A 60,794-nucleotide genomic window follows, 5' to 3' on the forward strand; every position below is an offset into this window, starting at 1 on the left:
GTTTAGTTAGTATTTCCCATACCTAAGTGTATTTAAGTATTGTTTTTGGTGTTAGTGAGGCGAGAAGAGGGCATTACGCTGTTTGGGTGTTTAATAATGTGCAGGCCTAAAGCTCCAAGTTCGAGAAAGTCAAATTACGTACAAGGCAGAGCAAGCTGCAAATCGCCCGATCCGGATCGGGCGAGGTGCGCCCGATCGGGCGCGCACGGATGAAATTAATGCAGCTAATCTTTGCCCGATCGGGCGCAGCATGCCCGATCGGGCGGTCTGGCGAGTGGAATGCCCGATCGGGCGAAATTATTTTGCCCGATCGGGCGGTCTGGCGAGTGGAATGCCCGAGTCGGGCGATTGTCTGCCCGATCGAGCGCAGAAGGCGAGTGGTATGCCCGATCGGGCGAAATTATTTTGCCCGATCGGGCGGTTGATGAAAAGTTCGTGGAAAAGTCAAGGAAGGATTTTGGGCAGGAAAAAGTCAAGAAAACAAGCATTCGCAAATCGCCCGATCCGGATCGGGCGAGGTGCGCCCGATCGGGCGCGCACGTATGAGAAGAAAAGGATTGCGAACCGCCCGATCGGGCGGAAAGTCGCCCGATCGGGCGAGACGTGATTTCAGCGTCAAAACACGGGATTCCCCTTTGTTTTCTTCACTTCCTCTTCATCTTCAACCTAACTTTCTCTCACTTCCTCCATTAAACCCCAACCTCCAAAAACTTCCAACCACCATATCTCCCTCAAATCTCCACCAAATTCAACAATTTTTTCATCAAAATCATCCTCTCATCATCCTCTACAACCTATACCAAACCAATTTCAGTTTTCTCCCATCCCCACAAAATCCCCAAATTCACCCAAAAAGCTCAAAAACTCAAAAACTTCAGATTTTCATCAATGGCAAACCGACCACAAAGGAAATGCACAAGGGTACCAAGAAATCAACATGAAGCTTCCACGAGCCGAGCTCGGGAACCGACACCACCACCTCCGCCGCCGCAATTCGAGTCCGACACGGATTTTCCGGATGTCATCTTTGTTACGGAGGAGCAACGAGCACGATTCATCCACCTCAAATTGAGGGAGGTAATCCCTACTCGCTTTATATGCCAAAAATCTTTACATGAAATGGGTATTGAGCGTGATGTCAAGCGTGTCTTTGTTGGTGTTGGTATGAGTAACATGTATAGTATGCTCCGTCTCACATTTAGACGGTTGACTCTAGAATTTTTGAGTAGTTTCAATGTGCGTAGAGATGGTTATCGAACCGTGTCATCGGTTCAATTTCGTGTGATGAACCGAACTTACACTATGAGTTTAGCTGATTTTGGTAGGATTTTTGGATTGTCTACCACCTATAGTAGGAAACCTAAGGAGACCCATAATAACTGCACCATGTGGGGAAAGCTTACGGGTAATGCTAATCCCGGGAGTATGCAACATTTGCATGCTTCCAAGATACAACACCCGGTACCCATTGTCTTTTACAGGTTTCTAGGATTTACGATCTTTGGTAGGGATGAGACCCAAAATATTAGGAGTACGGAGCTAGAGATTCTAGGTGGCTACGTTTCAGAAGGGGAGGATGGCTACAAAATGAACCTTGCACATCATATGGCCTCTCAATTCTATTCCATAGCCACTTCCACACATACTACCAAAATTACTATTGGTGGGTTGATCACCCACATAGCCATGGCCACGGCCAACTTTACTGAGGCTAACCAGACTCCAATTTTGTGTAGCAACTTGCTTGATTTGGCTTACTTTGCTGGACTCCGTAGGCTACAGGGGAAGCATGGGTTGTTTAGGCCGGGAGCCATGTATTGGATGTTCGAGGGAAACAGGCTTTTCACCTTGCCTGACCCTCAGGGCCGCACTAGTTTCAGACCTGGTCAGGCTCATTACTTATTTGTTGGATTTGGGCAAGAGCCTCAGCCTGACCCCAGCCTCGGCCTGACCCACAACCAGAGCCCCATCAGTACCAGCCAGAGCCTCGCACCTACTTTAGGAGGGGGCGTCGAGACGCGGGGAGGCCCCAGGGTGGCCCGGTAGTAGATGAGGAGCAGGGGTCCATTCATGAGCGGTTGAGCAGACTTGAGCTTGGTTTCCAAGAGTTCGCAGCTGATCACCAGAGGACCATGTTCCCATTCTATGATCAGTATGCCAGGCAGGGCTACATTTCCCCAGATTATGAGCACCCTACCTGGTATACCTATCCCGCGGAGGGATATGGAGCTCCTGGTTCTATGGGCACCTTCACACCTACCCAGTACGGAGGGTGGGGAGCGGGTCCTAGTGGGCATGGTGGGCATGGTGGCAGAGATAATGGTGATGATTATGATGATGGCGGCCATGGCCGTCAATGATGGAGATGAGATCGAGTTGGTTCGATACCCTTGAGCCAATGAGGACATTGTCTGATTTGGTTTGGGGGGGGTTTCACATTACTTGTACATTGTAGGTATGTTTTTCTTTTCTTATCGCATTTCTTTATTTTGGTGTGTTTCTTTGGTGTGTTTAATGCTTTCTAGATTAGTTTATTGCTTTGAAAAAAAATACAAAAATACGTTCCGATGAATACAATATCATGCTTCCCTGTGCCCCTTGAGCGAAAATTGTTTTGATTCTTGGTATTTGATGATGGGCAATGTAGATGTGTTAGCCATGATTTGATATTCGATTGCTTTGATGCCTAAACATGAGTCAACTCCGACTAACTACTTGTGGACTTGGTGCTTGACTAGTTGACTTGGTTAGGATGTGTGATAGCTTCCTGGTGTGTCGTGGATTTTGAGTATTGGTTTGCAACTATTAGTAGTGTTTTATGACTCATATACATGCACATTGTGGAGGACGAAGGCATTTTTCTATTTAGGTAGCCTTCAGATGAAATTAGATACATTTGTTCCCTCTTTTTCTACCCATGTTGTGCTTGTGCCCTTTATTCGGTGACTAACCACATTACAAGCCCGTAAATTCCCTATTGGTTACTAGTCTCAAGCCTAGCTTAGGGGAGCTAATAGTAGTGAGGTGAGGGAGTTGTAGTGTGGTACATTTTGAGCATATTGAGTATTGAAAAGGGAAGTTCTTCTTATCATGATTGTTGTTGAAAAAATGAGCTGAAAAATGAATGAGATGAGGAGAATAAAAAAATGTGAAGGTTCCAAAAGAAAAAAAGAAAAAAAAATGAGATTGAGCAAGAAAAAAAAAAGGAAGAAAATAAAATCGTTATTCTCAAGATAATTCAAGCTTTTGTCACTCCGGAATTACAATTTTTTATCTTCATGAGTGATTGGTTATAATTGTGAAATCAAGGCAAGAAAGTATAGTGTGGTTGTTTGTTATTTTTATTCATGTGTTGAGTGGGAGATTATGGTCATTATGTTGATTGATCACGGTTGTTTTTAGGATTTATGCTCCCCAAAGCCAAGGCTTTAAAGCTCACATTATACCCAAATTTACCGCACCCTTACCTAAGCCTAACATTACAAGCTTTGAAGACCTTCCGAACTTTGTGCATAGAGTTATATTAATGTGAAAGTAGTTTTTATCAATGCAAGTTATGACATGACACATTCCGAGTCGACTACTAGGTTGAGTACATGTTTTTCTAGACACACGAGTGTTGTGAGTTTGGGAGGGCATTGTACACATAGATGTTGGGAGGGGAGGGAACGGGTACATCTTTTATCCGCCACATAAATGAGTGACGAGTGTGTGAGCACTAGTCTTGAATTCCATTATACACTTGTGGTTCGCTTTGCGTGACGATTGTTAAGGTGGATTGGCGATTGAATGAATTTGATTGGTTGACATTAGTGCATGCTTGTTGGATTTTGCCTCGAATTATGTTTTTCATTTTGAATTATGTCGGGGGTGAAGTTGGTTTTGTGTTCATCGATGATTTCCTTGCTTAGGGACAAGCAAGGATCTAGCTTGGGGAGGTTTGATATGCATGTTTTATATAGTATTTTTACCCCCGTCCCTTAGTACTTTTATGTGTCAAACGTGCTCTTAGGAGCCGTTTCTAGTACTAATGTGTGTTATTGAGTGTGCCTTGAGTTTCAGGTTTGATTATGAGAAATTGGTCTTTTAGACCCGTTTCATGTTGATCTAGGCCACTATATGAGCCCGAGGAAGTTCGGGACCTCCATCGTCGACTTTCGGGAGCCTTGGATGCTTATGGTTGAGCCCCGAGAGTTAGACTCAGTGATATGGGCGAGCTACATTGAAGATTGAAATCGCCCTGGAAGCTGAGGGCGAAATGCAACCATCGGGCGGAATTTAGGCAATTTGGATTCATCAACGCGCGCCCGATCGGGCGCAGCTCGCCCGATCCGGATCGGGCGGTCATCCTGGAGCCTATGTGGAGAGTTCACAAACCGCCCGATTGGGCGGATTTTGGCCCGATCGGGCGACGCCAACCTCCAGCAGTTTTTCGCGCATTTACTTTCCGTCTTTTAGGCTTTATTTTGGTAAACTATATAAGCAAGCTTTAATTATTTTTAGAGGACACTTTATTTTCTAGTATTGAACCTTAGTATTATTTCCCTTAGCCTAGTTTTCTCTCTAGTTTATGCAAAAACACTTAGTTTAATTCTCAATAAAAATTCAAGCTTTCACTTCCCTTTGTTCTTCAAATAGGTATTATTTCTTATTTCAATTCATTGTCTTGCTTTAATAATGCTTTCAATTATGATTATTGCTTTGTTTATTGTCAACATGCTTGAGTAGTTTAATTTCTAGGGTTGGGGATCCATGAATAATATGAAGGGATGATTGAATGATTATGATTGTTGGCATTGTAATTGATTCCTATTGATTGGTTTATTTCACTATACAATTAGATTTGCGCAGGTTTAATTGTGGTAGTTATGCAATATCAAATTAAGATTCGAGAGATGCAATTTGATGTTTAGGCTTGTGTCAATAGGTAGAATTAGAGTTAATACGTAGCGAGAGCCCGTTAATTCTAAGTCTATGATTAGTATCGACTTGAGAGAGCATGCTAGTCTAATTAATTACTTTGTTGATTATCGTGATTGTTCAATGTCTAGGATTATTATTTGTTGGCAAACCTATACCCTAGATTCCTTAATATATTGATTCATTCGTGTTTAATTATCGGTCGTAGTCTTAGTATACAAACCACCAACCAACTCTTTTTCACAATAGTCTAGACTAATTAATAGATAGTAGAAAGAACGCATGTTTCCCTGTGGATTCGATCCTGACTTCCCTTGCTACCTAGCTAGTGGACCTTAGGTTATTTTTGATTAGGTGATACGACTTTAGCCTGTCAGTTACGCCACCATTGTTTCCTCATTAAGTTGGGACGACCTGAAGTATTAAAATGTGACGAATGATCGCGACAGAACCACATACCCAATCTTGGCTTCCTTGGCATAGTTCATCTAAGAAGTTGGGAATAAGGAAACCTATCAGCCCGGTGGTGCACGCGCTTCGGATGTTTTCCACTCGGCACGTTCACAATGTGGCACATCCACCAAAATAAAACCGTTTATCTCCTAGGTCAATTCACGGTATATGCCATTCTAGCACGTACCAGATAGGCCTTGATAAATTCGTCATAAACCTGGATAATATGACAAGAACTTGTTAGGGAATTGCCGATAGGTTTGGTACACTTTGACACCAAACCTATTATTGTAACACCCCGACAATTCTCCTTTTTCTAAAATAACCCTTTTTTTATAAATATAACTATAGATAATTATCAAAGTATTATCGCCCGTGTGAAAACGTAATGGCTTATTCAGAATTTTGCAGCGGAAAACATAAAACTAACTTTAGGTTTATAAATAATCAATTACAGAATTAATCCCAAAAACCAATCAACGAAAATAAGGAAATGTAAATAGTACGACAAGTTTAAAGTCCAATTTAACAAACCCAAGTCACTTAGCAAAACAAAATAAATACAAGCTCTCTAATCCCTATCCCAATGATGCATCATCTTCAAACATGTAGATGGGAAAGCTTATTGATCCTTAGAGACTGCTCACCAAAATGGGTCATCACAGGATCAATAAGGCATAGCCATGATCAACACACACAAACAAAGCACGTAATCAGCAAAGCTGAGTACTACATGCTAAAACAATAATAATCCTAACATGATTCTATTAAACGAACAACCCTAACATGATACCAATAAAACATAAGTAAGGATAACCAAAACATATTGACTTGAAACTACATTTGACTGAACTAGACCTTTGTATCATTAACATTATATTAATTGAAATAGTCAATGGACTAAGTTGCTACTAGAAGTCTTCATTAAGGAAGACGAGGTACGGGAGCGACTCCGTAACCCCAATGACCTGCGATATCGAGGAACTTATGAACAAAATAGAACCGGTGATCAATCTGGCCCCAGAAAAAGTCATAGGCGACCCATGACCCCAACTCCTGATTGTCCGTCACTTCAGACGTGCACAGTCTAAAGCTATTGCTACTCAGTTTCACTTTACATGATTTACAGATTAATACTCTGTTATGACTCAACAATCACATTAATCATATAATCAACAAGTATTCACAACTGTTTTTATCTTGGAATTAAATAAGTGATCACAAAGCTGTCAATCAAGAATTCATTCCAATTAATTCAACCTTTCCTTTAACAATGGTTAACCCCTTGATATGGGTATAAAGTTTCAACTTACTAAACAAGGTCCTCGGTCCTCATAAAGTAGTGAAATTCTAAAAGGGAACAACGATCAATCGATCTAAACCCCTATGAAATAATATAATGTTCCTAACAAACATGCTTGCGTCAATCATCCACGCTAACATGTTATAATTCTCATAGTAAAATCCATGTTCAACACGTTCATACAACGGCATTAAACATGTAAATTTAAACATAACCAAGTTCAAAGACATAACAACATGGTTTCAATATAAGCGCACATCCCCAAGCACACAGGTATGTACGTACCTTATGTAAACAAACTGAGAGGCCACTTTAACACTTTCAAAAGTCGCCTAAAGAGAATTCTCCGCCTAAAACAATCAACAAGGATTCCCAATGAACTTCTTATCATTCTCCACAATAATAAAGCATTCTAAATACATCCTAAACATATTTAGAACCTTCCCCAATATCAAAACTTGAGTATGATTTCCTAGCATAATAATTATTGAATCAATGATTGAAATTCGTTGAAAACTCTTCGCAAACATCATACTTTAATTTTTTAGAAATATAAACTCGTTTAAAAACTTCGCCAAAACCAACTTAACATACCTAGATGTTTAAACAATAATTTTAATAATCCACAACCGTCCTACCATGATTTACAACCATTAAAACCTTGAAATTCATACTTTAAATCATTAAAAATCAATATTTCAATGCATTTATATAATTTGAAAATTAAATATATTATTTAAACATAATATATAAATCTGAAAATTCTAATTAAATCATAAAAATTCTGAATTCAATTCAATTAAAACATAACTTAAATTATTAACATAAAATTAGAATATTTAATGTAATTTCTTAGGGTTCAAGAAATAACCAATAAAGAGGAAATGTGATGCTGGCCGGCCGCAAGGGAGGCGTGGCAGCGGCAAGGCTGACAAGTAGTGACACGGATGGGCGGTGGATAAAGCCTGGTGGTGCGTGCGGTGGTGGTAATTTCCGCAGTAACCAAAACACACAATTAATGAGGAGAGAAAGAATGAAAGAGAAGAAAGAAGGACGAAGGTGAGAAGAGGGTTACCGGCGGAGAACGACCGGTGGTCGGGTGGTTGGTCGCCGACGGTCGAGCTTGGTGGCTCCTGTGGTTGCTGTGAGGAAAACGGAATAATCGAGTGAAAAGGAGGGCAAGAAAACAAACGAAAGTAAAGACGGGAGGGAGGAGGAGGAAGAAGGAATTACCAGACGGAAGAGGAGGCCAGCGGTGGTCCGGCGGTTGTAGGTGGCCGGCAGCTGGCGACGTGAGTTGTAGCAGTAAGGGGAAGCAACGTGAGATAGGAGGAGGGTTTCCAATTCACGTGAATGGGGTTGAGACGGAAGGGTTTTGCTTTTTTCTTTTGTTTTCACGTGAAATAGGAGTGTAGGAATGTAATCCCCCGTAAATTTATAAATTTTATTAATATATTTTAACGTATAGTTATTTATATTTTAATAGAATTTACGAATTTTAATAATAAGTATATAATTTTCAAAAAATAATTTTAGGATTTTATTTTGAAAAGAATTCGAATTACAAAAAACGTTCGAAATTGGAAAACAATCCTAATCGGTTTTGGATTCAAATTCTAAAACTAAATTCTAATTCTAGCCCAAATTGGCAAAGCCCAAAATAAAATTAGCCCATGATTCCATGCCCATGTTTCAACTTCACGTGAAATCTCAAACCCTCCTTTCTCCTTCACTGTACGTGAATTGCAAAACCACAACCCTCCTTTCTCCCTCACGCCGCTCCTCCATTGTTTCTACTATTCAGCCGCCACCTGTACCCTCGTCGACGATCACCGCCGTCCGCCCTTGCCCCGGTAACTCCTCCTTCCTCCTTCTCATTCCCTTCGTCCTTCTTTATTTCTCTGTACGGTTTATATCTCCTCCTCACTCGCTGGCTTAGTTTGCAGCCACACCACCATCAGCCGCCTCCACCCACAACCAGTCGCCGCTAGCCACACAACCGTCGCGTTGCCCAGCCGTCGGCCACCTTCTCCTCCCTTCACCTCCACACAGTTCTTCTTTTCTCCTCCTTTCTTCTTGCGCGGGTCAACCGCAACCCCCAACGGCCAACGCGACCCTGCACCGCAGCGCCGCCAGCCGTGCACGCCACCTGTTGTCGCCGCCCAGCTTGCTCCGGCCAACCTTCCCTCCTCCTCACTTTTGGTTATTTCTTAAACCCTAAGTTATTTAAATGTTTTAATTAAGTTTATTAATTTGAATTTATGTTTCTTGAATTAAATTATTAATCTTTATAGTTAAATTATAATTTTCTGATTTGGTGTTGATGTTATAAATTAATTATTTTCAGTTTTGGTTGATTAATATATAAGTTAGGGTTTTAAGTAATTTAGTGATTTAATTCATGTTTATTGAATGTAAATAATAAGTTATTATGATTAAAATATATTTTCAGATTATATATTATGTTTAAATAATAAATTTAATTTTCAGATTATGTAATTGAATTGAAATAAGGAATTCAATTATTAAAGCATGGATTTTTAAGGTTTTAATATTTTAAAATCATGGTAGAATGATTATAAGTTATTAAAGTTATTATTTTTATGATTTTAAGTATGTAGGATATATTTTGGATTAGTTTTAAACTATTTTATATTGCTGGAAATTGTAAATTGCGTGTTATATTGGGATTTGTGATGATTCGTGATCGTTAGTGAAGTATTCACTATGCTAGGAGATTTAGTAATTAAGTTTGGATATTGAGGAATGTTCTAAATATGTTTAGGATGTATTTAGAGTGCTCTATTATTGTGGTGAATGATTAGAAGTTGATTGGGAATCTTTGTTGATTGTTTTAGGCGGAGAATTATCTGTAGGCGACTTTTAAAAGTGTTAAAGTGGCCTATCAGTTTGTTTACACAAAGTACGTACATACTTGTGTGCTTGGAATGTGTGTTATTTGTTGGTTATGTTGAAATTGTTGATGAACTTGGTTATGTTGAAATTGTTGATGAACTTGGTTTTGTTGAAATCGTTGATGAACTTGGTTATGTCGAAATTGTTGATGAACTTGGTTATGTTGAAATTGCATGTTTAATATTGATGGATGGGCATATTGAACATATATTTCGTTGTGAGAATTATAACATGTTAGTATGGATGGTTGATTCAAACATGTTTGGTTGGGAACACTAGATTATTTTATATATATTGATTCAGATCGATTGATCGTTGTTCCCTTTTTGCTTTTCACTACTTTATGAGGGCCGAGGACCTTGTTTAGTAAGTTGAAACCTTATACCCATATAGAGGGGTTGATCAGTATTAAAGGAAAGGTTGGATTTAATTGGAATGAGTCTTGATTGACACCTTTGTGATCACTTACTTAATTCCAAGATAAAAACAGTTGTGAATAAATGTTGATTGTATGCCTTATGTGATTGTTGAGTCACAATAGAGTTTTAATCTGTAAATCATGTAAAGTGAAACTGAGTAGCAATAGCTTTAGACTGTGCACGTCTAAAGTGACGGACAAACAGGAGTTGGGGTTCATGGTGGTAGCCCATGGCCTTTTCTGGGACCGGATTGATCATCGTGTCCTATTTTTATTCAAAAGTTCCTCGATATCGCAGGTCACTGAGGTTACGGAGTCGCGCCCGTAACTCGTCTTCCTTAGTGAAGACTTCTGGTTGGACAACTCGGTCCATTGACTATTTCAATTAAAATAATATTAATGTTATAAAAGTCTAGTCCAGTCTAGTCTAGTCTAGTCTAGTTAAGTGTGGTTTCAAATTATTATGGTTTGGTTGTCCTTATTTACGTCATTAGTATCATGTTAGGATTGTTCGTTTAATAGAATCATGTTAGGAATATTATTGATTTAGTATGTAGTACTCAGCTTTGCTGATTACGTGCTTTTGCTTGTGCATGTTGATCATGGTTGTGCACTTATGCCTTATTGATCCTGTGATGACCCAATCTTTGGTGAGCAGTCTCTAGGGATCAATAAGCATTGTCCATTGCAGGTTTGAAGATGATGCATCACTGGGGTTCGGGATCTGGAGAGATTTGTGTAGTCGTTATTTTATTTCATTTGAATTTGGTTTTGTTGAACTTGTTTTAATGGACTTGAATTTGATTTGAACTAATTATGTCGACTTCGGTTTGTTGGTTTTGTTAGTTGACTTATTTAAATTATTAAAGTTAGTTTTATGTTTTCCGCTGCAAATTTCTGAATAAGCCGTTTCGTTTTATATTAAAAAAAGTTATTTTAGGAAAGAGAGAATTATCGGGGTGTTACCAGGAAAGTTATGGGTTCATTGTATTGGGCTTTGCCAATTTGGGATAGGATTAGATTTAAGTTTGTTTGAATCCAAAACGGTTAGGATTGTTTTCCAAATTCAATCGGTTTTCGTAATTCGATTTCTTTTCGACATAAAATTCTAAAACTATTTTTGATTTCATAAATTGTTAAAAATATTCAAAATGTAATAAAAATAAATATACGTTAATTATATATTTATTTCTAAAACTCGTAAATTCTTATTTAAACATATTAACTATACGTTAAAATATATTAATAAAATTTATAAATTTACGGGGGGATTACGATTCACACATTTTTCAAAAGTTTTCAACTTATTCTTACTGGAGAAGTACTTGTGCCACTCATGTGCACTCTTTTGCCAACTTAAAGTTGCTTGTGTTACTCATGGACACCTTTTTCTTATGCGGAGAATCCATTTACTTGCATCAACATGTATAATTTGCTAAAAATAAGCATAAAAATGCATAAAAACACCATAAAATAGGTAAAAAGCGCGAATTTCTATCGCATTCTACCCCCCTAAAAGAAAACGAGTTACACCCTCGTAACTCATCTCAGGGAATAACTCTAGATATTTCTACTTCAGCGAAATCTGTTCCCAATACAACATTTTCACGAAAATCATTCCAATAAGTGGGATTTCTACACTTCTTTCCATACATTGCCTCAAAAGGTGTCATCTTAATGCTCGCATAGTAACTATTGTTGCACGAAAGTTCAATCACATCTAGATGGTCTTCAAACTACCCTAAAGTCAATAGCACATGTTCTCAACATATCTACCATTGTTTGGTTAGTCCTCTCAGGCTGACCCTCGGTCGCAGGGTGGAAAGCAGTACTCATTTTCACTGTTGTCTCCAAGATTCAATTGGACCTTATTGCCAAAATTTCAGACTTTTATGGTCGGTAAGGATCTCAAATGTTTTTATTTAAAGGTAATGTCTCCAAATCTTCAAAGCGAACGCACTGGCAGCTAACTTTAGGTCATGGGTAGGGTAATTAGCCTCATAAGGTTTCAACTGACGCGACAACGAGTGCGGAGGTCAAACGCTCCTTTAAAGTCTGGAAAGCTTCCTCACATTTCTCACTCCACTTGAATTTCGATTTCTTTTTCAACAAGTTGGTCACTGGTTTTGCTTTTTTTCTTCCGAAAAGTCTTTCACAAACCTCATATAATAGTCAGCTAGGCCTAGGAAACTTCATATATCAGACACGTTCTTGAAATAGGTCACTCACTCACAGCTTGGATCTCACGTATTGACCCCAAAATGCTATTTTCTTCAAACGAAACTCTACCATTGATTTTTTTATAAGCGTCTCCAATATAATCCTTAAGTTTTCAATGCTCTTTTCATTATTTGAATAAATCAGGATATCCTCAATAACAACAACAAACTTATTTAGAAATTCGTAGAAAATCCTATTCCTCAAACCATACTATGGCAGGTGCATTAGTTGACCCAAAAGGCATTACTGTAAACTCACAATGACCATAACGAGTCCTAAATGAGGTCTTAGGTATATCCTTATCAGGTATCCTCAATTGGTGATACTTCGAACACAAATCAATCTTCGAAAACACACTCTCGCCATTCAATTGGTCAAATAAGTCATCTATCCTAGGTAAAGGATACTTGTTCTTGATGGTAACATTGTTTAGCTCCCTAATCGATGCATAATTCCATTCTCTTATCTTTCTCCTTAACAAACAACACAGGAGCTCCCCACGTTGATGCACTAGGCCTAATATACCCCTTAACCAAACAACTCTTGCAACTGTGTCTTAATTCGCTCACTTCAGGAGGTGTCATGCTATACGGTGCTTTAGATATAGGTGTTGTTCAGAATTTAACTCTATAGTGAACTCAAAGGATCTAACAGGTAACATACTTGCAATTTCACTCGGAAACACATCAATGAATCCACTGACAATGGCAACATCCTCGATTTTCACTCCAACTTCTTTACTCACCTCTAACACACTACAAAAAAATGTTCACACTCCCTATTCATCAATTTCCTCACTTGCATTACAGAAATAATTAAAGGTTCTTGGACTTCTCAAAACATCTATATGAGGTCAACCTTTCAATAGGGTTCCTTACACTTACTTTCTGAATTTCACAATCTACCTTAGCCTTGTACAAACTTAGCTAGTGCATCCCCGAAATTACATCTAGGTCCCTCAGATTAAACTTTATCAAATCAGAAGGGAAAACGCAATATTTTATTTTCAAAGGCAAGTTCTTAAACAACTTGGTACACCTTAAGGTTACACCAGTAGGTATACTAACAGGTAAATCAATCACCTTAACATCTACTAAATTCAGACTCTTAACAACAGATGACGAAACAAAAGAATGAATTACCCCTGAATCAAACAACGTTTTAACTAGCACGGAGTTAATAGAAAAAGTACCATGAACTACGTCTGCAGAATGTTCAGTTTCATTTCTACTCATCACGAACAGTTTGCCCAGAGCCTTATTCTGGTTGTTGTTCTCATTGGCAGACTTATTGTGGTTTCCCTAGGTATTTTGCGACCCTATAGGCTTCGAACTCTGATTTCCGGATTGGTTAAACCCTGGTTTCCCTTGGTTACCACTCTCACTATCATTTCGCTCCCTCTTCTGCTTAGTGAAGCACTCATACTCCCTATGCCCCTTTTTCTGACAGTAGTGGCAATTCACCAATTCTCCCTTACAGTCCTTCCCAGGGTGGTTATTGTTGCACCTCTTGCAGTGGTACGCTCTCTTAGATTGGTTTCTATTGTTGTAGTTATTCCCCTTGTTGTTTCTCCCCTGAAAATTCCCATGTCCATTCCCATTTCCATTCCTATTCCTTTTGAAGTTCCCTTGACTTCCCCCAACATTAAACTCTTTTCTTTTATCCCCAACAACATTTTTCTTGTCCCTTCTGGACTGCAAACCATAAATATGAGCGGTTCTCTCATACACATTATCTAAAAATGTAACGGTTTCTCCACCTAATCCCAACTGGATCTCATCGGTCAACCCTTGCTCAAACCTTTGAGCCTTTATCTCCTCTATGGCTACAACCTCAGGTGCAAACCTCGACAGCGCTATAAATTTGCTATAATATTCAGCGATGGTCATACTCCCCATCCCAAGGTTTATGAATTCCTACGCTTTTCGGTTTGTTATAAAAGGAGGATAAAACTTTTCCCTAAATGCAACAACAAATGAGTCCCAATTAAATCCTTCAACAACACTTAGCCTAGTTCCATTCTCTTTCCACCACAGATCGGCCTCATCTTTTAGGTAAAGGACAGCTTGACCTACTTCCATGTTTTCAGGACAGTTTAGCGCCCCAAATAGTTTTTTGAACTCCCTAATCCAGTTTTCTAGGAAGGTCGAATCTTCTTGCCCCTTTAAGTATGGGGGCTTAACCTTCGCAAGCCTTTTAAACATGTCTCCTGCAGAATCGGGGAGCTCAGTTCTTTCCTGGGTTAGTTTTTCCTCCAAGAGGCGAATATCAGCAGCTAGGTCATTAATATTTGTCATCCTAGAGCGCTACGTGAAATTAATACATTCTAATTTAGGTTCGAAACTTCACTTAATATTATCCTAGCAATGTAATATCACACCAACATCCAGAATTCACATAAAATAAACAATCATTTATGAATGTGCAACAGTTATTTACGAAGGTGATCCCCTCGATCATTTATGAATGATATTCACATATAGGACATTCAACTGAGAAACAAGGAACAAAATCCAATCATCACGAACAACAAGGTAGCATAAAAGAAGAAAACATTCCCCTTGCGTGCCCAGAAAAAACTCTTGATCCGTTGGATAATCAATAATCTAACTCTATTCCTCTAAAGAATGTTAATAACAATCCTAAATATCCACATGCCTGTCCTCAAAATAAAATAAAAAGTTCTATGATATAAACATAAACTATGGTTGGGCGAATTGTCCAACCTTATTCTCAAACACAACTAAATAAATAAATAATCTAGAGAGAAACATCGTCATTTTTATCTTTAGACTCATCATAATTTTATAAGAGAAATAGATCGTATTCCGTTTCATCCTCATCGTCGGCATTATAATAATTGTAATCCCCCGTAAATTTATAAATTTTATTAATATATTTTAACGTAGTGTTGTTTATTTTTAATAGAATTTACGAATTTGAATAATAAATATATAATTAACATATATTTATTTTATTTTATTACATTCTAAATATTTTAGCGATTTATGAAATCAAAAATAATTTTAGAATTTTATGTTGAAAATAATTTGAATTACGAAAATACGTGAATTTAGAAAACAATCCTTTTGGATTCAAACACTAAAGTTCATTCCTAATTCTAGCCCAACGTGGTAAGCCCAAAATAAATAAGCCCATAATTTTCACACCCTTGTTTTGTTTCACGTGAAACTCAACTCCTCCTTGCTTCAATTTCACGTGAAACCAAAACACCAAAACCCTCAAACTTTGCTTCCCCTTCACGTGAACTCTCAAGACCTTGCTCTTCTTCATTCCGATGTCTCCCTTGCTGCTACTGCTCACACCGCCGACCACCGGCCACCCGCAACCACGCCGGACCACCGCCCGTAAATCCTCCTTCTTCCTCCTCTTCTCTTTCGTGTTTCCTTCTCTCTCTCTCGTTTTTTTCTTCTCCTTAATCATGGGTTCTGTTTTGCTTGTTTCTCCCGCAAGCCCAACCACCTTGCTGCTCCGCCGTAGATCAGTGTCGCCGCGGCCGACCGACCACCTACCCCGTCGAACGCCGCTTCACAGTCAGGCTCATTGCTTCTTGCTCTCCCTCCTCACGTCAATTCCCTTTATTCTTTGCTTGCTTCACCATCAGCACAACCAACAATGTCGTTGACACCTTGCGTCGACCACCTTGCGTCAGCCGACCACCTTGCGTCGACCACCTTGCTGCCGCCGTCCATGACCGCCGGCCAGCGTCCTCCTCCTTCTCTCTTTTGGTTGTTTCTTTAAAACCCTAAACTTTTGATTTTGTTTTAGTTATTTAATTAATGTTTTTCATGATTTACATTTATGGTTTTAATTATGTAAATATAGAAATCAGATTATCTGTTTTGCATAATGAAATTTATTAAATTTCAGATTTCATAAATTATTTGGAACGAGAATTTGAATTAATTAAAGGGGGAATTCTAAGTTTTTAATGGTTTTAAATTATAGTAGAACTATTAGGAATGATTAAAGCTTTTATTTTTATACTCTAAGCATGATAATTTGATCTTGGCAAAGTTTCTAAACGAGTTTATATTGCTGAAAATTAAAGTATGATGTTTGCAAAAGTTTTTAACGTATTTCAAACATCGAATTCTAGGGAATGTTCTAAATATGTTTAGAATGTATTTATAATGCTTTGTTATTGTTATGAGTGATTAGAAGTTGATTGGGAATATTTGTTGGTTGTTTTAGGCGGAGAATTCTCTTTAGGCGTCTTTTGAAAGTGTAAAAGTGGCCTATTAGTTGTTTACACAAGGTACGTACATACCTGTGTGCTTGGAATGTGTGATAATTGTTGAAACCATGTTGAATTTGTTGGTGAACTTGGTTGTGTTGAGATTGTTGTTGAACTTGGTTATGTTGATATTATTGACGAACTTGGTTGTGTTGAAATTGCATGTTTAATACTGTTGGACGGACATATTGAACTTATATGGCATTATGAGAATTGTAACATGTTAGTATGGATGATTGATACAAACATGTTGGTTGGGAACGCTAGATTATTCTATATATGTTGGTTGTTGTTCCCTTTTTAGCTTTTCACTACTTTATGAGGGCGGTGGACCTTGTTTAGTAAGTTGAAACTTTATACCCATATACAGGGGTTGATCATGGTTAAAGAAAGGTTGGATAAATTGGAATGAGTCTTGATTGATGCCTTTGTGATCACTTACTTAATTCCAAGATAAAAACAGTTGTGAACAAATGTGGATTGCATGCCTTATGTGATTGTTGAGTCATAACAGAGTCTCAATTTGTAAATCATGTAAAGTGAAACTGAGTAGCAATAGCTTTAGACCGTGCACGTCTAAAGTGGCGGACAAACAGGAGTTGGGGTTCATGGTGGTAGCCCATGGCCTTTTCTGGGACCGGATTGATCACCACGTTCTATTTTTATTCAAATGTTCCTCGATATCGCAGGTCTCTGAGGTTACGAGTCGCGCCCGTACCTCGTCTTCCTTAGTGAAGACTGCCGGACGGACAACTCGGTCCATTGTCTATTTCAACTAAAATAATATTATTGCTAAAAGTCTAGCCTAGTCTAGTCTGGTCAAGTATGGTCGTCAAACTATCATGTTTTGTCTGCTCTTGTTTGTGTTCATTAGTATCATGTTAGGGTTGTTCGTTTAATAGAATCATGTTAGGATTATTATTGATTTAGTATGTAGTACTCAGCTTTGCTGATTACGTGCTTTTTCTTGTGCATGTTGATCATGGCTATGCCTTATTGATCCTGTGATGACCCAATCTTTGGTGAGCACTCTCTAAGGATCAATAAGCGTTGCCCATCTACAGGTTTGAAGATGATGCATCATTGGGATCGGGATTAGAGAGCTTGTAGTTATATTTGTTTTATTAAGTGATTTCGTTTGTTAACTTGGATTTGAAATTTGTCATACTATTCGTATTTTCTTATTTCCATTAATTGGTTTTGGACTTAATATGTAATCGATTATTTATGAACCTAAAAGTTAGTTTTATGTTTTCCGCTGCAAAATTCTGAATAAGCCGTTAGGTTTTCACACGGGCGATAATACTTTGATAATTCTCTATAGTTATATTTATAAAAGGGTTATTTTAGAAAAAGGGAATTGTCGGGGTGTTACAAAGTGGTATTTTTGAGCTAAAGGTTTTACTGACTTTTCGTGTCTACTTTTTAAATTTTTAGGCGCCTAAACTAGCTAGTTTTCTAAAACGAATTTCCTAGAATTGAGCTCTTACTCGTTATATCATTAAAAATGCGTACTTTTTTTGGGGGACCAAATTCATTTTATTTTGTTTGAAAGTATATTCATATTTCTTATTTAAGTTCGAAATTAACTTATTTATTCGAAACTTTTCTTTTATGTGAATTAAGTACGTTTTTCTTTCTTTTTGAAATTAAATTAAATATATTCGGAAAAAAAAAAATCTTACTCCTTAAGTATATTTATCGTTTAATATTTATTCGTTTAATAAATATTTATTTATTTGTTATTTATTCGTTTAATAAAACTTTCTTATTATTTATTCGTTTAAAAAAAATTCTTTATTTTATTTATTCGTTTATTATTAATTCGTTTAATAAAATTATTTCTTACTAATCGTTCTTGTTTCATTCTTTAAATTCTTCAATGTTTGACCTATTATGATTTATTATGAGAGATGGGTAATATAGGAAAGGGCATATAGGATAGAATTATATGTGCATTAGTAGTTAATTGCTAGCATAAGAAGTTACTTGCTATGTGCATGTGTTAAATGTTTAAGTGTTGCATTTAAATGTGCATTAGAGAGATTGTTTGATTCCATCGAACTTATTGCTTTATTGAACTTTGATTATGGTTTGGTTGGGAAATCATTAGTGAGACCTTAAGTTGTTTCTTTCAGGAATAAAATATCTCTTTATAACAAAGTCGTGTTTGGATGTGATTATTTTGCTAGATACAAGACCAACCCATCTTAATGAGAGGGGATATCATAGCATCCATCATTGTTCATTACTTACTTAACAAAATGCCATACCTAGAGCTCAAGAATAGGTTTAAAGACATGAATTTTGAGGATGAAACCCCAAATTTGGCTAAGTATGGGACTAGGGATGGTGAGGTGGCAAGTGAGTCTCATCAAGATGAAGACATGGGAGAAGACTCAGACCCGGAGGAAGAGTTCGACGATTACTAAAGACCTAGATTTCACTCCGCAAGTTTCCAAAGAAAGAACAGATATGCGAAATGCTACAAGAGTTTGAAGTTAAAATTTAATTAATTCTTTTAAGTTTTAAAGAATAAGTAGCAAAGCTACCGCAATTTAAGGTTAAAGCAATGGGATTTTCAGTTATTCTTTATTCTTTTTAAGGATATAATAAACCTTTATAGAGTTAGCAATAGAAGTTAAAAAAATATTTCCAATTCGGGAATTCCAAAATTCGCCAACAGTAGTTTAAATTTATGTCATAGAACCTTTATTTTATTTTAGGACAAACACAATATTACGATTTAGGAATTGTTATCAACATTTTCTTTCGAGGAATAAAAGTTAGATTATTGATAATCAAAAATGATCAAGAGTTTATTTTGGGCACGCAAACGAGAATATTATTACTTATTTGTGGTGATTGAACTTCCATTCATTGGTTTCCAAATTGTATGTCCTTGATGGGGATATTTTTCATGAATGAGTGATGATGATTGCTCTAATATTGGTGTACATTCTTGAATAAGTGTTTGTTGATGCGATCTCTATGATCAAATCGAAATTTCTTTCGTAGAGGTGACATATGAGTTATGTATCGTAGAGTCATTCATTTTAGGTCGCATACTAGAATGACAAGCAATAATGAGTTAGTTGCTGCGATTCGCCTTTGACGAAAAGACTGGCCCAAGAGAGAACTGACCGTCCCGATTATGTTGGGGACATGTTTGAGAGACTAGCCAAAGTTAAGTCATCATACTTTAAGGGGCAAACTGATCTTACTTTTTAGAGAACTAGGTTAGAGAGTTTGAGAAATTGTTTGGGGTTGTGAACTGTCCTGAGAATATGAGAGTGGGTCAAGTTGTCATGTATTTGAAAGATGAAGCTGATTTATGGTGGAGAGATAATAGAGTTAGGCTTATCGCTGCTGAGAGATTCAATTAGGATTCAATTGTTACTGCCTTAAGGGAAAGTTTTACCCTACCTTTTATGAGAAAGCAAAAGGCACAATAATTTATAAACCTTAGAATGCGGAGCATGACTATTGCAGAATATTACAGTAAATTTATAACACTATCGAGGTTTGCACCTGAGGTTGTAGCCACGGAGGAACTAAAAGCTCAAAGGTTTGAGCAAGGGTTGACTGATGAGATTCAACTGGGATTAGGTGGGGAAACTTTTACATCCTTAGACATTGTGTATGGGAAAGTTGCTCATATTTATGGGTTGCAATCTAGAAGGGACAAGAAAAATATTGTTGTTGGGAAGAAAAGAAAAGAGTTTAATGCTGGGGAAAACCAAGGGAATTTCAAGAGGAATATGATTGAAAATGGGAATGGGAATGGAAATGGAAATGGAAACTTTCAAGGAAGGAACAAACAGGGGCACAACAATAGGAACCAATCTGAGAGAGTGTATCATTGTAAGATGTGCAATAGCAACCATCCTGGTAGAAACTGTAAGGGAGAATTAGTGACCTGTAACTATTTTCAGAAAAAGGGACATAGGGAGTATGAGTGCTTTACTAAGCAGAAAAAGGAACAAAATGGTAATGGGAGTGGTAACCAGGTGAAGTAGGGATTTAACCAGTCAGGAAATTGGGGTTCGAAGCCTGTAGGGGCGCAGAACAACTAAGAGAACCTCTATAAGTCTACTAATGATAATAACAACCATAATAAGGCTATGGGTAAACTGTTCGTGATGAGTAGAAATGAAGTTGAACGTTTTGCAGACGTAGTTTATGGTACTTTTTCTATTAAATCCGTGCTAGTTAAAACGTTGTTTGATTCAGGGGCAATTCATTCTTTTGTTTCGTCATTGTTGTTGAGAGTCTAAATTTAGTAGATTTTGAGGTGGTTGATTTACCTGTTAGTATACCTACTAGTGTAACCATAAGGTGGAAGATAAAAGATTGCGTTTTCCTTCTGATTTGATAGAGTTTAACCTGAGAAACCTAGATGTAATTCTGGGGATGGATTGACTAAGTTTTTTACAAGGCTAAGATAGACTGTGAAATTCAGAGAGTAATTCTTAGGAACCTTGTTGGGAAGTTGACCTCATATCGATGTTTTGAAAATTCCAAGAACCTTTAGTTATTTCCGTAATGCAAGTGACGAAATTGATGAATAGGGAGTGTGAACTATTTTCCTGTAGTGTGTTAGAGGTGAGTAAAGGAGTTGGAGTGAAAATCGAGATGTTGCCATTGTGAATGGATTCATTGATGTGTCTACGAGTGGAAGTGCGAGTATGTCACCTTCTAGAGCCTTTGAGTTCATTATAAAGTTAAATCCTGGAGCGACACCTATAACCAGGTCATCTTATCGCATGGCACCTCCTGAAATGAGCGAATTAAGACATAGTTGCAAGAGTTGTTTCGTTAAGGTGTATATTAGGCCTAGTGCATCACCGTGGGGAGCTCCTGTGTTGTCTATTGAGGAGAAAGATAAGAGTATGGAATTATGCATCGATTTTAGGGAACTAAACACCATCAAGAACAAGTACCCTTTGCCTAGGATAGATGACTGATTTGTGTTTGAAGTACCACCAATTGAGAATAGCTGATAAGGGCCTAAGATCTCATTAGGACTCGTTATTGTCATTATGAGTTTAGAGTAATGTCTTTTGGGTAAACCAATGCACCTACCATAATTATGGATTTGATCCACGAATTCCGGATTAAGTTCGTTATTATGTTATTGATGATATCCTGATTTATTCAATGAATGAGAAAGAGCATGACAAACACTTGAGGATTATTTGGAGACGCTTAGAAAGAATCTAGTTTATTAGATGAAGTATACAAATCTTGAAGTCATGTGTGTATAAGTGACACCGACGAAAAAGTGAAGGACTAAATTGATTGAAAACTACGTTACGTAAGGGAATACATTTGAGAGAAGATTCGAGTGGTCCAGGATCGTTAGAAATCATTTGTTGTCTTGAAAAGATGGGGAATATATGAATTGGTGAAAGAGCTAGGAGTTGTGCCCAAAAGTTATACATCCACGAAAGGCATAATGAGGTTTGGTAAAAAGGAAAAGTTGACCAGAAGGAGTCTTTGTAGATCCTCCTAACATTCAAGCTGCGAGTGAATGACCTATTCCAAGAACGTGTCCAAAATCTAAAGTTTTCTAGGCCTATTTGACTATTATAGGAGGTTTGTGAAAGACTTTTCGAAGATAGCAAAACCAATGACCAACTTGTTGAAAAAGGAATCGAAATTCGAGTGCAGTGAGAAATGTGAGGAAACTTTCTAGATTTTAAAAGAGCGTTTGACCTCCGCACCTGTTGTCGCGTCAATTGAAACCTTACGAGGCTAATTAACCTACTCATGACCTAAAGCTAGCTGCTATTGTGTTATCTACAAATATTTGGAGACATTACCTTTATAGGGCAACATGTAAGATCCTTACCGAGCACAAAAGTTTGAAATTTTGGCAATAAGGTCCAGTTGAATCTCGGGGACAACATTGAAAAAGAGTATTGCTTTCCACCCTGCAATTGATGGTCAGCCTGAGAGGACTAACCAAACTATGGAATATACGCCGAGAGCCTGTGCTATTAACTTTAAAAGTAGTCGAGAACCACATAGATTTGATTGAATTTTCTTGCAACAATAGTTACTATGCGAGCTTTAAGATGGCACCTGTTGAGGCGTTGTGCGGAAAGAAGTTTAGAAATCCCCTTGCTACAATTTTAGTGGAAATATTTTGAGGACATGATTCGGTGAAGTAGAAATATCCAAAGTTATTCCCTGAGATGAGTTACGAGGGCGTAACTCGTCTTCTTTAAGGGGGGTAGAATGCGATAGAAATTCGCGCTTTTTACCTATTTTTATAGCAATTTTATGCTTATTTTTAGCAACTTATACATGTTGATGCAAGTAAATAGATTCTCCGCATAAGAAAAATGTGTTCATGAGTAACACAAGCAACTTTGAGTTGGCAAAAGAGTGCACATGAGTGACACAAGCACTTCTCCAGTAAGAATAATTTGAAAACTTTTGAAAAATGGGCGAATTTTCGTGTCAAGTTTCGGGACGAAACTTCTTTTAAGAGGGGTAGATTGTAATCCCCCGTAAATTTATAAATTTTATTAATATATTTTAACATAGTGTTGTTTATTTTTAATAGAATTTACGAATTTGAATAATAAATATATAATTAACGTATATTTATTTTATTTTATTACATTCTAAATATTTTAGCGATTTATGAAATCAAAAATAATTTTAGAATTTTATGTTGAAAAGAATTTGAATTACAAAAACACGTGAATTTAGAAAACAATCCTTTTGGATTCAAACACTAAAGTTCATTCCTAATTCTAGCCCAACTTGGTAAGCCCAAAATAAATAAGCCCATAATTTTCCCACCCTTGTTTTGTTTCACGTGAAACTCAACTCCTCCTTGCTTCAATTTCACGTGAAACCAAAACACCAACACCCTCAAACTTTGCTTCCCCTTCACGTGAACTCTCAAGACCTTGCTCTTCTTCATGCCGCTGTCTCCCTTGCTGCTACTGCTCACGCCGCCGACCACCGGCCACCCGCAACCACGCCGGACCACCGCCGGTAACTCCTCCTTCTTCCTCCTCTTCTCCTTCGTGTTTCCTTCTCTCTCTCTCTCGTTTTTTTCTTCTCCTTAATCATGGGTTCTGTTTTGCTTGTTTCTCCCGCAAGCCCAACCACCTTGCTGCTCCGCCGCAGATCAGTGTCGCCGCGGCCGACCGACCACCTACCCCGTCGAACGTCGCTTCACAGTCAGGCTCATTGCTTCTTGCTCTCCCTCCTCACGTCAATTCCCTTTATTCTTTGCTTGCTTCACAATCAGCACAACCACCAATGTCGTTGACACCTTGCGTCAGCCGACCACCTTGCGTCGACCACCTTGTTGTCGCCGTCCATGACCGCCGGCCAGCGTCCTCCTCCTTCTCTCTTTTGGTTATTTCTTTAAAACCCTAAACTTTTGATTTTGTTTTAGTTATTTAATTAATGTTTTTCATGATTTACATTTATGGTTTTAATTATGTAAATATAGAAATCAGATTATCTGTTTTGCATAATGAAATTTATTAAATTTCAGATTTCATAAATTATTTGGAACGAGAATTTGAATTAATTAAAGCGGGAATTCTAAGTTTTTAATGGTTTTAAATTATAGTAGAACGATTAGGAATGATTAAAGCTATTATTTTTATACTCTAAGCATGATAATTTGATCTTGGCAAAGTTTCTAAACGAGTTTATATTGCTGAAAATTAAAGTATGATGTTTGCAAAAGTTTTTAACGGATTTCAAACATCGAATTCGATAATTATGATGGTAGGGAATCAAATGTTCAAGTTTTAATGTTAGGGAATGTTCAAAATATGTTTAGAATGTATTTATAATGCTTTGTTATTGTTATGAGTGATTAGAAGTTGATTGGGAATATTTGTTGGTTGTTTTAGGCGGAGAATTCTCTTTAGGCGACTTTTGAAAGTGTTAAAGTGGCCTATTAGTTGTTTACACAAGGTACGTACATACCTGTGTGCTTGGAATGTGTGCTAATTGTTGAAACCATGTTGAATTTGTTGGTGAACTTGGTTGTGTTGAGATTGTTGTTGAACTTGGTTATGTTGATATTATTGACGAACTTGGTTGTGTTGAAATTGCATGTTTAATACTGTTGGACGGACATATTGAACTTATATGGCATTATGAGAATTGTAACATGTTAGTATGGATGATTGATACAAACATGTTGGTTGGGAACGCTAGATTATTCTATATATGTTGGTTGTTGTTCCCTTTTTAGCTTTTCACTACTTTATGAGGGCGGTGGACCTTGTTTAGTAAGTTGAAACTTTATACCCATATACAGGGGTTGATCATGGTTAAAGAAAGGCTGGATAAATTGGAATGATTCTTGATTGATGCCTTTGTGATCACTTACTTAATTCCAAGATAAAAACAGTTGTGAACAAATGTGGATTGCATGCCTTATGTGATTGTTGAGTCATAACAGAGTCTCAATTTGTAAATCATGTAAAGTGAAACTGAGTAGCAATAGCTTTAGACCGTGCACGTCTAAAGTGACGGACAAACAGGAGTTGGGGTTCATGGTGGTAGCCCATGGCCTTTTCTGGGACCGGATTGATCACCGCGTTCTATTTTTATTCAAATGTTCCTCGATATCCCAGGTCTCTGAGGTTACGGAGTCGCGCCCGTACCTCGTCTTCCTTAGTGAAGACTTTTGGTTGGACAACTCGGTCCATTTTAGAAAAAGGGAATTGTCGAGGTGTTACAAAGTGGTATTTTTGAGCTAAAGGTTTTACTGACTTTTCGTGTCTACTTTTTAAATTTTTAGGCGCCTAAACTAGCTAGTTTTCTAAAACGAATTTCCTAGAATTGAGCTCTTACTCATTATATCATTAAAAAATGCGTATTTTTTTTGGGGGACCAAATTCATTTTATTTTGTTTGAAAGTATATTCATATTTCTTATTTAAGTTCGAAATTAACTTATTTATTCGAAACTTTTCGTTTATGTGAATTAAGTACGTTTTTCTTTCTTTTTGAAATTAAATTAAATATATTCGGAAAAAAAAAAAATCTTACTCCTTAAGTATATTTATCGTTTAATATTTATTCGTTTAATAAATATTTATTTATTTGTTATTTATTCGTTTAATAAAATTTCTTATTATTTATTCGTTTAAAAAAAATTCTTTATTTTATTTATTCGTTTATTATTAATTCGTTTAATAAAATTATTTCTTACTAATCGTTCTTGTTTCATTCTTTAAATTCTTCAATGTTTGACCTATTATGATTTATTATGAGAGATGGGTAATATAGGAAAGGGCATATAGGATAGAATTATATGTGCATTAGTAGTTAATTGCTAGCATAAGAAGTTACTTGCTATGTGCATGTGTTAAATGTTTAAGTGTTGCATTTAAATGTGCATTAGAGAGATTGTTTGATTCCATCGAACTTATTGCTTTATTGAACTTTGACTATGGTTTGGTTGGGAAATCATTAGTGAGACCTTAAGTTGTTTCTTTCAGGAATAAAATATCTCTTTATAACAAAGTCGTGTTTGGATGTGATTATTTTGCTAGATACAAGACCAACCCATCTTAATGAGAGGGGATATCATAGCATCCATCATTGTTCATTACTTACTTAACAAAATGCCATACCTAGAGCTCAAGAATAGGTTTAAAGACATGAATTTTGAGGATGAAACCCCAAATTTGGCTAAGTATGGGACTAGGGATGGTGAGGTGGCAAGTGAGTCTCATCAAGATGAAGACATGGGAGAAGACTCAGACCCGGAGGAAGAGTTCAACGATTACTAAAGACCTAGATTTCACTCCGCAAGTTTCCAAAGAAAAAACGGATAGGCGAAATGCCACAAGAGTTTGAAGTTAAAATTTAATTAATTCTTTTACGTTTTAAAGAATAAGTAGCAAAGCTACCGCAATTTAAGGTTAAAGCAATGGGATTTTCAGTTATTCTTTATTCTTTTTAAGGATATAATAAACCTTTATAGAGTTAGCAATAGAAGTTAAAGTATTCTTTTCCAATTTGGGAATTCCAAAATTCGCAAACAGTAGTTTAAATTTATGTCATAGAACCTTTATTTTATTTTAGGACAAACACAATGTTACGATTTAGGAATTGTTATCAACATTTTCTTTCGAGGAATAAAAGTTAGATTATTGATAATCAAAAATGATCAAGAGTTTATTTTGGGCACGCGAACGAGAATATTATTACTTATTTGTGGTGATTGAACTTTGATATGTGCGTTTTATATAATATTTTCACCCCCGTGCCTTAGTACTTTTATGCGTCAAATGAGCTCTTAGGAGCCGTTTTTAGTACTAATCTGTGTATTTGAGTGTGCCTTGAGTTTCAAGACTACTTAGTGAGAAATTGATCTGTTTAGACCCGTTTCAAGGTGATTTAGGCCACTACACGATCCCGAGGGGATTCGGGACGATCAATGTCGACTTAAGGGAGCCTTAGATGTTCATGATTGAGCCCCGAAAGTTAGACTCGGTGTTGCGGACATATTTAGCTTTTCGCCCGGAAGATCTCCCATCGCCCACCGGGCGAGCAAGTCGAAGAACTCTCCAGTACCTCGGCGCCCGACGGGCAGACAACCGCCCGGTGCACACCGGGCGCCCAGCGAAGCAGCATGCAAGAGGATTCTCCACTCGCCCGACAGGCGAGGAGCGTCCGACCGGGCGCGTGCAGATGATTTCCAGAGTTTCTCCCTCCGCCAGCCGGGCAGACCTGCGCCCGTCGGGCAGATTTCGAGCGTCTCGCCCGTCGGGCGGTTGGCTGCCCGACCGGGCGACGACAACAGGCTTTAGCGCGCGGTTTTATTCCGGTTTTCTCTTATGTTTTTAGGCTAAACTATAAATATAGCCTTGGTTAATTTAGTGAGGCATCTTATTATCTCATACTCTATATTCAAACACTTAGTTTTATTTGCTCTTAATCTAGTTTTCTCTCAAATTTGTTCCAAGCACTTATTTTTGGTTTCAATCAAAGCTACAATTTTTATTTCATCCTTTTGTTCTAATTTTAGGTATTGCTTTCTATTTTGCTTAATTAATTATTTTTGATCATGTTTTCCATTATGTTGATTACCTTGTTATTTGTTATTATGCTTGAGTAATTTATTTTCTAGGGTTTGGGGATCCTTGAATAGTATGAAGGTACATTGAATAATTGTGATTGTTGGCATTGTAATTAATTCCTATTGATTGGTTTATTTCACTATGAAATTAGATTTGTGCAGGTTTAATTGTGGTAGTTATGCAATATCAGATTAAGATTCGAGAGATGCAATTTGATGTTTAGGCTTGTGTCAATAGGTGGAATTAGAGTTAATACGTAGCGAGAGCCCGTTAATTCTAAGTCTATGATTAGTACCGACTTGAGAGAGCATGCCTGTCTAATTGATTACTCTGTTTACTATCGCGATTGTTTATTGTCCTGGATTGTTATTTGTTGGTGAACCTACACCCTAGATTCCTTAGTTTATTGATTCTTATTCGTTTAATTATCGTAGTAGTTTTAGCAAACCATCAAACCAACTCTTGTTCCCAATAGTCTAGTCTGATTGATTAATAGTAGAAAGAACATTGTTTCCCTGTGGATTCGATCCTGACTTCCTTTGCTATCTAGCTAGTGGACTTAGGTTATTTTTGATTAGGTGATACGACTTTAGCCTGTCAAAATTTGGCGCCGTTGCCGGGGAAACGGTTTTATTTTCTGTTGTTGATTGCTTATCCTAGATTATTGTTTGTTACTACTCAAGGAACTCACGTTCCTTGAGACCGGATCTCACATTGTTTTGTAGTCTTTGTCTATGCCCAGGACCGTAGGTACTAGTAATCTTACTCCATTCGATCCTGAGCCCGAAAGAACCTAGACGAAGAACTTTCATTGCACAGTGTGGGAATTACTCTGATTCTGATCATAATATTGGCGATCTTTTTCCTTCAGATACAGATTCAGTTTCAGAGATAGAGATGGGTGACGAAAATCTGATACCGCCACCTACCCCACGGCTTACAGGCTATTCTAAGCCAAGTCTGTCCGTGCTACCAAAGGCGATCATGCCTTCTATTGCAGCTGAGACCTTCAAGATTGAGCCTGCATTGATTAACATGATCGAGAGACGCCAGTACGGTGGGGAACCAGGTGAAGATCCGAATCTTCACATTCAGTCCTTTATCCAATATTGTTCCACCATCAAGCAAAAGGGATTGACTCCGGAGCAGACTATGGAGATACTTTTCCCGTTCTCTTTGAGTGAGAAAGCTAAACTGTGGATTAATGGGCTGAATCGGGCGGCTTTGAAAATCACTAATTGGGAGTCCTTGGCTCTTGCTTTTTATGTTAAATATTTTCCACCTGAGAAAACGGCTCGTCTGAGGGGTCAGATATTAGGTATCTCACAACAAGCAGATGAGAGTTTGTTCGAGGTCTGGGAGAGATTCAAGGATTTGCAAAGAGAGTGCCCGCACCATGGTTTGGAAGATTGGTTCTTGATTCAGCAGTTTTATAATGGTCTGGGCAATGAGTCTAGATGTTTGTTGGATTCAGCTGCCAGTGGGAGGTTCATGCAACTTAAGGTGCCTAGAGCTATGGAGGTGATTGAGGAGATAGCCATTCACAATGCCCAGTATGAAAATCCTAGAGGTCTATCTAATAGGGGTGGTAAGCATGATTTAAATTCTATTGAACAATTAACTGCCCAATTGACTGCTTTACACTATAAGTTTGATAATATGCAAGCAGCCAATACTCAATCTGCCCAACCTGCTAGTGTAGCTGCTATGAGTGCCAAACCTGCTACTGTTTGTGAAAGTTGTGGAAGGTCTAGTCATTATGCACCGGAATGTAGGAACTCTGTTGAACAATGTCACGCATTTCAATCCTACAAACAAAATAACCCATTCTCCAACTCTTACAATGAGGGCTACAAAAACAACCCTCTACTATCCTACAGGAGCAACAATATCCAGAACCCTCACCAAGTCCAACATCCACCACAACAACCATACCAACCCTACCAACCACGGAACAACTACAACCAACAGTCTAGTGGACCACCTGGGTTCCCTAGACAACACACTTCACCTCCACCACCACCACCTCAAACCACACAGCCTGACCCTATGCTAATAGAGATGAGAAACATGATGCTACAAATGCAAAAATCTCTAAGTGAAAAGGATGCAAAAATCGATGCTCTTACTGCTCACAACAAGATCATTGATACACAGTTGGCACAGATGGCTACTACTATTGTAGGGAGGCCACCAGGCCAATTTCCTTCACAGCCCGAAAATAGGGAGACTGCTAATGCAATTACATTGAGGAGTGGTAGGGATTATGATGGTCCTTCTATGCCGGTTGAGGTTGATTTTGGGGTGTCTGCTAGTGATCTGGTCAGTGAGGAAATCCCGAAGATAGTTATGGATGAAAAGGAAGCTGAAAAGGTAGTCAATGAGAATGAGGCTACAACTGAGGTTAAGAAGGGGGCGGATATTCAAGTACCACCTATTGCACTCCCCTTCCCAAACCGAAAACCGACAACTCAAGAATAAGCTAGACAAGCAGTTTGGCAGATTCTTGGAAGTGGTCAAAAATTTGCATGTAACGGTTCCTTTTACTGAATTAATTTTACAGGTTCCTGTTTATGCTAAATTCATGAAAGATATTTTGACCAGGAAACGTGCTTTTTGTGAGGTAGAGACTGTAGCTTTCACTGAACAATGTAGTGCTTATTTGCAAAACAAGTCTCCACCTAAACTTAAAGACCCCGGGAGTTTTTCCATCCCATGTAACATTGGCACCGTATTTATTGATAAAGCTTTATGTGATCTAGGTGCTAGTGTGTCTGTCATGCCTTTGTCTGTCTGTACTAAGCTGAATATGGGTGAGCTTAAGGTTACCATTATCACTCTACAAATGGGCGACCGTTCTGTCAAATACCCCTTAGGTGTTTTAGAGGACGTCCCTGTTAGTGTAGGTAAATTCTATATACCTGTAGACTTTGTAGTATTAGACATGCAGGAGGATTCTCAAATTCCCATAATCTTAGGTAGACCCTTCCTTCACACGGCGGGGGCGGTAATTGATGTTAAAAGTGGGAAATTGACATTGTCTGTTGGGGATGATAAGGTGACTTTTAACCTGAATAGTGTCTTAAAAAGTCCCATGCTAGAGGAGGAACAATGCTATCGCATAGATGTAGTTGATTTTATTACTCGTGATAACGTCTCCCAAGTTCTCGAAAGAGACCCTTTGGAGGCAGTGCTTTGTTGTGAGTCTTCTGCAGGTGATAGCAGTTCTTGGAGTGCTGAAGTGGATGCTCTGGAGTTGGCTCTTAATGGTGGAGAATCTGAACCGGAGAGCACCAAATTGAAGAGATTAGTTCGGCCAGTTTGTTCTGTTAAAGAGGTAAAGAAACCCGAACTTAAGCCTCTTCCCGCTAACCTTAAATATGCGTTTTTAGATGATGAACAATTTTGCCCTGTGATCGTCAATACTGCACTTGATGCAGACCAGTTATCCCAACTTCTTATTGTGTTGAAAAGGCACAAAAAGGCCATTGGGTACAGTATTGATGATTTAAAGGGTATTAGCCCTGACTTTTGTATGCATAGGATACATCTAGATGAAAATCATAAACCATGCATCCAAACCCAGCGTCGTTTGAACCCTGTCATGCAAGATGTTGTAAAAGCTGAAGTTATGAAATTGCTTGATGCGGGTATTGTGTATGCTGTGTCTGATTCTAAGTGGGTGAGTCCTGTTTAGGTAGTGCCTAAGAAAGGGGGGACAACTGTGGTGAGAAATGAAAAAAATGAGTTGATACCGACTAGGGTAGTCACAGGTTGGCGCATGTGCATCGATTATAGGCGTCTTAATGTTGCTACTAAAAAGGACCATTTTCCCCTTCCCTTCATTGATCAAATGTTAGAAAGGCTAGCCTGTCACAAATTTTTCTGTTATCTGGATGGTTATTCCGGTTTCTTTCAAATTCCCATACATCTAGACGACCAGGAAAAGACCACCTTCACCTGTCCCTATGGTACCTTTGCATTTCGTAGGATGCCTTTTGGTCTGTGCAATGCACCTGCTACTTTCCAACGTTGCATGATGAGTATCTTTTCTGATTTTATTGAGTCTATCATGGAAGTGTTTATGGATGATTTTAGCGTCTATGGTACTTCTTTTGATTCTTGCTTGCTAAATCTGACTAAAGTCTTGAAAAGATGTGAAGAATGTAATTTAGTCTTGAACTGGGAAAAGTGTCATTTCATGGTTACTGAAGGGGTGGTTTTGGGACATTTGATATCTGATAAGGGCATTCAGGTGGATCGAGCTAAGGTCCAAGTGATTGAACAATTACGCCCTCCAGTTAATGTGAAGGGTGTTAGAAGTTTTCTTGGTTATGAGGGGTTTTATCGCCGCTTTATCAAGGATTTTTCTAAAATTGTTAAACCACTTACCCAGCTCCTCCTCAAGGATGCCCCGTTTGTGTTTACTGATGCTTGTCTTGAGGCCTTTGACAGGATTAAACAGGCACTGATTTCGGCTCCCATCATTCGTTCTCTCGAATGGGATCTTCCGTTTGAGATAATGTGTGATGCAATTGATTATGCAGTTGGGGCAGTTTTGGGTCAGAGAAAGGAGAAGGTTTTGCATGCCATCTATTATGCAAGTAAGACCTTAGATGAAGCTCAAGTTAATTATGCTACTACTGAGAAGGAGCTTCTAGCTATAGTCTATGCCTTGGATAAATTCCGCACCTATCTGATTGGATCCAAGGTGATAGTCTATACTGACCATGCGGCCCTTAAGTATCTGCTCTCTAAGAAGGAAGCCAAGCCTAGGCTTATTCGATGGATACTACTGCTACAGGAGTTTGATCTAGAGATCCGCGACAAGAAAAGGGCTGAGAATGTAGTTGCAGATCACTTGTCTAGATTGAGGTATGACGATGGTAAGGGATCTACACCGATTGATGATTCATTTCCGGATGATCATTTACTTGCACTTGCCAGTCAGTCACCATGGTTCGCAGATTTTGCTAACTACATTGTGGGGAGAATTCTTTCGGCCGATCTTACATATCAACAGAAGAAGAAATTCATACATGATGTTCGGTTTTACTTCTGGGATGACCCTTATTTGTTTCGTGAGACTGCTGAAGGGTTGTACAAACGTTGCGTTCCGGAATGGGAAGTCCAAGGTATTATCAGTAGGTGTCATTCTTCACCTTATGGTGGTCACCATGGACCGGCAAAGACCAACGCTAAGCTGTCACAATGTGGTTTTTACTAGCTACTATGTTCAAGGATGCACAGGCTTTTATTATAGCTTGTGATGCGTGCCAGAGGGCCGGCACTATTTCGAGGAGGTATGAGATTCCACAGAACGGGATCCTTGAGGTTGAAGTTTTCGATGTGTGGGGAATCGACTACATGGGACCATTCCCATCGTCCAAGGGTAACTTGTATATCCTTGTTGCTGTAGATTATGTGTCCAAGTGGGTGGAAGCCGTTGCCTCACCTACTAACGATGCTAAGACAGTCATTTCCCTGTTCAAGAAGATCATTTTTCCTAGATTTGGGGTTCCGCACGCTTTGATTAGTGATGTAACACCCCGACAATTCCCTTTTTCTAAAATAACCCTTTTATAAATATACCTATAGAGAATTATCAAAGTATTATCGCCCGTGTGAAAACGTAACGGCTTATTCAGAATTTTGCAGCGGAAAACATAAAACTAACTTTTAGGTTCATAATAATCGATTACATATTAAGTCCAAAAACCAATTAACGAAAATAAGGAAATACGAATAGTACGACAAATTTCAAGTCTAAGTTAACGAACCAAATCACTTAACAAAACAAATATAACTACAAACTCTCTAATCCCGATCCCAATGATGCATCATATATCTTCAAACCTGTAGATGGGCAACGCTTATTGATCCTTAGAGACTGCTCACCAAAGATGGGTCATCACAGGATCAATAAGGCATAGCCATGATCAACACACACAAACAAAGCACGTAATCAGCAAAGCTGAGTACTACATACTAAAAGCAATAACGATCCTAACATGATACTATTAAACGAACCATCCTATCATGATACTAATAAACATAAATAAGGGCAGACAAAACATGATAATTTGACGACCATACTTAACTAGACTAGGGTAGACTGGACTAGACTTTTATAACAATAATATTATTTTAATTGAAATAGGCAATGGACCGAGTTTTCTAGCTAGAGGCTTCACTAAGGAAGACGAGGTACGGGCGCGACTCCGTAACCTCAGTGACCTGCGATATCGAGGAACGTTTGAATAAAAATAAGACACGGTGATCAATCCGGTCCGAGATAAAGGCCATGGGCTACCACCATGAACCCCAACTCCTGTTTGTCCGTCACTTTAGACGTGCACAGTCTAAAGCTATTGCTACTCAGTTTCACTTTACATGATTTACAAATTGAAACCCTGTTATGACTCAACAATCACATAAGGCATACAATCCACATTTATTCACAACTGTTTTTATCTTGGAATTAAGTAAGTGATCACAAGGGTATCAATCAAGACTCATTCCAATTAAATTCAACATTTCCTTTAATACTGATCAACCCCTCTATATGGGTATAAGGTTTCAACTTACTGAACAAGGTCCTCGGCCCTCATAAAGTAGTGAAAAGCTAAAAGGAAACAACGATCAATCGACCTGAATCAATATATGAATAAAATAATCTAGTGTTCCCAACCAACATGTTTGCATCAATCATCCATACTAACATGTTATAATACTCACAACGAAATATATATGTTCAACATGTCCATCCAACAATATTAAACATGTAATTCCAACATACCCAAATTCATCAACAATTTCAACATGGTTTCAACAAATAACACACATTCCAAGCACACATGTATGTACGTACCTTGTGTAAACAAACTGCAAGACCACTTTAATAATTCAAAAGTCACCTATAGAGAATTCTCCGCCTAAAAACAACCAACAAGGATTCCCAATCAACTTCTAATCGTTCACAGCTATAATAACACATTCTAACTACATCCTAAACATTTTTAGAACTTTTCTCCAATAACAAAACTTGAATATTTGATTTCCTAGCATAACAATTACTGAATTAGTGATTGAAATTCGTTGAAAACTCTTTGCAAACATCGTACTTTAAATTTTCAGCAATATAACTAATTTCAAACTACTCCCAAAACTTTGAAATCATAAAAATAATAACTTTAATAATTCATAAACATCCTACCATGATTTAAAATCATTAAAAACCTTAAAAATTCATACTTTAATAATTAAAACTCCTATTTTAATCAAATTATATAATCTGAAAATTAACAACTTAATTATATAAAACATATAATCTGAAAATTATAATTAGACCATAAAACTATAAATCTAATCCAAGAAAACATTATTTAAATTGACAAAACATAATTAAAATCCAAATTTAAACATGATTAACAAATCTGAAATAAACTAATTTATAATATCAACATATAATCTGAATTCTAAATACATCATCAAAACTTAATAATTTAAATCATGAAAATTAACATTGATTAATTTATTAAAAGATAAATAATAATTTAAATAAAATGAAGGGGGATGAAATAACCAAAAGAAGAAGAAGGTACTGCTGGCCGGCGGCAATGGCAGCGCCGCAACGACGAGGGTGGTCGGCACACGGCGGTGCGTGGTGGCAGCGAGGTTGTGCAGCTGTGCAAACAAGAAAGAGGAGGAGGGCAAGAAATGAATAACATGGGAAAAAAAGAAAAACGAATGAGAAAGAAAATAGAAAACGGAAGAGAAACAAAGGGAGACTACCATGCACGGGCCGGTGGTCGGGATCTGCGCGGCGGCTGCGCTGGTGGTTGCGCCGACGACGAGGAAAGCTCACGGAGCTTCTGTGGTTGCTGCGTGAAAACCGAACACGGTTAAGGAAGAACAAAGGAGAAAAGGGAAACGAAAGGACGAAGGAGAAGGAGGGAACAAGGAAAGGAGAGAACAAGGTTACCGGCGGCGAGAACACGGTAGAGGTCCGACGGCTGGGCGGCGGCAGGGCGGCAGGAGAGAAGGAGGTTTTGTTGTTTGGGTTTTTCACGTGAAGTTGAATGAGAGGAGAGGAGGGTTGTTTACGTGAAATTGGAACATGGGTTGGGATATGGGTTTACTTCTTTGGGATTTGCCAACTTGGGCTAGGACTAAAATTGAGGTTGTTCGAATCCAAAAATAGTTAGGATTGTTTATCCAAATTCAATCGAACGCGTTTTCGTAATTCGAATTCTTTTCAACGTAAAATTCTAAAATTACTTTTAATTTCATAAATCGTTAAAATATTTAAAACGTAAATAAAATAAAATAAATATACGTTAATTATATTTTTATTACTAAAATTCATAAATTCTATTTAAATATAAGTAATATACGTTAAAATATATTTAATAAAATTCATAAATTTACGGGGGATTACAATCTACCCCTCTTAAAAGAAGTTTCGTCCCGAAACTTGACACGGAAATTCCCACATTTCCCCAAAAGATTTTAACTTATTCTCACTAGAGGAGTACTTGTGCCACCTATGTGCACTCTTTTGCCAACTCAATTAAAGCTGTTTGTGTTACTCATGAACATCCTTTTCTTATGTGGAGAATCTATTTGCTTTACATCAACATGTATAAGTTATAAAAATGGGCATAAAATGCATAAAATCACCATAAAACAGGTAAAAAAGTGCGAATTTCTATCGCATTCTACCCCTCTTAAAGAAAACGAGTTACGCCCTCGTAACTCATCTCAGGGAATAACTTTGGATAGTTTTCCTTCAACTAATTCTGTTCCCAATACAACATTTTCACAAAAATCATTCCAGCAAGTGGACTTCTACACTTCTTTCCATGCAATTCCTCAAAATGTGACATCGTAATGCTCGCATGGTAACTATTGATGAACGAAAATTCAATCAAATCTAAATGATCTCCCAAATTCTCTTCAAGTTCAATAGTACATGCTCTCAACATATCTCCCATGGTTTGGTTAGTGCTCTCAGGCTGACCATCAGTTGCAGAGTGGAAAGCAGTATCATTTTCAATGTTGTCCACAAGATTCAACTGGACCCTTTTTGATAAAATTTCAAACTTTTATGATCGATAAGGATCTAACATGTTTTCATATAAAGGTAATGTCTTCAAATATTCACAGATAACACAATAGCAGCTAGCTCTAGGTCATTCATAGGGTAATTAGCCTCATAAGGTTTCAATTGACACGACAACAGGTTCAGAGGTCAAACATTCCTTTAAAATCTGGGAAGCTTCTTCACATTTCTCACTCCACTTGAATTTCGATTCCTTTTTCAACAAGTTGGTCGCTGGTTTTTCTTTCTTCGAAAAGTCTTTCACAACCTCCTATAATAGCCATCTAGGCTTAGAAAACTTCAAATATCGGACACGTTCTTTGGAGTAGGTCACTCACTCACAGCTTGAATCTTAGCAGGATCTACATAAACTCTTTCTATTCAACTTTTCCTTTTTACCGAACCTCATTACGCTTTTCAGGGGTGTATAACTTTTGAGATTAACCCTTAGCTCTTGCACCAATTCATGTATTTCCTTTCATCTTTTCCAGACAACAAATGATTTCTAACGATCCTTGACCACTCAAATTTTCTCTTAAATTTATTCCCGTACGTAACATAGTTCTCAATCAATTTAGTCCTTCACTTTTACGTTGGTGTCACTTATACACACATGACTTCACGATTTGCATACTTCATTTAAAAAAAAAACTAGATTCTTTGTAAGCGTCTCCAAAATAATCCTCAAGTGTTTGTCATGCTCTTTCTCATTCCTTGAATAAATCAGGATATCATCAATAACATAATAACGAACTTAATTCGGAAATCGTGGAAAATCTTATTCATCAAATCCATAATTATGGCAGGTGCATTGGTTAACCCAAAAGACGTTACTCTAAACCCTTAATGACAATAACGAGTCCTAATGAGGTCTTAGGCCCTTATCAGCTATCCTCAATTGGTGGTACTTCAAACACGATTCAGTCTTCGAGAACACACTCGCCCAATTCAATTGATCCAATATGTCATCTCTCCTAGGTAAGGGATAATTGTTCTTGATGGTGTTTAGCTTCCTAAAATCGATGCATAATTCCATACACTTATCTTTCTCCTTAACAAACAAAACAGGAGCTCCCCACGGTGATGTACTAGGCCTAGTATATTCCTTGACCAAACAAATCTTGCAACTTTGTCTTAATTAGCTCATTTCAGGAGGTGTCATTCTATATGGTGCTCTAGATATATGCGTCATTCTAGGAACTAAGTCTATAGGGGACTCAACGGCTCTTAGCAAGTGGCATACCTGCAATCTCACTAGGAAACACATCCATGAATTCATTCACAATTGGAACATCCTCGATCTTCATTCCGACTTCTTAACTCACATCTAGCTCACACAACCGAAAAATAGTTCACAAGGCAAGTTCTTAAACAATTTGGTACACCTTATGGTTACAATAGTAGGAATACTAACGGGTAAATCAATCACCTCAAAATCTACTAACTTCGGACTCTTAATAAGAGATGACGAAATAAAAGAATAATCTTTCCCTGAATCAAATAACTTTCTAACTAGCACAGAGTTAATAGAAAAGTAACAGAAACTAAGTCAACAGGTCGTTCAGCTTCATTTTGACTTATCACAGACAGTTTACCCGGGGCCTTGTTATGGTTGTTATTCTAATTAGCAGACTTATGGAGGTTTCCTTGGCTGTACCCTATAGGCTTCGAACTCTAATTTCTTGACTGGTTAAATCCCGACTTCACCTGGTTACCACTCTCATTACCATTTTGTTCCTTTTTCTGCTTAGTAAAGCACTCATACTTCCTATGCCCCGTTTTCTGACAATAGTTACAGTTCACTAATTCTCCCTTACAATTCCTACCAGGATGGTTGTTATTTCACATCTTACATTGATACACTCTCTCAGATTGGTTCCTATTGTTGTGCCCCTGTTTGTTCCTTCCTTGAAAGTTTCCATATCCATTCCCATTTTCATTGATATTCCCCTTGAAATTCCCTTGGTTTTCCCCAGCATTAAACTTTTTTCTTTTCTCCCCAACAACAATATTTTTCTTGTCCCTTCTAAACTGCAAACCATAAATATGAGCAGCTTTCCCATACACAATATCCAAAGATGTAAAGGTTTCCCCACCTAATCCTAATTGGATCTCATTAATCAAACCTTGCTCAAACCTCCGAGCCTTTAGCTCCTCTGTGGCTACAACCTCAGGTGCAAACCTCGACAGTGCTATAAATTTGCTATAGTAATCGGAAATGGTCATACTTCCCATCCTAAGGTTTATGAATTCTTGTGCCTTTTGCTTTCTCAAAAAGGATGATAAAACTTTTTCCTTAAGGCAGTAAAAAACGAATCCTAATTGAATCTCTCAGCAGTGCTAAGCCTAACTCTATTATCTCTCCACCATAAACCAGCTTCATCTTTCAAATACATGACAACTTGACCCACTCTCATATTCTCAGGACAGTTCACAGCCCCAAACAATTTCTCAAACTCTCTAACCTAGTTCTCTATAAAGGTAAGATCAGTTTGCCCCTTAAAGTATGGTGACTTAACTTTGGCTAGTCTCTCAAACATGTCCCCAGCAGAATCGGAACGCTCAGTTCTCTCTTGGGCCAGCTTTTCCGCCAAGAGGCAAATAGCAACAACTAAGTCATTATGGTTGGTCATTCTATAACACGCTGAAATTAATATATATTCTACTTTAGGTTCGAAATATAACTCATATGTATTCATTAAAGGAAAAGATTTGATCAAGGGATCACATCAACAAACACTTATTCAAGAAAGTACAACAATATTAGAGTAACCATCGTCACTCATCCATAAAGAATATTCACATTCCGCACATAAGGCATAATATTTTGAATCATATTAGTCATAAGGGTCTAGATTACCCCTCATTTCCCTTATGCACTCAAATCATCTACTATTTTTGTGGCAATTAAATTGATCCACAATTCACATCGAGTATGCAAACAATAAAAAGAATTAATCCCTTGCGTGCTACTTAAAGCTTAGTGTATTATGGAATTCTCAAAATGAAAATAATACTTTAACTTTTATTGCTAATTCTATAAAGGTTTATTACATCCTTGAAAAGAATAAATAATAACTCAAACTCCTATTGCTTTAACTTTAAACTGTTGTAGCTTTGCTACTTATTCTCCAAAACATTTAAGAACTAACTAACTATTACAACTTCAACTGTTTAAGGCATCTTTCCTAGCTGTTCTTTCCTTGGAAACTTGTGGAGTGAAATCTAGATCCTCAGTATTCATCGATCTTCTCAAGGGATACTATGTTGGTGCACTTGGAAAAAACATTTTATTCATGAACAAACAGCTTAAGGTCTCACTAATAATAACCAAACCATAATCAAAGTTCAATAAAAACAATAAGTTTGGTGGAATCAAACAATTTCTTTTATGCACATTGAAATGCAACACTCAAACATTTAACACATGCACATAAAAATTAACTTCTTATGCTAGAATTAACTAGCTACTAATGCACATATAATTCTATCCTATATGCCCTTTCCTATATTACCCATCTCTCATAATAAATCATAATATGTCAAACATTGAAGAATTCAAAGAATAAAAAGAACGATTAGTAAGAAATAATTTTATTAAACGAATAAATAAAATAAAAGAATATATATATATTTTTTTCTTTTTTTCTTTTTTTTTCGAATATATTTAGTTAAATTCGAAAATAAAAAGAAAGTACTTAATTCGAATAAACGAAAAGTTTCAAATACATAAGTCAAGTTCGAACTTACATAAGAAATATTAATATGCTTTCAAACAAGATAAAAGGAAATCGCCCCCCAAAAAAAAAGTACCAATTTTTGAACACTATAATACGTAGGAGCTCGATTCTAGAAAATTCGTTTTAGAAAACTAGTTAGTTTAGGCGCCTAAAAATTATTGAAATAAAACCATAAGCTTCTAGATACCACTTTTTAACACCCCGACAATTCCCTTTTTCTAAAATAACCCTTTTATAAATATACCTATAGAGAATTATCAAAGTATTATCGCCCGTGTGAAAACGTAACGGCTTATTCAGAATTTTGCAGCGGAAAACATAAAACTAACTTTTAGGTTCATAATAATCGATTACATATTAAGTCCAAAAACCAATTAACGAAAATAAGGAAATACGAATAGTACGACAAATTTCAAGTCTAAGTTAACGAACCAAATCACTTAACAAAACAAATATAACTACAAACTCTCTAATCCCGATCCCAATGATGCATCATATATCTTCAAACCTGTAGATGGGCAACGCTTATTGATCCTTAGAGACTGCTCACCAAAGATGGGTCATCACAGGATCAATAAGGCATAGCCATGATCAACACACACAAACAAAGCACGTAATCAGCAAAGCTGAGTACTACATACTAAAAGCAATAACGATCCTAACATGATACTATTAAACGAACCATCCTATCATGATACTAATAAACATAAATAAGGGCAGACAAAACATGATAATTTGACGACCATACTTAACTAGACTAGGGTAGACTGGACTAGACTTTTATAACAATAATATTATTTTAATTGAAATAGGCAATGGACCGAGTTTTCTAGCTAGAGGCTTCACTAAGGAAGACGAGGTACGGGCGCGACTCCGTAACCTCAGTGACCTGCGATATCGAGGAACGTTTGAATAAAAATAAGACACGGTGATCAATCCGGTCCGAGATAAAGGCCATGGGCTACCACCATGAACCCCAACTCCTGTTTGTCCGTCACTTTAGACGTGCACAGTCTAAAGCTATTGCTACTCAGTTTCACTTTACATGATTTACAAATTGAAACCCTGTTATGACTCAACAATCACATAAGGCATACAATCCACATTTATTCACAACTGTTTTTATCTTGGAATTAAGTAAGTGATCACAAGGGTATCAATCAAGACTCATTCCAATTAAATTCAACATTTCCTTTAATACTGATCAACCCCTCTATATGGGTATAAGGTTTCAACTTACTGAACAAGGTCCTCGGCCCTCATAAAGTAGTGAAAAGCTAAAAGGAAACAACGATCAATCGACCTGAATCAATATATGAATAAAATAATCTAGTGTTCCCAACCAACATGTTTGCATCAATCATCCATACTAACATGTTATAATACTCACAACGAAATATATATGTTCAACATGTCCATCCAACAATATTAAACATGTAATTCCAACATACCCAAATTCATCAACAATTTCAACATGGTTTCAACAAATAACACACATTCCAAGCACACATGTATGTACGTACCTTGTGTAAACAAACTGCAAGACCACTTTAATAATTCAAAAGTCACCTATAGAGAATTCTCCGCCTAAAAACAACCAACAAGGATTCCCAATCAACTTCTAATCGTTCACAGCTATAATAACACATTCTAACTACATCCTAAACATTTTTAGAACTTTTCTCCAATAACAAAACTTGAATATTTGATTTCCTAGCATAACAATTACTGAATTAGTGATTGAAATTCGTTGAAAACTCTTTGCAAACATCGTACTTTAAATTTTCAGCAATATAACTAATTTCAAACTACTCCCAAAACTTTGAAATCATAAAAATAATAACTTTAATAATTCATAAACATCCTACCATGATTTAAAATCATTAAAAACCTTAAAAATTCATACTTTAATAATTAAAACTCCTATTTTAATCAAATTATATAATCTGAAAATTAACAACTTAATTATATAAAACATATAATCTGAAAATTATAATTAGACCATAAAACTATAAATCTAATCCAAGAAAACATTATTTAAATTGACAAAACATAATTAAAATCCAAATTTAAACATGATTAACAAATCTGAAATAAACTAATTTATAATATCAACATATAATCTGAATTCTAAATACATCATCAAAACTTAATAATTTAAATCATGAAAATTAACATTGATTAATTTATTAAAAGATAAATAATAATTTAAATAAAATGAAGGGGGATGAAATAACCAAAAGAAGAAGAAGGTACTGCTGGCCGGCGGCAATGGCAGCGCCGCAACGACGAGGGTGGTCGGCACACGGCGGTGCGTGGTGGCAGCGAGGTTGTGCAGCTGTGCAAACAAGAAAGAGGAGGAGGGCAAGAAATGAATAACATGGGAAAAAAAGAAAAACGAATGAGAAAGAAAATAGAAAACGGAAGAGAAACAAAGGGAGACTACCATGCACGGGCCGGTGGTCGGGATCTGCGCGGCGGCTGCGCTGGTGGTTGCGCCGACGACGAGGAAAGCTCACGGAGCTTCTGTGGTTGCTGCGTGAAAACCGAACACGGTTAAGGAAGAACAAAGGAGAAAAGGGAAACGAAAGGACGAAGGAGAAGGAGGGAACAAGGAAAGGAGAGAACAAGGTTACCGGCGGCGAGAACACGGTAGAGGTCCGACGGCTGGGCGGCGGCAGGGCGGCAGGAGAGAAGGAGGTTTTGTTGTTTGGGTTTTTCACGTGAAGTTGAATGAGAGGAGAGGAGGGTTGTTTACGTGAAATTGGAACATGGGTTGGGATATGGGTTTACTTCTTTGGGATTTGCCAACTTGGGCTAGGACTAAAATTGAGGTTGTTCGAATCCAAAAATAGTTAGGATTGTTTATCCAAATTCAATCGAACGCGTTTTCGTAATTCGAATTCTTTTCAACGTAAAATTCTAAAATTACTTTTAATTTCATAAATCGTTAAAATATTTAAAACGTAAATAAAATAAAATAAATATACGTTAATTATATTTTTATTACTAAAATTCATAAATTCTATTTAAATATAAGTAATATACGTTAAAATATATTTAATAAAATTCATAAATTTACGGGGGATTACAAGTGATGGAGGGTCACACTTCCATGAGAAGCATCTGGATACGCTCCTGCGCAAGTATGGGGTTTATCACCGCACTGGGCTAGCCTACCACCCTCAGACGAGTGGTCAAGTTGAGGTCTCCAACCGAGAGATCAAATCTATCCTTGAGAAAGTGGTTGCGAAGACTAGGAAGGATTGGAGCGATAAGCTAGATGATACTCTATGGGCATACAGAACCGCCTTTAAGACACCTATTGGTACCTCACCGTATCGGTTGGTGTATGGCAAGGCATGTCACTTACCAGTAGAAATGGAGTACAAGGCTTATTGGGCAATCAAACAGCTCAACATGGATGCAAAGCTAGCCGGTGAGAAGCGGTTACTTCAATTGGGTGAGCTCGATGAATTCCGACTACAAGCCTATGATAGTGCCCGGATTTATAAGGAAAAGACCAAGAAGTGGCACGACAATCACATTTTGCATAGAGAGTTCGCGGTGGGCGACAAGGTTCTACTTTTTAACTCTAGGCTTAAGTTATTTCCTGGAAAACTTAAGTCTAGGTGGTTTGGGCCGTTCACCGTGACTATGGTAAGCAAGTTTGGGTCTGTTGAAGTAGAGAATGAGAATGGTGAACGATTCAAGGTCAACGGGCAACGTCTGAAGTTGTACCATGATGGGGCTACTGTAGGAGTGGTTGAGGTCCATCACCTCAACCCCTCCGCCTCATAGACTGCATATTCAAGGTAACAAGGTCGAGCGGGACCTATGAATAAACCAGCGCTTTGCGGGAGGCAACCCGTATTTCATTGCTTTCGATAGTTTAGTTTTGTTTTGTGTGTTTTGTAGTCTAGTCTCTTTGTTCATGAGTGGTGAGGAGAGAGTATTTTACAGTCCTTGGGTGTTTAATGATGTACAGGTTCCGCTCCTAAGCACGAAAAGATAGAAAAAATCCGTGAGGAGCAAAGTCTCAAACCGCCCGACGGGCGAAGGTCGCCCGACCGGGCGCGTGTTGAAAGAACTCGCAAGATCTCTCTTCGCCCGGCAGGCAGCCTTACGCCCGACGGGCGGCTTATTACGAGGATGAGTGTCAGTCGCCAACCGCCCGACGGGCGAGGAGCGCCCGACCGGGCGCGCGTCGAAGGAAAAATTGCAAGATTGCCAACCGCCCGACGGGCGAGGAGCGCCCGACCGGGCGCGCGTCGAAATATCTGGCATTATCTCCAATCGCCAGTCGGGCGGGTGTTGGCCCGGCGGGCGAAAGGAGAAAAGCGGATTAAAAGGCACGATTCATCCCATTTTCCTTCACACTCTCCTCTCAATCATCTCTTCTTTCTCTCACATACTCCATTAAATCCCAAACCCTAAGAACTTCACCTCTCCATATCTCCCTCATCTCTCATTCAAATTCATCAAGCTACACACCAAAATCATCCTCACATCCTCTTCAACCTCCACCAAACAATTTTTGATCTTTCTCACTCTCCACAAAAAACCCAATTTCACCAAAAACACTTCAAAAACTCAATTCATCTTCAACAATGGGTTCAAGGCCAAAGAGAACTTGCACGGGAGCAACAAGGAGACAAGAGGAGGCTTCCACAAGCCGTCCACCACCACCACCTCAGTTTGCACCGGATTCGGCCTTCCCGAACATGATTCTAACTAGTGAGGAGCAACAAACCCGTCTTGCACACCTCAAGCTTCGGAAGGTAGTCCCTACTCGATTTATTTGTCAGAAAACTTTGCATGATATGGGTATTGAGAGGGATGTTAGGAGATTATTTCATGGGGTGGGTATGAAGCACATGTTTTCCATGGTTCGATTGACATTTAGGGATCTTACTCTTGAATTCCTTAGCTCGTTTAATGTCACAAAAAATGGATATAAGGATGTCACTAGAGTTTCTTTTCGATTGTTGAATAATGATTTTAGCATGCCTATTAAAGATTTTGGTACAATATTTGGATTATCTGTTGAGCATGATAGGTCCCCCGGGGAGGAACATCTTAATAGTTCAGTTTGGGGAAAGTTGACTGGGGATTTCAATCCCACTAGCATGCAGCATTTGCACGCATCTAGCGTGCAACACCCCGCCCCTTTTGTTTGGTTCCGGTTCATGGCCTTTACCATCTTCGGGAGGGATCAAAAGGAGAATGTGAGGAGCACAGCGTTAGAGGTGCTCGGGGGGTTTTTGTTGGATGGAAATGAAGGATACAGGATGAATTTGGCCCATCACCTAGCCATGCATTTGCTCACTACTGCTAACCACCGCTACCTGACCGATATAGCTTTAGGGGGTTTAGTCACCCACATTGCCATAGCGGTGGCAAACTTTGCTGAGAGGGACCATGCCGCGGTCCGGGGCAACAATCTGTTAGATTTATTGTATTTTGGGAGCCTTTACAGAGTGCACTCTGAGTACGGGGAACTCCTTCCCGGTCAGATGTCATGGATGTTCCAGAGGAACGCTCTCTTTACTCTACCGGATACTACCGGGCTCACCAGTTTTACCAGGGGTCAGCCCCATTATCTGTATGTAGGTGAGCATGCACCACCCTTAGCCCAGCCCCAGCCCCAGCCACAACCCGAGGCCGCGCCTCGCACCTATTTCCGGAGGGGAGGGCGTTGAGAGAGGGGGTCGGGACAGAGAGGTAGTCTGGCTCCACAGGAGGAGCATGGGTCTTCAGAGGAGTTAGGGGCCATTCATGAGCGGCTGGGCAGACTTGAGCTCGGTTTCCATGAGTTCGCCGCGGATCACCAGAGGACTATGTTCCCTTTCTACGATCAGTACGCCAGGCAGGGCTACATTGCCCCAGATCATCAGCACCCTTCCTGGTTTACTTATCCCTCAGAGGGGTACGGAGCCCCCGGTTCCATGGGCACCTTCACGCCTACCCACTACGGGGGGTTTGGAGCGGGCAGTAGCGGCCAAGGTGGCCAAGGTGGTGATGGTGATGATGGTGATGATGGCCAAGGCCATCAGTGATGCTGTTGAGATGATGATGGTTCGGTACCCCTTGAGCCAATGAGGACATTGTCTGATTTGGTTTGGGGGGGGGGGGGTTCACATTACCTGTATATATTAGGTATATTTTTCTTTTCTTTTCGCATTTCTTTATTTTGGTGTGTTTCTTTGGTGTGTTTAATGCTTTCTAGATTAGTTTATTGCTTTGAAAAAAAAATACAAAAATACGTTCCGATGAATACAATATCATGCTTCCCTGTGCCCCTTGAGCGGAAATTGTTTTGATTCTTGGTATTTGATGATGGGCAATGTAGATGTGTTAGCCATGATTTAATATTCGATTGCTTTGATGCCTAAACATGAGTCAACTCCGACTAACTACTTGTGGATTTGGTGCTTGACTAGTTGACTTGGTTAGGATGTGTGATAGCTTCCTGGTGTGTCGTTGATTTTGAGTATTGGTTTGCAACTATTAGTAGTGTTTTATGACTCGTATACATGCACATTGTGGAGGACGAAGGCATTTTTTCTATTTAGGTAGCCTTCAGATGAAATTAGATACATTTGTTCCCTCTTTTTCTACCCATGTTGTGCTTGTGCCCTTTATTCGGTGACTAACCACATTACAAGCCCGTAAATTCCCCATTGGTTACTAGTCCCAAGCCTAGCTTGGGGGAGCTAATAGTAGTGAGGTGAGGGAGTTGTAGTGTGGTACATTTTGAGCATATTGAGTATTGAAAAGGGAAGTTCTTCTTATCATGATTGTTGTTGAAAAAATGAGCTGAAAAATGAATGTGAAGGTTCCAAAAGAAAAAAAAAATGTGAAGGTTCCAAAAGAAAAATAAAAAAGAAGAGATTGAGCAAGAAAAAAAAAAGAGGAAAAAAATCGTTATTCTCAAAATAGTTCAAGCTTTTTTCACTCCGGTATTACGATTTCTTATCTTCATGAGTGATTGGTTATAATTGTGAAATCAAGGCAAGAAACTATAGTGTGGTTTGTTTGTTGTTTTATTCATGTGTTGAGTGGGAGATTATGGTCATTATGTTGATTGATCACGGTTGTTTGCTAGGATTTATGCTCCCCAAAGCCAAGGCTTTAAGCTCACATTTTACCCAAATTTACCACACCCTTACCTAAGCCTATCATTACAAGCTTGAAAGACCTTCCGACCTTTGTGCATAGAGTTGTATTAATGTGAAAGTAGTTGTTTATCAATGCAAGTTATGACATGACACATTCCGAGTCGACTACTAGGTTGAGTGTATATTTTTCTAGACACACGAGTGTGTGAGTTTGGGAGGGCATTGTTCACTTATATGTTGGGAGGGGAGCGAACGGGTACATCTTTTATCCGACTCATAAATGAGTGACAAGTGTGTGAGCACTAGTCTTGAATTCCATTGTGCATTTGTGGTTCGCTTTGCGTGACGATTGTTAAGGGGGATTAGCGATTGAATGGACTTGATTGGTTGACATTGATGCATACTTGTTAGATTTTACCTTGGATTATGTTTTCATTTTGAAAAATGTTGGGGGTGAAGTTGGTCTTGTGTTCATCGATGATTTCCTTGCTTAGGGACAAGCAAGGATCTAGCTTGGGGAGGTTTGATATGTGCGTTTTATATAATATTTTCACCTCCGTCCCTTAGTACTTTTATGCGTCAAATGAGCTCTTAGGAGCCGTTTTTAGTACTAATCTGTGTATTTGAGTGTGCCTTGAGTTTCATGACTACTTAGTGAGAAATTGGTCTGTTTAGACCCGTTTCAAGGTGATTTAGACCACTACACGATCCCGAGGGGATTCGGGACGATCAATGTCGACTTAAGGGAGCCTTAGATGTTCATGATTGAGCCCCGGAAGTTAGACTCGGTGTTGCGGACATATTTAGCTTTTCGCCCGGAAGATCTCCCATCGCCCACCGGGCGAGAAAGTCGAAGAACTCTCCAGTACCTCGGCGCCCGACGGGCAGACAACCGCCCGGTGCACACCGGGCGCCCAGCGAAGCAGCATGCAAGAGGATTCTCCAATCGCCCGACGGGCGAGGAGCGCCCGACCGGGCGCGTGCAGATGATTTCCAGAGTTTCTCCCTCCGCCCGCCGGGCAGACCTGCGCCCGTCGGGCGGATTTCGAGCGTCTCGCCCGTCAGGCGGTTGGCTGCCCGACCGGGCGACGACAACCCAGCAGGTTTTAGCGCGCGGTTTTATTCCGGTTTTCTCTTATGTTTTTAGGCTAAACTATAAATATAGCCTTGGTTAATTTAGTGAGGCATCTTATTATCTCATACTCTATATTCAAACACTTAGTTTTATTTGCTCTTAATCTAGTTTTCTCTCAAATTTGTTCCAAGCACTTATTTTTGGTTTCAATCAAAGCTACAATTTTTAGTTCATCCTTTTGTTCTACATTTAGGTATTGCTTTCTATTTTGCTTAATTAATTATTTTTTATCATGTTTTCCATTATGTTGATTACCTTGTTATTTGTTATTATGCTTGAGTAATTTATTTTCTAGGGTTTGGGGATCCTTGAATAGTATGAAGGGACATTGAATAATTGTGATTGTTGGCATTGTAATTAATTCCTATTGATTGGTTTATTTCACTATGCAATTAGATTTGCGTAGGTTTAATTGTGGTAGTTATGCAATATCAGATTAAGATTCGAGAGATGCAATTTGATGTTTAGGCTTGTGTCAATAGGTGGAATTAGAGTTAATACGTAGCGAGAGCCCGTTAATTCTAAGTCTATGATTAGTACCGACTTGAGAGAGCATGCCAGTCTAATTGATTACTCTGTTTACTATCGCGATTGTTTATTGTCCTGGATTGTTATTTGTTGGTGAACCTACACCCTAGATTCCTTAGTTTATTGATTCTTATTCGTTTAATTATCGTAGTAGTTTTAGCAAACCATCAAACCAACTCTTGTTCCCAATAGTCTAGTTTGATTGATTAATAGTAGAAAGAACACTGTTTCCCTGTGGATTCGATCCTGACTTCCTTTGCTACCTAGCTAGTGGACTTAGGTTATTTTTGATTAGGTGATACGACTTTAGCCTTTCAAACTTCCATTCATTGGTTTCCGAATTGTATGTCCTTGATGGGGATATTTTTCATGAATGGGTGATGATGATTGCTCTAATATTGGTGTACATTCTTGAATAAGTGTTTGTTGATGCGATCTCTATGATCAAATCGAAATTTCTTTCGTAGAGGTGACATGTGAGTTATGTATCGTAGAGTCATTCATTTTAGGTCGCATACTAGAATAACAAGCAATAATGAGTTAGTTGCTGCTATTCGCCTTTTGACGAAAAGACTGGCCCAAGAGAGAACTGACCGTCCCGATTATGTTGGGGACATGTTTGAGAGACTAGCCAAAGTTAAGTCATCATACTTTAAGGGGCAAACTGATCTTACTTTTTAGAGAACTAGGTTAGAGAGTTTGAGAAATTGTTTGGGGTTGTGAACTGTCCTGAGAATATGAGAGTGGGTCAAGTTGTCATGTATTTGAAAGATGAAGCTGATTTATGGTGGAGAGATAATAGAGTTAGGCTTAGCGCTGCTGAGAGATTCAATTAGGATTCAATTGTTACTGCCTTAAGGGAAAGTTTTACCCTACCTTTTATGAGAAAGCAAAAGGCACAATAATTTATAAACCTTAGAATGGGGAGCATGACTATTGCAGAATATTACAGTAAATTTATAACACTATCGAGGTTTGCACCTGAGGTTGTAGCCACGGAGGAACTAAAAGCTCAAAGGTTTGAGCAAGGGTTGACTGATGAGATTCAACTGGGATTAGGTGGGGAAATTTTTACATCCTTAGACATTGTGTATGGGAAAGTTGCTCATATTTATGGGTTGCAGTCTAGAAGGGACAAGAAAAATATTATTGTTGGGAAGAAAAGAAAAGAGTTTAATGCTGGGGAAAACCAAGGGAATTTCAAGAGGAATATGATTGAAAATGGGAATGGGAATGGAAATGGAAATGGAAACTTTCAAGGAAGGAACAAACAGGGGCACAACAATAGGAACCAATCTGAGAGAGTGTATCATTGTAAGATGTGCAATAGCAACCATCCTGGTAGAAACTGTAAGGGAGAATTAGTGACCTGTAACTATTTTCAGAAAAAGGGACATAGGGAGTATGAGTGCTTTACTAAGAAGAAAAAGGAACAAAATGGTAATGGGAGTGGTAACCAGGTGAAGTAGGGATTTAACCAGTCAGGAAATTGGGGTTCGAAGCCTGTAGGGGCGCAGAACAACTAAGAGAACCTCTATAAGTCTGCTAATGATAATAACAACCATAATAAGGCTATGGGTAAACTGTTCGTGATGAGTAGAAATGAAGTTGAACGTTTTGCAGACGTAGTTTATGGTACTTCTTCTATTAAATCCGTGCTAGTTAAAACGTTGTTTGATTCAGGGGCAATTCATTCTTTTGTTTCGTCATTGTTGTTGAGAGTCTAAATTTAGTAGATTTTGAGGTGGTTGATTTACCTGTTAGTATACCTACTAGTGTAACCATAAGGTGGAAGATAAAAGATTGCGTTTTCCTTCTGATTTGATAGAGTTTAACCTGAGAAACCTAGATGTAATTCTGGGGATGGATTGACTAAGTTTTTTACAAGGCTAAGATAGACTGTGAAATTCAGAGAGTAATTCTTAGGAACCTTGTTGGGAAGTTGACCTCATATAGATGTTTTGAAAATTCCAAGAACCTTTAGTTATTTCCGTAATGCAAGTGAGGAAATTGATGAATAGGGAGTGTGAACTATTTTCCTGTAGTGTGTTAGAGGTGAGTAAAGGAGTTGGAGTGAAAATCGAGATGTTGCCATTGTGAATGGATTCATTGATGTGTCTACGAGTGGAAGTGCGAGTATGTCACCTTCTAGAGCCTTTGAGTTCATTATAGAGTTAAATCCTGGAGCGACACCTATAACCAGGTCACCTTATCGCATGGCACCTCCTGAAATGAGCGAATTAAGACATAGTTGCAAGAGTTGTTTCGTTAAGGTGTATATTAGGCCTAGTGCATCACCGTGGGGAGCTCCTGTGTTGTCTATTGAGGAGAAAGATAAGAGTATGGAATTATGCATCGATTTTAGGGAACTAAACACCATCAAGAACAAGTACCCTTTGCCTAGGATAGATGACTGATTTGTGTTTGAAGTACCACCAATTGAGAATAGCTGATAAGGGCCTAAGATCTCATTAGGACTCGTTATTGTCATTATGGGTTTAGAGTAATGTCTTTTGGGTTAACCAATGCACCTGCCATAATTATGGATTTGATCCGCGAATTCCGGATTAAGTTCGTTATTATGTTATTGATGATATCCTGATTTATTCAATGAATGAGAAAGAGCATGACAAACACTTGAGGATTATTTGGAGACGCTTAGAAAGAATCTAGTTTATTAGATGAAGTATACAAATCTTGAAGTCATGTGTGTATAAGTGACACCGACGAAAAAGTGAAGGACTAAATTGATTGAAAACTACGTTACGTAAGGGAATACATTTGAGAGAAGATTCGAGTGGTCCAGGATCGTTAGAAATCATTTGTTGTCTTGAAAAGATGGGGAATATATGAATTGTTGAAAGAGCTAGGAGTTGTGCCCAAAAGTTATACATCCACGAAAGGCATAATGAGGTTTGGTAAAAAGGAAAAGTTGAGCAGAAGGAGTCTTTGTAGATCCTGCTAACATTTAAGCTGCGAGTGAATGACCTATTCCAAGAACGTGTCCAAAATCTAAAGTTTTCTAGGCCTATTTGACTATTATAGGAGGTTTGTGAAAGACTTTTCGAAGATAGCAAAACCAATGACCAACTTGTTGAAAAAGGAATCGAAATTCGAGTGCAGTGAGAAATGTGAGGAAACTTTCTAGATTTTAAAAGAGCGTTTGACCTCCGCACCTGTTGTCGCGTCAATTGAAACCTTACGAGGCTAATTAACCTACTCATGACCTAAAGCTAGCTGCTATTGTGTTATCTACAAATATTTGGAGACATTACCTTTATAGGGCAACATGTAAGATCCTTACCGAGCACAAAAGTTTGAAATTTTGGCAATAAGGTCCAGTTGAATCTCGGGGACAACATTGAAAAAGAGTATTGCTTTCCACCCTGCAATTGATGGTCAGCCTGAGAGGACTAACCAAACTATGGAATATATGCCGAGAGCCTGTGCTATTAACTTTAAAAGTAGTCGAGAACCACATAGATTTGATTGAATTTTCTTGCAACAATAGTTACTATGCGAGCTTTAAGATGGCACCTGTTGAGGCGTTGTGTGGAAAGAAGTTTAGAAATCCCCTTGCTACAATTTTAGTGGAAATATTTTGAGGACATGATTCAGTGAAGTAGAAATATCCAAAGTTATTCCCTGAGATGAGTTACGAGGGCGTAACTCGTTTTCTTTAAGGGGGGGTAGAATGCGATAGAAATTTGCGCTTTTTACCTATTTTTATAGCAATTTTATGCTTATTTTTAGCAACTGATACATGTTGATGCAAGTAAATAGATTCTCCGCATAAGAAAAATGTGTTCATGAGTAACACAAGCAACTTTGAGTTGGCAAAAGAGTGCACATGAGTGACACAAGCACTTCTCCAGTAAGAATAATTTGAAAACTTTTGAAAAATGGGCGAATTTTCGTGTCAAGTTTCGGGACGAAACTTCTTTTAAGAGGGGTAGATTGTAATCCCCCGTAAATTTATAAATTTTATTAATATATTTTAACGTAGTGTTGTTTATTTTTAATAGAATTTACGAATTTGAATAATAAATATATAATTAACGTATATTTATTTTATTTTATTACATTCTAAATATTTTAGCGATTTATGAAATCAAAAATAATTTTAGAATTTTATGTTGAAAAGAATTTGAATTACGAAAACACGTGAATTTAGAAAACAATCCTTTTGGATTCAAACACTAAAGTTCATTCCTAATTCTAGCCCAACTTGGTAAGCCCAAAATAAATAAGCCCATAATTTTCCCACCCTTGTTTTGTTTCACGTGAAACTCAACTCCTCCTTGCTTCAATTTCACGTGAAACCAAAACACCAAAACCCTCAAACTTTTCTTCCCCTTCACGTGAACTCTCAAGACCTTGCTCTTCTTCATGCCGCTGTCTCCCTTGATGCTACTGCTCACGCCGCCGACCACCGGCCACCCGCAACCACGCCGGACCACCGCCGGTAACTCCTCCTTCTTCCTCCTCTTCTCCTTCGTGTTTCCTTCTCTCTCTCTCGTTTTTTTCTTCTCTTTAATCATGGGTTCTGTTTTGCTTGTTTCTCCCGCAAGCCCAACCACCTTGCTGCTCCGCCGCAGATCAGTGTCGCCGCGGCCGACCGACCACCTACCCCGTCGAACGTCGCTTCACAGTCAGGCTCATTGCTTCTTGCTCTCCCTCCTCACGTCAATTCCCTTTATTCTTTGTTTGCTTCACAATCAGCACAACCACCAATGTCGTTGACACCTTGCATCAGCCGACCACCTTGCGTCGACCACCTTGTTGCCGCCGTTCATGACTGCCGGCCAGCGTCCTCCTCCTTCTCTCTTTTGGTTATTTCTTTAAAACCCTAAACTTTTGATTTTGTTTTAGTTATTTAATTAATGTTTTTCATGATTTAAATTTATGGTTTTAATTATGTAAATATAGAAATCATATTATCTGTTTTGCATAATGAAATTTATTAAATTTCAGATTTCATAAATTATTTGGAACGAGAATTTGAATTAATTAAAGCGGGAATTCTAAGTTTTTAATGGTTTTAAATTATAGTAGAACGATTAGGAATGATTAAAGCTATTATTTTTATACTCTAAGCATGATAATTTGATCTTGTCAAAGTTTCTAAACGAGTTTATATTGCTGAAAATTAAAGTATGATGTTTGCAAAAGTTTTTAACGGATTTCAAACATCGAATTCGATAATTATGATGGTAGGGAATCAAATGTTCAAGTTTTGATGTTAGGGAATGTTCTAAATATGTTTAGAATGTATTTAGAATGCTTTGTTATTGTTATGAGTGATTAGAAGTTGATTGGGAATATTTGTTGGTTGTTTTAGGCGGAGAATTCTCTTTAGGCGACTTTTGAAAGTGTTAAAGTGGCCTATTAGTTGTTTACACAAGGTACGTACATACCTGTGTGCTTGGAATGTGTGCTAATTGTTGAAACCATGTTGAATTTGTTGGTGAACTTGGTTGTGTTGAGATTGTTGTTGAACTTGGTTATGTTGATATTATTGACGAACTTGGTTGTGTTGAAATTGCATGTTTAATACTGTTGGACGGACATATTGAACTTATATGGCATTATGAGAATTGTAACATGTTAGTATGGATGATTGATACAAACATGTTGGTTGGGAACGCTAGATTATTCTATATATGTTGGTTGTTGTTCTCTTTTTAGCTTTTCACTACTTTATGAGGGCGGTGGACCTTGTTTAGTAAGTTGAAACTTTATACCCATATACAGGGGTTGATCATGGTTAAAGAAAGGTTGGATAAATTGGAATGAGTCTTGGTTGATGCCTTTGTGATCACTTACTTAATTCCAAGATAAAAACAGTTGTGAACAAATGTGGATTGCATGCCTTATGTGATTGTTGAGTCATAACAGAGTCTCAATTTGTAAATCATGTAAAGTGAAACTGAGTAGCAATAGCTTTAGACCGTGCACGTCTAAAGTGACGGACAAACAGGAGTTGGGGTTCATGGTGGTAGCCCATGGCCTTTTCTGGGACCGGATTGATCACCGCGTTCTATTTTTATTCAAATGTTCCTCGATATCGCAGGTCTCTGAGGTTACGGAGTCGCGCCCGTACCTCGTCTTCCTTAGTGAAGACTGCCGGACGGACAACTCGGTCCATTGTCTATTTCAACTAAAATAATATTATTGCTAAAAGTCTAGCCTAGTCTAGTCTGGTCAAGTATGGTCGTCAAACTATCATGTTTTGTCTGCCCTTGTTTGTGTTCATTAGTATCATGTTAGGGTTGTTCGTTTAATAGAATCATGTTAGGATTATTATTGATTTAGTATGTAGTACTCAGCTTTGCTGATTACGTGCTTTTGCTTGTGCATGTTGTTCATGGCTGTGCCTTATTGATCCTGTGATGACCCAATCTTTGGTGAGCAGTCTCTAAGGATCAATAAGCGTTGCCCATCTACAGGTTTGAAGATGATGCATCATTGGGATCGGGATTAGAGAGCTTGTAGTTATATTTGTTTTATTAAGTGATTTCGTTTGTTAACTTAGATTTGAAATTTGTCATACTATTCGTATTTTCTTATTCCCGTTAATTGGTTTTGGACTTAATATGTAATCTATTATTTATGAACCTAAAAGTTAGTTTTATGTTTTCCGCTGCAAAATTCTGAATAAGCCGTTACGTTTTCACACGGGCGATAATACTTTGATAATTCTCTATAGTTATATTTATAAAAGGGTTATTTTAGAAAAAGGGAATTGTCGGGGTGTTACAATAATAGACTCGTCTTATTCCTCTTGCGGATCTCCGCGGAACTTCAAATTGAGGCTCCTCAACGTAACAGTACATGTCCTCTTCAGGTTCAGAATCAGTCTCAACCCTTAGAAAAGCATTGTAGATATCCATTTTTGTTTGACCCACAACACGGTCATACTCACGAATCGACTCATCATCACTATCATACACACCTACTCTCATTACCTCGCGACAAGTGCGCTCTAGCTCACGAATTATATTGTTGTCAGATTCATAATTCATCACATTTTCATCATCGCTCAGAACAATAGGGCTAGAGTCATCGTCGCTCAAATAAATAAGTTTGGAGTCATCATCACTCAGAACGATATGGCTGGAGTCATCATCACTCAGAACGATAGGGTTGGAGTCGCTCCCTATTCTATTTTCTTCTATGTCAGACATGATTAGTGATCTATAGCAATCAAACATAATTTATGTTAGTAATTAGTACTCTCACTTACCGTACAATCCCACAATACATAATAAGTAAGAATAAATAGCAATCGTAAAGCATAGGAAAAGCATAAACAATTAGCAGACAGAGAAAATACAATCATGTTGACATAATGCAGACATAATGCTTCTATTCTATATGCCCTTTCCTACACTACCCGTCTCTCATAATAAATCATAATAGGTCAACCATTGAAGAATTTAGAAAATAAAACAAGAACGATTAGTAAGAAATAATTTTATTAAACGAATAAATAATAAACGAATAAATAAAATAAAGATTTTTTTTCCGAATATATTTAATTTTAATTCGAAAAGAAAAAAACGTACTTAATTCACATAAACGAAAAGTTTCGAATAAAGAAGTTATTTTCGAACATAAATAAGAAATATTAATATACTTTCAAACAAAATAAAATGAATTTGGTCCCCCACAAAAAAGTACACATTTTTTAATGATATAACTAGTGTGTGGCTCGGGCGTTGCTCCGGGTTTTACTTTTGTGGGGTTTACTTTTTGTAAAAATGTGCCCATTTTTAAAGATTGTATTTTACATTTATATGGGAAAATATAACATAAATTGTAGCTAGTTAAGATGGTAGAAAGTGAAACTTTTCTCCATGAGGTTTGATGTTCGATCCTTGCTACATGATTTTTTTGGTTGTCAATAACATGCCATGATGCATATTAGTGATGACGTGGCATAGTAAGGATGAGGCATACGTGACACATATACGTTTTCATAAAACGCCTTTTTAATATATCAGTATAGATGAGTAGGAGCTCAATTCTAGGAAATTCGTTTTAGGTAACTATCTAGTTTAGGCGCCTAAAAATTATTGAAGTAAAACCGAACTCAAAACCTATCAAAACAAAAAAAACACATAACTAACACATAGAAATAGTTACTCTCTTCAATTAAACGGCTTTACTTAACGCTTTTAAGCTTAACTCTTTATTACCCTTGTTAATCCTAAACCACTTGAACGCTGAGATATGGAGATCTCTGCGTCAATCCCAAAGAGCGATTAGGCTCTTGATACCATTTTGTAACACCCCCGATTTACTAACTTTAAATAAATAAGAATAATATATACTTTATAAAAATTTGCGGAAGCTTACACCTAAATTGGAGGTATCACCGCCACACTTGACCACATTGTCAAGTGCTAAGGCTTACAAAACTCAAACTCGTACAACTCAATTACTAGGTGATCTATTTACAACTGTACAACTATCATAAAAGACTAAACAGTAACACTTGAGCTCCTTTAACTTCTAAAGACAGTCCTTCACGATCAATCTGCTCCAATCATCTTGACTGCTCACCATAGAGGAAAAATTCCAAAAGGATCGTCGCAGGGCCACCATAAGAAAAGACATGGCCGCAAACACACATAGCAAATAAACACACACGTCAGCAAAAAGCTGAGTAATCACCTGTCAAACAGAAACATACTAATATAGAATAATAAATGCTCATATAAACAATGTAGTATGAAACTACATTTCAAGTATGATCCCAAAGATGAAACTAACTCCAAACTCTATAAATACTATAAGTCTTCTCTTCGGTTGAACCACAAATATATTTGATATGATCCTTTCGTCTACTAAACTTACTTCAACCAATAGGTGCCATGTTTGCTCTTTGTTTTATACCTAGCCTTGGACATGGGTAATTCGAATAAATAAACCAACAAGTATAAAAACTTGAAACACTCAATAGCTACCAAGAAAGACTCTCTGAGTCAAGGCCACTTTTGGACAAAATCCCACTTTTGGGGATATTAAGAAAATAAAGATTGTATCTTGCTCCTCTACTAATGGTTATCATCTCCTTACCAACATGCCAAGGACTAAGGTTTGTAACGCTGAGCCTCAAACCAAAAATATAATAATTATTCTCATCCTTTTCCCATGATCTGATCAGTATACCCATCATGGGTTATTTGTAATCACAACACAAGATCCCATATGACTCATTATAACCAACTTTCTATGTGTATAAAACTATAAGCTCGTCTAGGATAATACCCAAAATAAGCCTTGCAAAATCTCAATATTTCTCTATGATCAATCTCAAAAAATACCCACACTAGAACCCAATAACATCAATCTCATAATCCTAACTGAAATATAAGCAACAGTAGACACTTTCATCAAAGTTACCCATATGAATAGTAACATTGTAATCACAGAAAACATATATAATGATAATATACAAAGTATATCACTTTCGTAATCCAAAACCAATTTCATCCATTCTAAACAGAACAAAGGTTATCGTATAAGCACCTTGCACGCATATCTATAAATCAGAAACTATCTATAAGTCATATATCTCCAATCGAGTAAGCGAAATTATAATCATAATTAATATACATGAATAATTCAAATTGACTAAGTGCGCATGATTACCTTCCCCGGAAAATAAGTCGAGACATCGTATAAAATACGCTAGGACTGGCAAACTTGATTTGATAGAAAAACGTTGATGGAGACGATGCAGAATCACAGATAATCAACTCATACGAATATATCAACTGGCCATTTGTGATCTAATTCTCTTGCGTGAATTTAATGAGGGATGAAGAAAAGGTTTGACTTTTGCCAAGGTTAAGGTTACATCTTTTATTTGTGCGCATGAAACAAATAAATGGATTGGATGATGATGAACGTAATAAGATGAAATTGGTAGAGGAAAAAAGAAAACGGCTGCCTTGGTAAAACTGATGAATACAGTTTTTAGGGTTAAAGAATATTTATACTCTATCATATATATATATGAGGGTTGTATAAAAATAAATGTGGTTTTATTCATTCAAATTATAAAAATATACTATGTAAACTAGGAAAGTTGTTACATAATAATTAAATAATTAAAGACAAGTATATAAAATACATTTTAAGAAATTATAAAATATCGGGATATTACAATTATACCTTAGAGACTAGCATAAAACTAAATGCGCATTATACTTGGATTCATGCTTGTTGTTAGTTCCGTGTAGAAATTTTACATGCTATGTGAAAATAATCAACCAGACATCTAGTTTAAGGTCAACAACGGTGTCAAAATTAAAAAAATGCTTCAAAACGTCGAAATAAATAAATAAAGCTACGAATCGAAATTAAGGAATCGCAAGTTCCGCAGCCAGGGTCAAAGCGCCAGAAAAATCCAGTAATACCCTAGGCAGCGTTATAATTTTTCAGCGCGCATCTTAGGAGCACTAGAAAATTATAGCGCCTGCATCAAGGAAAAAAATAAGCCAATGTGGCCAACGCCAGAAATTAACACACGATGGCCAACCAAGTGCGCAAAATTTTAGGCGCTTTGCTACTGTGCGCTATTTTATTACAGCGCACACCCTGCTTTCCTCGCATTTAAGGCAGTAAATTAAAGTTTAAAAGTTAAAAGTCGAACCTTTGTGCAACTAATTCAAAAGACTAATATACGCATTTGCTTTAAGCACTATGTAAGTCTGGCTGAAAATACCCCTTATGAAACGCATATTCAAAATTGCGCCGAAAGTATTCTCACGGAATTGAACATAACCAAGAATTAATACTAATCTGAATTAGCTTTTACCAATCAAACCCAAAGGCCAGTACGAGCGAATCATATCCTTTCGCGCCAGAATGCTGAACGTTTGGGCTAAAATTAGTAAAACTCAATTTGACTAAAAAGACCGACTGCACAAATGATTCATGAGAAAATCTTGCAAGCACTAGAAATAAAAGGCGCACCACAAGCCTGCGCCAGAAATTTCAAGCGCTGCAAATCCTAGCGCTAGAAATTTCTAGCGCCCACTGGTTCAATCCTCGACAACTTTTACGTGCTCTTGATTTAAGATAAAAAAGTAAACGATTCGTAAAGTAATTATTGGCTCACCAATAACACTTATGATTGGCATAACACCATTCAAGCTAAAATCTCGACGTTCACCCAAGCTAAGTCTTCGAAAAAACCGCTTTTACAAAAATCGAGTCATAGAGTCTATGTCAAAATTCTGCCGAAAAGTATAAAAATCCGTCATCCAAAATAGTTGTCTTATAACATAGGGCCATCCGCGTTACTTGGCACTAAATCAATACCTCTCGAATTTCCCAATCTAATTACGTCCTATTGCAGAAATAGCGAGATCCCACCGATTTGATGGCAACCACCCAGGAACAACTCCCGACGGAGGATCAAGTTATAATAATAGCCTCGAGCCACAACTCCTCAAGGCCAATTGCCTCAGAAAGTGCAACCAAACTCAAGACAGAAATCCCTCCTGACTGTGACACACGGGTCGATGAATGCCTAGATCAGCATGCCCTTGGGCTACTGTTCGAACTAGAAAGAAACCCCGCT

General features: G+C 37.9%; 1 long non-coding RNA gene and 1 other non-coding gene across 2 annotated transcripts; both read right to left on the reverse strand.

The window, feature by feature from the left end:
* Positions 1-28,864: 28,864 nt before the first annotated feature.
* LOC130470942 (small nucleolar RNA R71) lies at positions 28,865-28,971 on the reverse strand. The gene has a single exon (XR_008931655.1). It is a non-coding gene; the product is annotated as a small nucleolar RNA R71 (small nucleolar RNA).
* Positions 28,972-33,114: 4,143 nt separating this feature from the next.
* Positions 33,115-43,499, reverse strand: LOC110779609 (uncharacterized). The gene is made up of 8 exons (XR_008930565.1): positions 43,048-43,499; positions 42,858-42,946; positions 42,649-42,749; positions 41,935-41,998; positions 35,363-35,451; positions 35,154-35,254; positions 34,440-34,503; positions 33,115-33,458 (listed from the first exon to the last, which is right to left on the reverse strand). It is a non-coding gene; the product is annotated as an uncharacterized lncRNA (long non-coding RNA).
* Between the last annotated feature and the right edge of the window lie 17,295 nt (positions 43,500-60,794).

This window comes from Spinacia oleracea, chromosome 3 (assembly GCF_020520425.1).
Source record: "Spinacia oleracea cultivar Varoflay chromosome 3, BTI_SOV_V1, whole genome shotgun sequence".
In the NCBI taxonomy this organism is placed as follows: Eukaryota; Viridiplantae; Streptophyta; class Magnoliopsida; order Caryophyllales; family Amaranthaceae; genus Spinacia; species Spinacia oleracea.